Below are 72,089 nucleotides of genomic sequence, written 5' to 3'. Positions count from 1 at the left end.
TCTAGAAGAGGTGATAAACCATTTAAGCCTCATGAACAAGCGCATGGTCTTTTAAAGATTTGTGAAGTACTCGGGGCGGCGGTGTGTGTGTGCCCTCTTTCAGGAGCGGGCGGGGGGGCACTGCCAGCAACTTGCCAGGTCAGGTAGTGTTCAACACGTGCATCACCCTTTCTCTGCCTGCTATTGCGCTCCATGCTTCGGAAAGGTAAGAAAAAGAACGTGCATTTGAGTTTGAAATGTCCGATCCTGCAGCAGCACACTTCCAAAGCCCACACATGGCAATAACCCGATTCAAGGCCCTATTCACCCATTTTTAAAAAAATAGATAACACTCCAACAAAGTAAGATTATAAAACTTTATTAACTTTTAACTATAATGAACGGAACAAAAACTAAAAACATTTAAACATTTTTCAACTCAAAAAGCAACAATGGTTAGAAGCTGTCTTTTGTGCGAATAGTCCCAAGGCAGCACAACGTGCAGAGTTCTGGACGGCACCCAGGTGATGTCGCCTGGGTGCCGCACTGGTTTTGGGATCCTACAATGCAGCACAGAAAAACAGCGTGGGGCGTCCCGGGTGGTGCGGGGGGAGGCCTCGTCAGTAGCGGTCTGTTGTGCGAATAGTCCCAAGGCAGCAGAACGCATTGAGATGTTGATGGGACTGTGTCCAGTGTCCCATGGCTGACACAACATGTACGACAGGCACCCAGGTGATGTCCAGTAAACTGCCGCACTGGTTTTGGTATCCTACAATGCTGCTCCGAAAATTGGCGTGCGGCGGCCCGGGGGGGGGGCGTGGGGGAGGCGGCGTGAACGGGCCTCCCCAGGTGGCGGCCATCTAGCTGAGTTGCGCCCGCTCTTGCGGCTACAGCGTCTCGCTCACCATGTTGTTGAGTTGCTCCCACTCTTGCAGTGCAGCGATAGGCGGCTGCCACATGGCTCTTAAAATGGCGGACGGCTCCTCGGTTTTGGGCCTGGTCCACTGAAATGGCCCTGGGACACCTTGGAACTCGGACGCTTGCCTGTTAGGGCTTGGGCTCCATTCTCGAAAAGCGTCCCCTCAGCCGTGAAGATTCTACAAAAGTCTTGGGGGCCCCCGACTCCCGCAGGCTTCCGGTGGGGAGCGGCTGCCATGATTGCTCGCGGAATGACCACGACGGAGCCACGAGATGGTGGTGCTCTCATGCTGACGCCAGCTTCAGTCTGAATGATCCAGAAACAAGGTGGGGCTTTCATCGTTTGGGAAAAAAAAATGTTCTAAACCAATGAAAAGTGTTATTTTTAGGTCATATGACCAAGACTTCCATCTTTAGGAAACCAAAAGTAAAATGAACCAATGAAAAGTTTTATAAACAAGTCACATGACCTGTTATGCGGCATAGGGCTACAAAAAGCGTAGAAAATCCGTTGGCACGTGAGGCGGCGTCAGTAGCGGACCGATGTGCGAATAGGCCGAAGGCAGCACAACGCGCCGAGATCCGGATGGCACCGAGGTGGTGTCCAGCAAATTGCCGCACTGGTGTGGCCATCCTACAATGCTGCGCCGAAAGACGGCGTGTCCAGCTGAGTTGCGGTCAATGTTGCGGTACAGTGACTCGAACGCGCCGAGATCCGGATGGCACCGAGGTGGTGTCCAGCAAATTGCCGCACTGGTGTGGCCATCCTACAATGCTGCGCTGAAAGACGGCATGTCCAGCTGAGTTGCGGTCACTGTTGCGGTACAGTGACTCGAACGCGCCGAGATCCGGATGGCACCGAGGTGGTGTCCAGCAAATTGCCGCACTGGTGTGGCCATCCTACAATGCTGCGCCGAAAGATGGCGTGTCCAGCTGAGTTGCGGTCACTCTTGCGGTACAGTGAGTCGAACGCGCCGAGATCTGGATGGCCCCGATGTTGTGTCCAGCAAGTTGCCGCACTGGTGTGGCCATCCTACAATGCTGCGCCGAAAGTCGGCGTGGGGTGCCCCGTTGGCTTATGAGGTGATGTCAGTAGTGGACCGATGTGTGAATAGGTCGGAACCAGCACAAGGCGCCAAGATCCGAATGGCAAGTCCTGGATGTTGAGTGCCTCAGTTGAGAGTTCTGAGCAGTGCTTGTAAGACTGTCTGAAGCTTATTTGCACCTGCTGCAGCTTCACTATTGCCCTGGTGTGGCCAAAGGTCGCACATGACATAGGCGGCCGGCTCCCGAGGTCCGGCGGAACTTTTTTCCTTTTCCTTTCTGCTTCTTTTCCTACAATCCGTTTCATCTGAAGACACGACCAGGTCCCTGAATGTGTGCAGGGGGACGCTATTGATTGAATGAAAATGGCGGCTTGACACAAAGCTGACTCAAGCGTTACTGTTGATGCTATACAGATAAAAATTGGTTTTCAGTTTGTACATTCTTCAGGTTTTTTTTTTCCATCCAAGTCTGATTGAGAGTTTGTAGAAAAATGGCTTCAGATTTTCCACATACTACTCTTCAACATTCTTCCTAAATGTAACAATGTGAAACTCACTAGGAGAACGGCTGTTTCTGTTTCCTTTCAAAATGCTGCCAACAATATTTTCTGAATGGAAGACACCATCTTGTAGCATAAAGGGCCGAAAGGGGTTCTGGTCTGGCCGATGGTTGGTGGAGACATTTTGACTATATCTTGGACCTGCCCGGCCTCGCCCAAAATGGCGCCGGTATAAATGGGACTCGTAACTCCTTGCCCGCAAATGTATATCTAGAAAATGTTATTGTAAGTGGCCCTGTCGTATTTTAATTACAAAATGTACGTCCACCGATTCCGCAACTGTTAGACACCTTTGTTCTTGCAAACTAATGGCCCGCTCGTTACGTTCTTCTACAGTGTAAATGTCTCCTCATCATATACGATTTCAGTTTGCTCCGTGGCCGGCCCACGTGGTTATAGGCCCGTATTTGTATACTGACATTTTCACAATAAAGGTTTTTAAAACAAAACACGGTAGTAGTATTTACATTGGTAAAGTTTTTACTTTTAGTCACTGTTTTCGAATCAGTAAAAGGCAAGTGAAATAAAGCAGTCCAATTACATGACGGATAAAAGGTATAATATGTAGGAACGCAGTAAAGATAAATGGTCAAGGGCAGTTGTGTTTTTCATGTCTGCAACATAAAGTGATCGATAAGAATCTGATAATCAGGCGTATCGGCGACTAAGACAGCAGGCCGAATCTCTTTTACTCAACGGCTCCGTCATGGAAGGAAGAAACGCCCTTTTTCTCGAAAAAGAAATATATTTTACTTGCAAGACAGTTGTAAATTTTCCGGGAAAGTACATTAGCCTGGAATATTATAACATATGTTTGAAAAAAAAATATTGTTCGAAAACAATAAAAAGCGTAATTTTTAGGTCATATGATCAAGCTTTTCATCATTAAATTAACAAAAGTAAAATGAACCAATGAAAAGTTTTATTAACAAGTCACATGACCTGTTATGCTTACGTTACGCGCTGCGCGCCGCGCCTCGGATCACTTCCGGGTGCGCTAACGCGGCGTGTCATATAACGCATTACGCGACAACGTAGGTCAAGAATATAGTCAAAATGTCTCCACCAACCAGCGTTCGGAACACAACCCCTTTCAGCAGTCCAAAAAGTTCTGTTAAATGACAACAGAGGGGACAGGCAACAAGAACCATCAGTCAAAGAGGGGAGGGCAAGTTCTTCTCTTCCGGGTCATGTTGGGGCGCTACCGGAACTGATCGAATTGGTAGTCTACAGTGTTTCTGGATGTTTCAGACTAAAGCTGGCGTCAGCATGAGACCACTACCATCTCGTAGCTCCGTCGTGGCCATTCCACGAGCAATCATGGCAGCCGCTCCCCACCAGAAGCCTGCGGGAGTCGGAGGCCCCCAAGACTTTTGTAGAATCTTCACGGCTGAGGGGACGCTTTTCGAGAATGGGACCCAAGCCCTATCAGGGAAGCGTCCGAGTTCAAAGGTGTCCCAGGGCCATTTTAGTGGACCAGGCCCAAAACCGAAGAGCCGGCCGCCATTTTGAGAGTCCTGTGGCAGCCGCCTATCGCTGCACCGCAAGAGCGGGAGCAACTCAACTACATGATGAGCGAGACGCTGTAGTCGCAAGAGCGGGCGGTAAACAGCTGAATGGCGGAAGAGGCACAGTGTAGCAAAAGCGGGTGGAATGGCAACTGAAACGGTAAAGGGGCGCCCCACTACAGCGTGTCTTCAGGTCAAACGGATTGTGGGACAAGGTTCAGAATTGAAGACTCATCAAAAGGCAAAAAGTTCTGCCGGACCCCGGGAGCCGGCCGCCTATGTCGGGGGCGATCTCAGGCTACACCAGTGCTATAAGACTTGGGGAGGGTGTCGGAGCCAAGCGTCTTCTCCGAGTCCATGGCCATCACACCGCCCATCAGGGGCCTCCGTCAAGCTGTTTAGGAAGGTAACATATCACATTGTTTTCTAATGCAGTCAGGTCCACAAACGACACTCACTTACTTTGAGAATAGTGAAGCTGCAGTAGGTGGAAATAAGCTTCAGACAGTGTTACAAGCACTGCTCAGAACTCTTAACTATGGCACCCAACATCCAGAACTTATGCCATTTGAGAATGGCAGTGACATCGAAGCAACTCAGGGACCAAAACCATTAACGTACTTTCACGTATGAAAATCTTACTTGGGGAGGGGGCAGGAGCGAAGCGCCCCCTCCCAGTCAGCGCCACCACACCGTATGTTGAAAATTTGAAGCCATCGTTCTACAAAGTCAACCAAACTTGGATTGAAAAATCTAGAAAAATGTACAAACTGAAAACCAGTTTTGGTCTGCATAGCATCAGTAGCAACGCTTGAGTCAGCTTTGTGTCAAGCCGCCATTTTGATTCAACAAAGCACAGGCATTGAAAAAGGCTCAAACTCAGAACTCTGAACTATGGCACCCAACATCCAGGAGGTTGCCATCCGGATCTTGGAGCCTTGTGCTGCTTTCGACCTATTCACACATCGGTCCACTACTGACATCATCTTATAAACCAACGTTATGTAAATAGTTTTTTAATAAAATGTTTTACCCTGTTTCTTTGCTGGTGTGTTGTCTATATTTTTAATATTTGCATAGGGTTTGTCGTTATTTTGTGCGGGATGGGTGATGGAGCCGAGCTGTCTTGCAGCCCTCATGGTGTGGAGCTCAGTTCATCTCACTATTTTCGTATTTCTCATGAAGGGTTGTTCCTAATATTTCTATTTTAGCGAGGTCAAAAAGAGATCCAATTAGTGGCCTACTGATTTTGCTCGATTACTTTTATTTTTTTACACGATTTTTCACTATCTGCAAAGACTAAACAGAGTATTGCGACTTTGTGCTTGTTTGTAAATAGAGAATGATCCAAAGAGAACCAATTCTAAAACAGTAAATGCTTGGACAACAATCAATCAAATGGAGAGACAAGCAGGCACGACGGATTACAACGGGGGTAAAGGCCTGCGTTAACTACCCTTCAGTATCTGCAAAGAGAGAGTACTACTAAGACAAAAGAGGAGAGGGGGGGGGGTGCAGCGTTCAAAGCACATCAGCGTGCATAAATACGAAAATGTTTTTATCTATCACGTACTTGACATTTTAAAGCTTTTCATATTTGCTATTAAAAAACCAATGAAATTCACAGAAAAAACCATAGGTTATAGTGGATATATAGTTAGGAATTTGCATTTACAAAACCTTGAAAATTCAATGAAAAAACCATTGGTTTTAGGCCATATATAGTTAGGGATTTGCATTTACAAAACCTTATTTTACTCGCATAAAACCATTGAAATTCCATATATAGTTATAAGCGCTAACTATATATCGCGCACCCGCAATCCACTGCTGATGATGTCACATATTACATCATTCATGACATGGTTAGTGACATCACTGATGACATCACTGATGACATCTCAAATGACATCACTGATGACATCACTGAAAACATCTCATTTGACATGACTGATAACATCACTGATGATATCATTCATGTGATAATACGATGAACCTCTTCAGACTCTAATATAACCTTAGATACAATCAGTGTAAACAGACACTCACAGACTGTCACTCATCCATGGAGTTACTCACACACCTAGTCAGTCATGCAAAGAATCAATCACACCTCCATTTCCTCAACTATACAGTTATACAAACTTTACTTATTCAAACATATACTAACACATATTTACTCTATTATACAATCCCTGATACAAGTTCACAATGATCCATACAGCCACTCACACATTCACTGGCTCTTATGCACAGTTATTTATATATGTCAACTCTCACATGTACTGTGTTTTACATATGTACTTACTTTGACATGTAGCACTGAGATATCCATTCACTCACCAATACACTCATGCACACAGTCAACCGCCCATACAGCTGTTTCCACATGCACTTTTGAAACCATACATCTAGTGAATCAACTGCTCACACATCTATGCACAGAGTCACACACCTCCCAGCCACCCACACACACACTCAGTATCCCATACAAATACTTGGGCAACCAATCAATAACCCATATAGTTACTCATATAGCTACTTATCAACACATGCAACAGTTTACAGAACAACAGACATAATGATGCACAAATTAAGACAGTTTAGTCACTAACCCATGCACTCAGTGAGACACATTTAATCACTCACTCATACAGTCAGTCATGCACCTACTAAATCCTTCATCCAGACACTTATATATCCACTCATTCTTCAATATGTAAGAGATATTTTAACTTTACAGAAACATACAGTCACTGGATGTTGTCATCAGTGATGTCATCAGTGATGTCATTTGAGATGTCATCAGTGATGTCATCAGTGATGTCACTAACCATGTCATGAATGATGTAATATGTGACATCATCAGCAGTGGATTGCGGGTGCGCGATATATAGTTAGCGCTTATAACTATATATGGAATTTCAATGGTTTTATGCGAGTAAAATAAGGTTTTGTAAATGCAAATCCCTAACTATATATGGCCTAAAACCAATGGTTTTTTCATTGAATTTTCAAGGTTTTGTAAATGCAAATTCCTAACTATATATCCACTATAACCTATGGTTTTTTCTGTGAATATATATATATATATATGGATCAATTTCTGTTCCCAGTTGAAACCACAGAAGTAACGGACCACCACACGGCTTGCAGAGTGTCACAGCGAACTTTTATTATCCATTTTTTCAGCAGTTCAGGTAGGCATGACGCGTTTCGTATATATATTTTCACCATACCAAACTTGCCATCAAAGAAGGCGATGACTCCGTGTATCTCAATTCAAACGCTTTATTTCTCAATCAGTTTCTGCTCAGACGCGTTTCTGCGGCTTGCTCCCGCCTTGCTCACTAACATCTGTCCATTTTACTGTGCGCTATATATACAGATACATCATGTCATGGGTTTCAATTAACATAACTAATTGGCATTACTTGTTGTCAAGGTAACGCGGTTACACCCTCGTGGTGACGTGAAAAGTTACATGACTCAGCACATTACATTCATGGCAGTCTTTTTTCACTTGTTTTCACGTCATATCCCACATTATTTTAAACATTAACTTCATGTCTGAAATAACATTTAGCAGGGGCGTTAAATTCTTTGTGTCCGCACTGGTGGTCACAAAACATTTCACATCAGTCAATCGTTAATTACGGTGATGTCTGTTTACAATTCCCCATTCTACCTGTGTTACATTCCTCATGTGTGGCCTCCCATTAGACGTGATTCGCTGCGTGACTGAGGGAGAGGAGAAACCACAAATGTGATTGGGCGTTCCCTGAGACAGGATGATAACCATGGGTCCAAACCGCCGGTAATCGGTTTGCCTGCCTGTTAGTAGAGCCAGGACACAACTCGTTACTTGAGTAGTCTACTAATTCATTTTCCCCAGTGGGTTGAAGAGCGCCTTCGAATTTGCATCTGCGCTGCTTTGTAGATGCCAATTACAGCATTGCAGGTAATCCCTGGTGAGCACCAACAATCTCGTTCCCCATGCTGACAACCGCCTGGCGTCAGCGCGGACCCACTTGCAGCGGTGGGTCTCCTTTCCCCGACCGGGATAGCCGTTTCAATATAAATTCAGTCCGCGCTGACGCCAAGCGGTTGTCAGCATGGGGAACGAGATTGTTGGTGCTCACCAGGGAGTACCTAGAATGCTGTAATTGACATCTAAAAGCAGCGCAGATGCAAGTTCGAAGGCGCTCTTCAACCCATTGGGAAAATGAATTATTAGACTTTGGAAAAAGAACGCGCCCACTGAGGTAACAATGACAGCACTACAGATCCCAAGATGCCTTAGAGCCACGCCAAAGAGGGCAGGAACTGATTGAATAAGTTGGTGCTTCACGAACATAGCATACTTGCCATTTGAACGCCGCTGATGAAGGGATAAAGACTGCCCGAAACGCGTCTGGCGTAGAATTTCATGAAGTGTGCCCCAGCTTTGATATCTGCGTGCAAGTTGTTAATATAATAAAAGAAGCTAAGAATACCCTCGTGTGGCCTCCTTCCAAAAGGGTTCCTGAAACGAATTTATATATATGATCTGTATTCAATAAACCATCTTCCCTGCTTATCCACTTGAGGATTTGTTGTTCTTCTGGCTCTATTTTCGCTGCTTTGCGTGTGGCTCTGGAGGTCCAGACCTGCTAGGTTCCGCCATTTATTGTCGGGACAAGGACTGCTTTCGTTATATATATATATATATATATATATATATATATATATATATATATATATATATATATATATATATATATATATATCTCCATATCTCCTACTGGCGGTCGCCAGTAGGTAGTTATAGTTCGGACCTATTATCCATAAGAAAATTGTAACATTCTATTCCCAATAACTTTGACGCCGGTTTACAAATCTTCTCAAAATTTTAAAAACTCGAGGGGCGCTCTTATCTTGAAAGTTTCGGGGTGATTCGGCAAGCGGGGGGCCGAGAAAAAAGGGGGTCCCAAAATGTGTTTTCGCCATGTTAATTCCCATAGGAAACTTTAGACACAACTACGGCCTGAACTTCTAAACGGAATTACACCAAATTTGGCAAAAAGGTAGCCCTTGTTTCAGAATGAACTCTTTTTGTTAAATGATGTAAATCTGTTCAGTAGTTATTGAGAAATTCAAGAAAAAGTGGTGAAAAATGCATTTCCCATAGGAAACTTTAAACACGGCTACAGCTGGAACTGTTGAACGGAATCACACCAAATTTGGCAGAAATATAGTGCTTGGATCAGAAAGCTTAAATGGTGTAAATCCGTTCAGTAGTTGCTGAGAAAATCAAAAAAGAAAGGTTTTGTATTTAGGGGCGCAGTGGATCTGCGCACCCTCCTGATCGCGAGCTGCGTTCTAATTGGCTGTCAACACCTCAAACCAGGAAGCGTTGGAAACCAGAGAAACCAGAGAAACAAACGTGTGAGAAAAGAAAAGGGGGCAGGGGAGAAACACCCTGACCCCCTAGGCCTGCTTAGGGGGTCCCACAAGGACCGCCAGGGCCGTAAAATGCTTCGTTATTAATTAGCCCCCAGGTAGGCCAAGTCCCGGGGGCAACTAAAAAAATGCCCCCCAGACTTGAGACCACCAGCCCCGGGTGTTTTTATAAATATTTGCGGGGGACACAAAAAGCCCTCCCCCGCAGGCCCGGGGACCGCCATCCCAGGACTTCTTTTTAGATGAATGGGGGCTTAAAGGCCCCCCAAGCCCCGGAAACTGCCACCCCGAGGGCTTCTATTTTTTTAAAATAGACACCTGTGTGTAGGGGCCTCGAGCCCCCCACATGCCCCAGGGACCGCCACCTCCCCGGGACACTTATATGTAAATTTGGGGGTCCGTTAAGGGCCCCCGAGGACCACCACCTCCCTTGAGCTCTGCATGTAATGGGAGGGGGGTCATGCGGCCCCCCTCCTGGAGCCTGGGATGGCCTTGGGGACCGCCACCCCCCAGGGAAGGCTCCTGCAGTGTCTGGGGGGACCCACCCCCAGGACACTGCTGTTTGCTATGACAGGGCGGGACTTTTTTTTCTAGAGTAATAGAGTTAAGTATATTCAATGTTTGACATTAAGGAGCATTGGGTGAACCTGTTGCTATAATATGCATCCTTCACCTAAGCACAGGTAAACCTCTATCTTTCATTAGTTGGGTTTCCTCCCATTCACATATAAAAATCTACTACAAAAGTTAAATTAGTGTAATAGGCACACTACTACTGTGTTATACTACTCCTAGCATATATTATGTGAGTGGCTGTGTGACTGTATGTATCCTTGTGTGTATGGTGTGTAAGTGGCTGTATGTGTGCATACGTGGGTGTGTGAGTATCTGTGTGGGTGAGTGAGATGCTGTGTGAGTGCTAGTATTGATGAGTGAGTGGATGTGCCAGTGGCTGTATGGGTGAGTGAGTGGCGGTGTGAGTGGCTCGATCCAGAGCACTTCACAGAGATAGCAGCATATACTTGAGATACATATTGCAGTAAATGCAGATACAGTGACAGAAAGTGACAAAGTATTTGAGGAATTGCATAAGCCAAATTACAGACGATACATTTTGAGTACATATAGATACATGGTGACATTATAAAACAAGGTGTACAAGGACATAGGGGAAGTTGCCGATATAACTTTGAGGTAGTTACGATATATAAAATAGTTCTAACTTTGCAGAGCACAGCGGCAAGTGTACAAAATTACCAGAAGAGTAAAAAAAAAAGAAAAAAACACATATAGCAAAACGTACAGGCGTTGTACTTCTGAGTTAGCTGGGGTAAGGCCTCTTGAGGATCGGGGAATCAAGGCACCGTTTTCTCCACTGTAGTGGTTTAGAGGGTGTAGTGAGGGCATCCGCAGGCTGGTCAGGAGCTTTAGGGAGGTGATTTTAGATATTTGTTGTAGAGGAGAAGCTTCAGTTTATTCTTGAAGTGAGGGAATAATTGATTTTACCACAGGTCACAGGGAAGGGAGTTCTAGACTTTGGAAGCACTTCCAGAGAAGAAGCTGGTGCCCGACTTCTCTCACTTAAATTTTGGGGGAATCAAGAGTAGACTGTTGGAGCTTCATAGAGGTCTCTTTTGACCAGCTTTTGATAGTTTATTTGTGAGGTAGACTGGTGTTTCATTGTAGATCGATTTGTGAGTTAAGCAGGCTGTTTTTAGCATGGCCCTTGCCTCGATTGGCAGCCAGTGGAGTTGTTTGAGGATGGGAGTACTGTGGTTGAAGAACCTTTCCCATGATATAAGTCTAGCCACAGCGTGGCTTTCAATGGGGCTAGATAAGACTTTGGGGCACCCATGACCATTGCGTTGCTGTAGTCCTGCTTGGGTAGGACTAAGGATTGCACCACTGTCTTTAAGTCTTCAATGGGGATGAATAGTTTGACATTTTTTTTAGGTTTTTCAGCGTGTAGAAAGCCTTTTTTGCAGAAGCAATAATATGGTCTTTCATAATATGGTCTTTAATACTTAGGTGAGAGTCAACTGTAATCCCCAGAGATTTAACAGAAGTGGAGATGGACAGTTTACAATTTAAAGCTGTGAGGTTGTCAAGCCAGCAGTCAACGGTAAAGGATTTTTCTTTGGGATGAATGAGGAGGATTTCAGTTTTGGTGGACTTGAGTTTGAGATGATTGCTAGTCAGCCAGACTTTGACTGTGAGGAGAGAGCTATTTATGTGCTAGATGTCTTTAACTGACAAGCTTTTAATGTTTAGTTGGGTGACATCTGCATAGAGAAGAAAGTCTATTTTAGCTTGCCTCAGGATCATTGCAAGGGGTTCCATATAGAGGTTGAAATGTGAGACTGGTGTTGTTTTTGAGGTTGAGTTGTTCAACTTGATTAGCTAGTAGCGTTGGCTTAGAAAGGGGGTTAACCACTGAAGGACAGTCCCGTTGATGCCTGTACATTGTGAGAGAGTGTTTAGGAGGCTGCTGTGGTTGACAGTGTTGAAGGCGGCCAAGAGGTCTGCGAGGGCTAGGAGGCAGGCCTGGCCGACATCCAAATATATATGTAGGTCGTCCATGATGTTTAGCATAGCTGTCTCTATACTTTAGCCTTTCTTGAACCCGGATTGGAAGGTGTCAAGCAGGTTGTATTTTTCAATATGGTTGTTAAGTTGAACAAGCACACATTTTTCAATGCTATTGGCAACGAAAGGGAGTTTGTTTATAGGTCTGTAATTATTACGGTTGTCCTAGTCGGCGTTCAGTTTCTTGAAGAGGGGGATGACTTGGTCAAGTTTGAGGTGAGCCGGCATAGAGCTACTTGACAGAGAGGACTTGATGATTTTGGTTCAAGTCAGTGAGATGATGTGCCTGAGTTTTTTCACTATTTCAGCAGGGAGGGGGTCAGAGATGTGAGATGCCGGCTTCATGCTGGTGAGAAACCTGAGCACTTCTTCTTCAGGAGTATAGTAAGTGGGTGGGTGAGAATCCGTATGGGTGAGTGTGTGGCTATTTGTGTGGCTGTACTGGTGAGTGACTGGTTGTATGAGTGGCTATCTGCGTGAGTGAATGGTTGTTTGAGTGGCTCTTATGAGCGAGTGAGTGGGTGTGTGAGTGCCTCTATGGAGGAGGGAGTGGGTATGTGAGTACTGGTATGGGTATGTGAGTGATTGTGTGAGTGTGTGAGTGGGCATATGAGAGGTTGTATGGGGGTGTGAGGGGTTCTGTGGATGATGTCATCAGGGATGTAATTAGAGATGTCATCAGTGTTGTCACTGACCATGTTGTGAATGACGTAATATGTGAGGTCATAAGCATTGCACTACGGGGCATAAATTATGGTTGGCTCAGGTAACTATAACTGCTGAATTTCACTGTTTTTGTATGAGTGAAATGTATGCCTAACTATAATGTCTCTGTCAACTTTCTTTCCTTCAGTGAATTTCTAAGTTTTTTTAAATTCTATATCCTATATATAACATCCCTGTAACCTTTGATTTTTAAATGAATGTCTAAGAGTTTTTTAAATTCTGTTTCCTAACTATAATGTCCCTGCAGCCTTTGTTTTTTTAAGTGAATGTCTATGGTTTTTTGACTAGTAATTGCATTTGCTGAGTGGAGGAGAAAGGGGTGGGGCCTCTGACCAGCTTCCAGGAATCCCACTGTATGGGACCTACTTGAGGTAAAAGGGGAGCGTCTTTGCCCCCAATATCCCTCAGCATCCAAGAGGACTTCATCCCACAACCATTAGTGCACCAAGAGGCACGTTTGCAGAGCATTGGATAAAGGGTGCGAGGCCTCTGAAGGCCTGTCAGAAATCCCCCTGTGTTGGACCTACTGGAGGTAGCAGGAGGGGTAGTTGGCCCCCAAGGATTCTCAGCATCCAAGGCGAGTTCATCCCCTAATCCATTGTGCACCAGAAGGCATGTTTGTGGAGTGTTGGAGAAAGGGGGCGTGGCCTCTGATAACTTCTCAGCAATCCAGCTGTTTGGGACTTACTGGAGGTAACAGGAGAGGTAGGTGGCCCCAAGGACCCTCAGGAGTAAAGTGGGCTTCATTCCCCAACCAGTAGTGCGCCAGGAGGCATGTTTGCAGAGTTGTGGAGAAAGGGGGTGTGGCCTCAAAAGACTGTTCTGCAATCCCACTGTTTGGGACTTACTGGACGTAACAAAAGGGGTTACTGGCCCCCAAGGACCCTCAGCATCCAAGGGGACTTCATCCCTCAACCAGTAGTGTGGCAGGGGTGCGTTTGCAGAGTGGTGGAGAAAGGGGGTGGGCCACAGATAACCTCTCAGCAATAACCCTTTGTGGGACCTACTGGAGGTAACATGAGGGTTTGTAGGCTCCCAAGGATCCTCTGTAGCCAAGGGGAATTTATCCCCAACCAGTTGTGTGCCAGGAGATGCATTTGAAGAATGGTGGTCATAGGGAGTGAGGCGTCCGGTGACTTGCTGATCTGTTGTTTTAAAAAGCAAAATGTTATTTATTAAATTAGGGGGCCACATGGCCTTTCTTCCCCGGGCAGATTTCAGCCCCGGGGACCCCAACCCCCAGGGCAAGGCCATTTTCAAATGTTGGAGTATGGCCGGGCGGCTCCCCTCCACAGGCAGATTTTGGCCCTGGGGAACCCATCCCTCGGGGCCTGGCCTTTTTTTTTTTAATTAAGGGAGTGGTCCCGAGTGGCCCTCCGCCTAGGTCCATTCTGGCTCCAGGTACCCAATCCCCTGGTGCCTGGCCTCTTTTCTGGGTTCCCTGGTCCCACCTGGGGCACCCACTTACAACATTGGGGGACCACGGGGTGTCTGGAGACAACTGCCGTCCCTGCCGGCTCCCCGCCTCCTGCAGGAGCCAACATTGCTTTCAAAGAGAGGGAGCTGCTTTACATGCAGTTCCATCTCTGTGAAAGCAATTCTGCTCTGCTTCCATCAAGCGCATTTGTAATGCTCTTGCTTGCTAGAAGCTGAGTGTTTGCCATGGCTTGGAGGGAGCGATAAAGCTATGTGGGCAACCCAGGACATAGCTGGAGCTGGGCCTGGGGGGCTGGCAGTCCCCAGGGCCATCTATGGGCTTCCCTGCCTTGTTACAAAAATGCCCCTGGGAACTGGCCCTCCTGGGGTCCCATAACCAAGAAAACATAGGGAGCCTGCACTTCAGTTTTAAAAATACATTGCCAATAGTATTTCTACTATATCCCCTTTTCTCTTTTTGCAATGTTTTTTCTAGCCCTCACCTCAAGCCGAGTCCCATGTTGGCTGCCAACACTTCCTGGTTTGAAGTGTTAGCAGCCAATCAGATCTCAGCACACGATCAGAAGGGGTCACGGAACCTCCGCGTCCATATATATACAATTGGGAATTTCTTTAAATTACTCTGCAACTACTGAACAAATTTACACCAAATCACAAAAAAAGGCACTTTCCTGAATCAACTTCTACCTTTCTGTCAAATGTGGTGTAATTCCACTCAGCAGTTTGGGCTGTAGCCGTGTCTAAAGTTTCCTACGGAAATTACCAAGGGGAAAAAGCATTTTGTAACCCCCCCCATTTTCTCAGTCCCCGCTTGACGGATCACCCCAAAACTTTCAAGACTCTCAAAAACTCTGTGTGAAAAGGCTGACCCTTCATATTCTGTAAATCCTCTCTTCCCTTCTTGACAATGCCATTTTTTCAGCCCTTCATGGCTTTGGACATGGGAGACTTATCAACAATAAGTTACCATGTCATCTCTGACTTTTCTCTCTTCTGTGGGTAAGGAGAAATGCGTGTATCTAACTTCCACATTTCTGCTTCACGGTTTTATCGATTCTAAAATTCCATCTTATGCTGACCAATAGGAAAGTGCGTAAGGCTGTTATGTTATCTTGGTTTCTCTCTCTGCCTTGGCAGCCCTGGGAAAAGAAGGAAAATGCTTCCCCTCCTCACACACCCCAATTTGAGCTTCAGCCCTTCAGACATGTTTTGAAGAAGCAATTGCTTTTTCTTTTGTTCAAATCGTATATAATAAAGATCCACAGGGGATGTGAGTCAGTGACCTTTATCTATTGGTCCAATAATTTGCTTACTCACACATCAACATTCAGTATGGACAATAGGTCAGCCCACATCAGCCATTGGCTTTCCCCACAGTGAGTGACAGCACTTTGCTTTTGCACAATGTGCTCATCCTCCATTAAAGTATCGCCCTTCAGTGGAACGGCTGATAGTTCAAGAATATATTTTTAAACATATTTTACATGTAATATTTTATCACTAATAAAAACTTCGGTTTAACTATTTTCCTTTTGCATAAATCCAGCCGAGCTCCAGACAGTGCTACCAGGCCCTTGACTGCGGCTTGTATTAGGCAGCATCCCGAACAAGCACTGCTTTAGCAACAATTTATTCTCATTCTCAAGTGTTGCTAGATGCCCCAACTATTCCTTTCAACATGTTGGTCATTTTGGAACTGTCAACTAAATTATAAATTAAGAAACAAACATTTGCAAACAGTATGGTTCTGTGAACAGGTTTTAAAAGCCAAATCTCTTGGCTTTATAAATGCTAGCTCTTTTATGAGAGCTCAGCTATCAGGGAAATATTTGCTTCAGGAACTTAATTAAGAAAATAAACAACAGTTGCCCAAGATGTTGCTGATGAGGTGAAGGTTGATGGCTTGGCAGCTGCCTCATGGCTGCGAGACCACAATACCATGAGAACACTGGCTAATTTAAGCCGTCCATTCTGAAAAGGTTACCACCACTTATTCAAAACACGTGCCACTTGAGGCGTCTCTTAACACAGTGTACATGATGTGCAGAACAAATAAAGATTCCTGACCTTCCAACTTTGTACATACTGTACATATTGTAATGTGGGAAGTTCTGCCAAGGAAAGGGCCTAGACTGAGTGCCGTGTTCAGAGACAAAGGTCTTGCACATGAGCTTTAGAAATTCACGTTGATTTTGATATAAGGATTTTGTATTTAACTTTGGCTACATTTATTAACAAAAATACTTTAGTCTGTTATACACAATGAGTAGTTCTGAAAGCAGTGTCCATCTTTCTATGGTCTTAACTTGATAATAATTGGATCAGGTTCTTGGGCTGTGCCTAATATAAAATAGGCTGTGACATGGTTCTTGGGTTGGTCATCCATACTTGCCCATTGATTGGTTTGACTTTTCGAAAGAAATATCACAGGTGAAATAGAATTTCAAAGCTGCCAAGCTTACTGGTGAATGTCTCGAAACTTTGAAAATCCTTGAAAGTGGGGGGCCTGTAGTATTGTGGGATGCAGTCTAGTGGTTGCGGGGTGGAGTCAGAGGGAGGAGCAGGAACAGGAGGAGCCGGGGATAGGGACCAGGGGGACAGTTAGAGTAGGGACAGGGACGAGGATGGATGTGCAGTAATAAAAACTCCAGTGATAGCGATCCATGGTGTCTGTGGTTATTGTAGCAGGATGCTACAACTGGCGACGAGGGTGGGATGGGCCTGAACCCAGCCCACAGAACCCCACAAGAGAGCCCTGTCCCTGGCAGCCTCGAGGAGAAGAAAACGCTGCCCAAGGGAAACGAAGTTGCTGCCCGAGACGAGAAGCCAGCAGCAGGTGACCCTGTTCCCCAGCAGTTGAGAGGGATTCAAGAGGGCGCCTGGGGCATTGTGGAAACCCCGTGAATGTGCCTCAAAGTAAGAGCGCTGTTCGCGCCAAAAGAAATTGCAAGTGCCCGAGTGAGGTGAGGGCTGAAACGGGCCAAGCGAGGGATCGGGAGCCCAACCCCGACCTTGCCGTGCTGCCCGAGTGTGTGGAGCCCTGCTGAGTAAGGCGTGGACATCGCCTGGAAACGAGCGCTGCTGAGCGCTAAACAAATGCACCTGTGAAAAGCGCGGTCGAGCGCTAGCATCGGGAGCCCTGTGTGCAGAGGTGGGAGCGTCCCGCCTAAAGTGCCCAGAAGTGCCCACCGGGAGCCCACCCCGGCGGCAGAAGTCAAGACAAGTGACCCTACCTGAAGCATTGACTCCAGCGGTGGAACCTGGCTGCAACCGGCAAGTGGTGAGTGGAAGCGCTAAGAAAATACTGTGATTCCGGTGAAAAAACGAAGAAAAACGGCCGAAATCCCGTCGAAAACGAGATTCCCGCGCGGCCATTTTGGAGTCAGGCAGCAGTGTCCAATCCCCTGCGAGGGATCATCGGCGGCCATTTTGAGGTCAGGCAGAAGACCTGAAATTGCAAATAAACATTGGCGAGTGCCACAGGGCCCGAAAACAAGCACTGGTAAGTGCAAAACAAACATTGGTAAAGACAAAAGAAAAAACAAACATTGGCAAAGGGAAGTCAACAAGCATTGGTGCATACAAAGACAAATATTGGCTAAGAATAAACAAGCATTGGTAAAGGACAAACAAACAAACATTGGCAAAGACCAAACAATCATTGGCAAGGGCAAGAGATGTACAAAAAAGCATTGGCAATTGCATACAAACAAACATTGGCGGAAGTGAATCAACAAGCATTTGTACATGCAAATAAACAAACATACAAACAAGCATTGGCAATTGCACACAAACAAACATTGGTGGAAGTGACTCAACAAGCATTGGTACATGCAAGGACAAGTATTGGCCAAGAGTAATGCACTGGTACATGCAAATAAACAAGCAGTGACACATGCAACTAGACAAACATCGATACGTGCAAATCAACAAGCACTGGTACGCGCAAAGGAACAAGCACTGATCCATGCAAAGAGACACAAGCATTGATACACGCAGATCAACAAGCATTGGATAAATCGCAGCAAAGAAAGAAAACAAGTATTGCCGAAAACCAAACAAGCACTGGCGAACATAACAGAATCAAGCATCAGCAAAGACCAAGCGAGCACTGGCGAAGGCCAAACAAGCATTGCTAACGTCCCAGCACATGACCAGACCGCAGGTTTCGACTGAATACAGATCAACTACGAAGACGAGAAGACAAAGGAACCGCCCGTGCTCTGCGAACATGATCCATCAAAATCTTCCTCTTATGGCGGGGGAAGAAATCGCACAACAGTTCAATCCCTGGTTTGAAGCACCACCCCCAGGGATGCAGACGGACACCTGGAGTCTGTGTCTCAAACGGAACCAATGGCTGGCCACATTGAGTGATTTCCTGGATGCCAATGGAGAACAAAGAGAGAGAAAATGCCTAATGCTGCTACTCCATTTGGTGGGTCCAGAGGGCCGATGCCCAATCAAAACATTTTCCGACGAAGACACAGACATCTATAAAAGACTCCAAGAGAAGCTATGTGCCCGTCTCTCCGCACAAACGGAAGTGGATCGAGAGCGCATCGCTTTCAACACAGCTCGGCAGGAACCCGGTGAACCACTGCCAACCTTCATCACACGGTTAAAAAACCTGGTACAAGGCTGCCACTTCAACACCTTTACGAATGAGGACGCAGTCCGACTCCGGATAATTGAAGGCTGCGCAAACCCCGACACGAAACTCAAGATCTTGCGAGGAAAGTGGTCACTGGAAGAAATCATCAGGAAAGCTGAAGTTGGACTGCACGTCAAGGTAAGAGACAAATCAAAGGCCCCGAATCTGAAAGCAAATTATCAAGACGCCCGGACAGATAACCCTCAGAACACAAACAGAACTGAAAGGAGAGAGAGGGAAGACAGACCAGCAAAAAGACAACGGGAAAGACACAGTGACAAAGAAAATAACACGGATTACTCAGAGTCAGATTTCTCAGCATCCGACTACTCAAGGTCAACCAAGGACTGCTCGGAGTCAGATGACCCAGAGTCAACCATCCAAAAGACAATTCCAAAAAGTTATTCACCCCCCAGGAGTTCCTCAAAGAGTCATTCAAAGGAGGAAGAAAGAGCATCAAGTGGGACAGATCGCACTCCTGGTCAAGAAGGCATCCCACACAGCAAGTGGGAGAGAAAGACTAACCAGAGAAGAAGGGGTCGCACTGGTCAACACCGAAAGTCGGCGCAGGGACATCAGTCGACAAGCAGTGAAGACGAGTCCAAGGAAACATCTGGCCGGAGAACACACAAACCCCAAGTCAGAGGTGTTGGAACATCAAGCAATTGGGAAGGAGAACCAGATCACACAAGACGGACTGGTCCATGCCATGATTCATGCCTTCATGGGCCCCAAAGCATCCATTGGCCCCGCGACAACGAAGAAACAGAGCGTAGATGGGTAACATCAGACGAGAAGGACGAAGAGGCAAAAGCTTGGGATCAAGCACAAGGAACAAGCACGGAATCTTCAAACAATCTCCCAAATGAGACAGCGTTGAAGATATTCCAACAAAGACACATGGAGAAGCTTTTCGAAAACAATTCCGAAGGGGAAAGCAACTCGTCACGGACTACCCGGCTCCGAAGACCACCTAGTAGGACATTCCCAAATGAACACTCACAGAGGGAACTGACGGAGCACCCCTCTGATTCAGAAAGCACGTCAATCCGGTCTTTTGATTCGGCAGAGTCATGGTCCCGACAACGACCACGTGCAACATTTTTAAAGAAACATTCTCAGAGGGAAGTGAGGGAGAACTCCTCTGATTCAGACAACACGTCGGTCCGATCTTTTGAGTCGGCAGAGTCATGGTCCCGACAACGACCACGTGCAACATTCTTAAAGAAACATTCTCAGAGGGAAGTGAGGGAGAACTCCTCTGATTCAGACAGCATGTCGGTCCGATCCTTTGAGTCGACAGAGTCGTGGTCCCGACACCGGCCATGGCGCCAAGCACCTGAACACATCAGCGAACCAAGGGACACTCTTCACGTCGAGAGCGACATGTCCCACACCAATGTCAATGCACACTCGATCACTCCACCAGACAACCCGTCGCATCGAGCACATGTGCATCGTGACACTAATACCACACCGTCACCCCGGGTAGGGGCAGCAAGGTTGACTCGAAGGCCCTGGTCCTGGTCCTATAAAACGGAATCCGGCATCGTGGCCAAAAGCACCCAAATAAAAACGGACCAACCAGTCAATCCGCAAAGGAAGCCAGACGTGTCAGGAGAACTAAGTCATCATCGGAGGAGAACAAGACACACTAACATTCAGCCGACCCCAGAGTCTGCCTGTTCCAGGCGTGAGCAGGTGTGGGAGACACAACCCGAGACAGCAAATCAATCTCCAAGTCATACCAAGCTGACCTCCACCGTTCATACCTCACCGGCCGGCACCCCAGACTCGAAACAGGAAGACAGTGTTGTTCTTGACCTGACGAAGCAAAAGGCAGTAAAGATAAAGGCGGTGAATGAATTACTGAACCAAGCCAAGACAGTCTCATCAGACAGCACCATACCGTCTGGCATACATGACCCTGAACTGGAGGACAGTGTTGCCTTCAACCGGACAAGACAAACGGAAGCAAAAGCGGATGAGGGTGCTCGGAAGAGGACCAGAACACTATCCACCCATGAAAGAGATCGAGCACCTAAACCAACAGTAGTTACACCACGGGAAAGAGACATGCTGACTGCGGAATGTGAGAGCAGACAGTTCACACGCAACGTGATCAAGAATGCCCTGATCAAGACAACAGAAAGATCGACCAAAGTCAAGCCCACCGCGGATTCGACACTACTGAGGCTCGAAGAGCAGGCTGTCCGCCAACCTGTGTGGCGGATTGAAGAACTGCGAACACTAAGGACATTAAGTTCATTTTGTTAAGAAAGGGGGAGATGTAGTATTGTGGGATGCAGTCTAGTGGTTGCGGGGTGGAGTCAGAGGGAGGAGCAGGAACAGGAGGAGCCGGGGATAGGGACCAGGGGGACAGTTAGAGTAGGGACAGGGACGAGGATGGATGTGCAGTAATAAAAACTCCAGTGATAGCGATCCATGGTGTCTGTGGTTATTGTAGTAGGATGCTACAGGGCCTCCCAGGCAGACTACGTGGCTCTGCCCAGTGGCTGGAGCTCCGGTCTGGGGGGCTAGCCTGACCTGGCTGGCAAAAGCCTCTCACTGGTGGAATGCTGAAACTGTACATCCCAGAGAAGTCCCAGGCCCTTTCCCGTCTGAATCCCACCTGCCCCAGGCAGGTTAGTTGTGTCTACTCATTGGTCGAAGCCTCAGCCTGGGGGGTCAGGGCTCACAGGCGAAAGGCATGGCTTCTTCTACCTCTTACTGGGGATTACTGTGACTGTTTTGTCTGGAGGAGACCCAGACTCCTCCCCTGTCGGACTCCACTGTACCCCAGGTAGGGATGGGCACCATGCCCAGTGTCTGCGGTCCCGGCTGGAGGAAGAGACCCACTACACAACGAGAAAGCCATGGCTTCACCCATATCTCAATGGGGATTTCTAGAACTGTTCTACCCAGAGCAGCCCCAGACTCTTCCCATGTCTGACACCACTCTGTCTTATGCAAGCTAAGTGGCTTTCTATGGCGGCTTGGACCCCAGGCTGTAGGCACTGGTCTTCCTAGGTGAAAGCAAAGGCGTTTTCTGCATCTCACTGTTCTATTTTTGGAGCTGGTCAGCTCAGAGAAGCCACACACTCCTCCCTGGTCTGATACCATCCTGTCCTAGGAAGGAACGGGAAGGCTACTCTGGCTTGTGCCTGGTGAACCGGTTCCCTTCAGGCATGAGGGCTTCACTCTGCCTCTCACTGGTGATTCTTGGAGCTGGTTGACTCAGAGCTGCCCCCAACACAGCAGAGGTGCACCAGCATGTGGGTACCCACAGGCACGTACAAAAGCTTGGCTGGGTGGGATAACCCCTGGGCCCAGTTTGATAGGATAGACATTTGAATGTATCATCACCATCACTACATGCCTGGGGTTATCTAGAGTCACCAACGTGGCTGGGTGAGCCTAGACTGGTTTTGGTCTGATAAATACATGTATCCCTGGAGGTCAGTGCTTGTTGGGTTGAATTAGCCTCAGAATTACTACAGTTATCCAAGTAAAAGATGGAACGAGTCATGGAACCATAAATGATTTACAATTGCATTGCTTAATCTTTGAACATATGCTGCTGTAACGATAAATCAGGTAGCCACACCTGCTGGAGGAGGAACCGTGCGCCCATTATCTACCAGAAAGGAGAGTCAAGGCCAAGAGGCAGCCTGAGTGAGACACAATGGTACTGGCCTCACTACCAGCATGAGCCAGCAGGGACACATCATGAAACAATCATTTTGAGCTGCTTCAGAAATGCATTAGGTAGTGCATTGGCAATAGTGTGGCACACTGAGCGAGAGCCACCAGGTTGCATCCAGGTCTAACCACCAACCCTTCCGTTCACTCTTGTCAGACCAACAGATTCCAAGATTCCAGGCAGTTTAGTCATCGCTCTTCTGGGTGAGGAGGACTGCTTCAGTGGTGGGCTTCTATAAAAGGCACATTCGCGAGTCAGATAGTCACAGATGGGGTGTAAGCTCTTTGCTCGAAATAACAGCTGAGGTTGGTCAAGCAGTCCATTCCTAAGAGGGCAAAGTATGCCCAATCAATCATAGTATAGTGCTGACTAGATCATCCCTAAACAAGTCTGGGATGTTTACTTCATGTCCCTGTCTGCTCTCTAAGAAGGCTGGCTCCTAGACAGGGGGGGAGATAGACATGGATCTAGGCTAGGCTGGCCATGGCATTTACCAATATGTCCTGATTACTTTGTCCCTACTAGTCCAGAAAAAGCCCACTGCCCTTTCGTGTAACACCTGAACACAGGGTGATGGGGATTCTAGCAAATGCATCTGACCTCCTGGATCCCTGTCTGGGCCTCAAACATCAAATGAGTCCTCATTGGGACTATCAAGGCAGAGCAGCCATCTGGTCACACCACTCACTTTATTGGTGGTGCCACCAGATGGATGGGTCCAAAGAACAGGCATCTGGCCACACCTTGCCTTCTGGAAAACGTTTCTGCTTAAATTGGAGGGATGCAGAGGGACTACACAGGGTAGGGCTGAGATCCCAGGCCCTGCCTGAGGTTCATTCATGTATGGAGCCCCCACAGAACCTCCTCCTGGACCTTACAATGAGCATTTCACCCCAGCAAAGCAGGGGAACTCTCAGGCATGTGAAAGCCCATCATGGGCACTCTGGGACAAAGTGGGCCGACACGGGATCCAGTTCTAGTGGACCCACCTGAGGTCTGCCTGAAGACATCACACAACATTCCACTGTCTGGGAAGAGCATCTAGATGGACAAAAGGCCAGCTACACTGTTGCCCAACTAATACAGAGGAAGTTCACTAACCATTATTGTAATCTGTGAACACTGAATGACACAGGGGAACATTAGAGCACACATGTATGAGTTTCGAGACCCCTAACTGGGTTTGAATCATCAAATGAACACTCATTGGGAATATCAAGGATGCCTTGCCAATTGGTCAGGCATGCTTATTGGGTGCAGCACTAGTTATTCAGGTTTAGACCAGAATGACTAGCTGGCCACACCATGAAATATGTAAAGCATTTCTGCTAAAATTGGAAGGGTGCAAAAGGACTTCACAGTCTGGGCTCAGACCATGGGTCAGACCTAAGACCCACCCAGGAACAGAGGGCCCTACGGACCCCCTCCAAGGACCCTCTCATAGATTTTCACTTCTGTAAAGTGGTGGAGCCCCACTGGGACCTAGTGAATCCTGTCCTGAATTCTCTGAGGCATGGTGGCTGGACACATCAACCCCAGATCCTAAGAGCCATCTTCCTGGTATGCCAGAACTCTAATACAGTGCCTTCTCATCGGTTTCACACCTGCAAAGCAGGGCAGGTTTCCAGGGCTTTCAGAATCTTGTCTTAGACACTCTGAGACATGGCATAGGAAAAATGGACTCCCCGTCACAGGGACCCCAACACAGGGTATGTTTGAGCTCTGATCCCAGGCCTGATTAGAGCTTAATTACCCTGTGATGCTGGGGACCTCTCCCCTGCCTATGTAAACCTGTCCTGGTCACTCTGAGACATGGCAGCAGGGATAATGGTCACTGTGCTGAGGGCCCTAATCTGGGAACCGCTTGGTCAAAGCTTCTTAAGTTGGCAAGGTCGAGGACCTTTCACGAGGCCTGTAGAAGCTCGTCCTGGGCACTGTGAGGCACTGCGAAGGGGTGTATGTATCCCCGGGGCCTGCTGTAGCTCTAACCTGGGGACTTGTTATAGCTTTCTATCTTGATGAAGCAGAGGGGCACTGCCTTGGCCTGTAAAAAGATGTTCTGGCACCCTGAGACATGGCATCAGGGAGCATGAAACGTGCCACAGGGGTTCTCCCTAGGGCCCTGCCTGAGCTCAAACCAAGGTTTGGTAAGCACATCCTAAAGCAGGGGAGACCTCCACAAGTCTGAAGGACCTTGTCCTGAAAGTTTTGCAATATGGAAGGCCAAAGAATTGAACCCAAAGCCAGGGACTTGTACCTCAAGGTCAGCCAAATCTCTGACAATAGGCTTGGACAGTTCTTATTATCTCTGCGAAGCAGAGGAGACCTCCCCGGGCCTGCAATACCATGTCATGGGTACTCTGAGACACATCAGCAGGATGCATGAAACCCTGAGTCACAGGGCCCCTCACAAAGGGCCTGCTTAACTCTGACATGGTGGCCTGTCAGAGCTTCTTTACCCAGTTAAGCAGGGGAGCCCTACCTGGTACTGCAGAAGCCCATCCTGGTCACTCTAATAAATGGGGCGGGCGCATGGACCCCAGGTCCCAGGGCCCTATCCCGAGGCCTATCAGAACTAATCTGGGGATGGTCAGTGCTACTTTTGATGAAGCAGGGGATCCCGGCCCTGCAGAAACCATTCTTGGCAATCTGAGACACTGCAGGCAGCTACACAGGCCCCAGATTCTGAGGGCCTACGTCAATCAATCCTGGGTAACTTCTGCCATGGCATACCAGGAAGTTGCTGAGGATGTCTCTTGAACTCCCTGGTCAGCTGAGGCTCTGAGCCGAGCGCCGGCCAGACTTCTTAAGGTGGCGAAGAAGGAGAGCCCTCTCCAAGCCTGCCGATCCTGTTCCCAGGAACTTTGTGACATGGCAGGCTAGAGTATGGAGCCCAGGCCTGGGCGCCAAAACTCTGACATTAGGCCCAGCCAGCACTTCTTATCCAGGCAAAGCAGGGGAACCTTTCTTGGCACAAGAGACCCCACCCTGGAAACCTTCAAGTACAGCAAGCCGGAGAAGGGAACTAGGGCCAAATTCTTGCACCCCCATGGCAGCCAGAGTTCTGACACTAGGCCTGGTCAGAGCTTCCTACCACAGTGATGCAAGGAAGGCCTCCAAAGGTCTATGTTCTGGGCAGTTTGCAATACAGGGAATAAAGAAGTCCAGGGCCAGGGGCTTCCATCACCATGCCAGTCACACTCTGACCAGGGACCTCTGTGGGACTCCATCCTGGGCACTTTGCAACTTGGCCAGCTGGGGAATGGAGGCCAGTATCTAACAAACCCAGGGGGCAGATGGAACTCTGAACTGGGATTCCATCAGAGCTTCTCAAGATGCTGAAGCATGCTGAGAATGATGGGCCAGGGCATGGTCCACAGGTGCCAAGGGCACTCACGCTGAGCCAGCCAGAGCTCTGACCTGGAGTCCGGTCACCGCTTCTTAAAATAGACAAGCAGGAGAGCCCTCCCCAGGCCTGCAGGACCCTGTCCTGAGCACTTTCTCAGTGGACCATGGAATAGAGCCGGGGGCATACACCACTGTACTAGCAGAGCTCCGACCCAGCCAGATCTTCTTAAGCCAGTAAAGCAGAAAAGCCCTCTGCTGGCCTGCAGGACCATGTCCTGGGTACTTTGCGACAGGTGGGCTGGAGAATGGAGCCCAGTGCCACCCTCAGGCAGAGCACTAGCCAAGGACCCAGTCAGAGCTTCTTATCCCTGCAAAACAAGAGAGCCCTCCCCAAACCTGAGGCATAGGGTCATCGGCACCTTGAGATTCAGTGGGCCAGAGAATGGATCCCAGGGATGGGGGTTTGGTCCTAGGGACAGGCTGGAGCTTATAATCCAGGTGAAGCAGAAGAGATCTGCCCAGTCAGAGCTTCTTATCCTGGCCAAGCAGGGGCGTCCTTCTTGGTCCTGCAAAAGGCCTTTCCGTGCACTCAGAGACAATGGGGGCCAGTGCATGGACCACAATTCCTAAGGAACCCACTTGAGCTTGCTGGTGTGCACTCCTTTGGCTAGTCAAAGCTTCTTAAACCGTCAAAGCAGAAGAGCTCTTCTTGGCCTGTTGATCCTCATCCCAAGCACTTTATAATTCAGTGGGCTGGAGAAAGGAGCCAGGGCTGAGGACTTGCACTCCAAGCCAGTTGAGCTCTGATATGAGATCTAGTCAGCTTTTGAAGCTGATAAAGCTGATGAAGCAAATTAACCCTCCCTGGGCCTTTTAGACCCCATTTCAGGTACTTTGTGACTCAGCCAACCGGAGAATGGAGCCCAGGGTTACCCCAAGGCAGCCTGAGCACTGACCCTGGGCCCAGTCAGAGATTCTTATCTGTGAATCAGGTGAGCGCTACCTGAGCATGCCCGATGGGTTCCTTTACACTTTGTGACTCTGCAGGCCAGATAATGGCGGCCAAAGCTGAGGGCTTGCCACATGTAATGGGAGGCCCCATTACAGCTTCTTAAACAAGCAATGTAAGGTAGGTCTCCTTGGGCTTGCAGGACTTGATCCTGGAAATTTTGCAACATACTAGGCCGGAGGATGGAACCTAGGGTTGCCCAGGCTTTGCCTGTGCACTGACCTTGGCCAAGTCAGAGATTCTTATCCTGGAGAAGCAGGGGAGCCCAGTGCAGGGGGCTGCCATCCATGGCCAGAATGAGCTCAGACCTGGGGCCTCTTCAGAGCTTCTTATCCTGCAAAGCCTGTGTAAGCCCATCCTGGGCACTCTGAGGCACGGTGGGCCAGTGCATGGACAGCACATCTGGCAGGGCTCTCTCCTGGGTCCAGTTAGAGTTCTGACCCTGGGCCTGGTCAGTTTCTTTCCGCCGAGTGAATGTTGGCCTGTAGAACTGCATCATGGGCTCTTTGTGACTCAGCTGGCAGAAGAATGGGGCACATTGCTGAGGGATAGCCCCCGACCAGTTAGAGCTCCAACCGGAGGTCCAGTCAAATCTCCTTAAGCTGGCAATGCAGGAGATCCCTCCATGGGCCTGTGGGATCCTGTCCTGGGCACTTTGTGACACAGCAGGCCAGATAATGAAGCCCAGTACTAAGGTCTTGGATCCCCAGGCCACCAGAGCTCAAACCTGGGGCTGAGTAATAGCTTCTTGAGCTAGCAAAGCAGGAGAGCTATCCCAGGGGACTGCAAGACCCTACCCTGGGCACCTTTTTGACACAGTGGGAGCCCATAGCCAGGGCCTTGAACCCCAGGAAAGGTGGAGCTCTGACCAGCTCAAGATCAGAGCTTCTTATTCTGGGTAAACAGGGGAGCACAGCTTAGGTTTGCGGTGCCCTCTTACACCACTTTGTGACTCTGCAGGCTGGAGAATGGAGCTATGGGCCAGGAGCTTCCATCCCAAGGCCAGCTGGATCACTGGTCAGAGTACCTTAAACCAGCAAAACAGGGGTGCCCTCACAGTGTCTACAGAAGTCTATCCTGGGCACTCTTCATGCCTGGCATATGTTGCCCTTACTGTGGGTTAGATGGGGCTCTAACACGGGGCCCAGTCAGAGCTTCTTATCCTAGGAAGCAATGGCATCTTCCCTGGGCCTTTGCGAGCACCACCCAGTGACATTCTGACATGGCGAGCCAGAGAATGTAGCCCAGGGCCAGGCACTTGCACCCCCAGGCCAACAGGAGCACTGACTTGGAGTCCAGTCAGAGCTTCCTATCTAGCAAAGCAAAGGAGACCACTCCACGCCTGCAGGCACGCGTTCCAGGACTTTGTAATGCAGCATGCTGGAGAATAGAGCTTAGGCTTTCATCAGCCTGAGCTCTGACCCAAGGCATGGTCAAAGCTTCTTGAACCATCCGCTAATCTGCAGCACCCATCTTTGGCACTTTGTGACATGATAAGCTGGAGAATGGAGTCCAGGGCCGGGTGGCTTGCATCCCAGGGACATCTGGCGCTCTGGCTCGGGACCCTGTCTGAGCTTCTTAGCCTGGTGAAGCAGGGGAGTCCTACCAATGCCTGGGGGTCATGTAAGGGTGAAGAATGGAGCACAGGACAGAGACTTGGACCTCAGGAACAGCCTAAGCTCTGACCAGGGCCCTCTTCAGAGCTTCTGATCCCGCAAAGCTGAGGAAGCTTCCCTTATCCTGTGGAACCCCATCCTAGGAACTCTGAGACATGGACGGTCAGTGTATGGGTCCTACATCCTGGAGGCCCTCCCTCAGTTCCCATTACGGCTCTGAACCACAACCTGGTCACATAATTCAACTTAGTGAATTAAAGGAGCCCTCCACAGGCATTCTGTAGCACTGCTAAACAGCACATGGAGCCCAGGTGGGTTCCGATGAGCTCTGGCCTGAGACTCTGACAGAGCTTTCCACCCCACCGAGCACCAAGACTAGCATCTTGCCTCTCGTACGGGATTTCTAGGACTTTTGACGCATCCAGGGAGTTCACCCAGATTGACAGCAAGTCACCCACACCATTGCCTAATAATATGGGGGAAGTTCACTAGCCAACACCTAGCGACAGAGGAGGAGATTGGAGCTAATGTATCAAATTCTCTTGAGCCCTGAGTGGGCTTGAAACTTCATTTGAGCCTTCACTGGGCCTTTAAGGGCAGCTCGGAGATCTGAAGACATACTTGGAAGTGACAAGTTTTTATTTTTTATTTTAAGTATAAAACATCACAAGTGATATTGCCATGATGTATTTTACACCACCCAAGTGGGCTTTGTAAATTTCACACAGGCATGATTTGGCACACTACTAAGTAATTATAATTTTCTACACCCTTAGTAGATACCTGGTTCATCAGCATACCACAGGTCTCTTAGTCTGTGGGACTTGAAGACGTCTTTCTCCTGCAATTGGTTATTGAAAGTGAAAATTGGATTTAAAAAAAGGTGGTTTTTAGGTATGGGGTTAGCAAAAACATTCAGATTTGACTAAACTGATATGGGCTTTCAGTCATTTCTCTCTTTCCCTTGGCTTGTTTTTTGTGTCATTCATATTTTGCTGAAGCCCACTACAAAATGCAGCATGGGGCAAAGGACCAGCCTACATAAGCCGCTCATTAACTTCACTTTGAATGACTGCATTTTGTTCTTTCAGAAAGAGCACATCAGCACATAAGATAATTACCTTCAGTGGCAGTATTTTCGTTTTTACTTTAGAATTACTTTAGTGTTGCCTTTGTCTTTAGAGCCTGATGTGATAGCAGGAAGCATTTGATGTAAGCAAAAGGCACATTCTGGCCTGAACACTTCCTGTCTCCTGCCAATCATATTGTACATTGCTTTTGGAGTATTGTATGTTTATTTGACTGCTGCTATTTCGTGACATAACAGATTATGTCCATTGGCAATTGTTCTGTATTCTTTCTTTCTTTCTTTCTTTCTTTCTTTCTTTCTTTCTTTCTTTCTTCCTTTCTTTCTTTTTTCTTTCTTTGTTCTTCTGTATTTCCTTCTTTTTTCTTTCTTGACTTCTTGACTTCTTTTTTTGCTTTCTTTCTTTTCCTGTTTGTTCTTTTGTTCTTTTTCTCTTTTATTCTTTCTTGCTTCTGTCTTCCTTTCTTTCTGTTTCCCTTTCTTTCTTGTCTTTGCTCTTGCCTTCTTTCTTTCATTATTTCCTTCTTTCTTTCATTCAATCTATTTTGCTTCTTCCTTAGATCTATTTTGCTTCTTTCTTTCTTTCTTTCTCTCTTTCTTCTTTCATGCTTACTTGCTTGAAGGCTAGAGGCAAGAAGCCAATGCCAGACCGATTGTATTTTTTAGGTCTGTGTTAGCCATGACCTTTTGCTTCTACTAAAATTATGCTTATTACATAGTTATTTATGGAGATTTTTAGCCAGATTTCATCCATTGGTCTATGGTTGTCTCATTCACATTTTTTCTTCCACACACTCCACCATGAGTCAAGGGGCATTACGTCAGCCCACTATATTCATTGGTTGACTTTACTCCGAGCTTCGGCATGCGACCGCTTCATAAGGAGCACATCCACACAAGAAGTAGGCAGTGACTGGGAGTACCATGGTAATGTGTGCTTTTTTCAGATCCAGAACATTTTTCCCTTCAGTCAGTGTTTTTTTTTAATTGATGAGGGCCCAGCAACTTCCTGAACAATAACATTTTGCAACAACAAAAATTGCCAAAAGGCCTATTGGATTTGGTAATGCTTGTTTAATTGTGTGCTCCAAATAATAGAAGGGAGTAGGTGGCACATAGCAATAGACTGTGCCACAGAGAAGGGGAATTTCTGAGGGGCCATTAGATCACTGTGATAATGTAAGGAAAATAATGTTTGTACTTTGAGCTATGATTATGAATGATGTGCCACTTGTACAAGTATTAGTCACAAACCCTATTATTTTACCCACAATATATTTTTTTAAGAGCAGGTTTGTATTTAAAGTAATTGACCCTGCTGTGCTGATATTACGTCTGTATTGTTGTGCATTTAATTTACAAGATTACTCCCACTACGTCTCCCCCATCTGCTGCAGTTCCGCATCAAAATTTAAGTTTTAGAACTTTGTTGTCAATCTCCAGATATTATTTTGGGAACAAAAGTGGATGTGTTAACGTTTGTTGTTGCCACATTTTACCTTTGGTAAGGTGGTACACAAACACACACTCTTTCTCTCAGAACCCCCACTCCTAGCTACTTCATGTCCCCTGTGGTAAGTTAAGACTGTGCTTGGTACAAACATCTTTTACCACTGTATTTCAAAAGCAGATTTCTGTAAGTACTAATGTGTGACAAGTATATTTGTGCATATTTGTTGAAAGGCATTCCATTGTGGAATGAGACGTGTTCTACTATTTTTGTGCTATTGCATTTTTTGTGCTGTGTTACTGTAATGTAATGTTGCTGTGTTGCACAGTGACGTTGTGCTGTGTTCTCTTTTGATTGTGTTGCTGTGTTTTGCCCTAATATGTTTTAACTGTGTAGTTATTTTTGTGTATGCTGTTCAGCATTGTTTACTTTAGTTATGTAATGCTGCTACATTGCCATAAAAAAAGAGGCAAATGTTTTAAAGTTCTCGTGACAAGCAAATATTTGCCACTGTCCAAAGTTGTAAAATGGCGCTATCTCACAGATCTGCTACTTAAGGCACCAGTCATCTAAAGGCTGTGGGAGAGACCAGTGTTAAATTAGCACTTCCAGTGGCCAGCTTTATGGGATAGGGCTTACAATACTTGAATCAAGTGCGTCTGTCGCGTATAAAACTATACTGAACGTCATCTTCTGGTTCAATGCAAATCCCATCCGAAATCTAACCTAAAGAGAAAAAAAACCTTCTCTCGCATTAAGCACAGCACAAATAAGTGTTTACTGAACATGCAAACACCTAATGGAGTGGAAATAATTACTATTATGTAACTGCTGATGGCATATATATTTCACTGGGAGTATCACTGCGGAGTACCTTGTAACATTTTTATACAACTCATTCATATCTCTCCGCTGCTGTTTCTAAACGATGTAAAATAAACGCTGTTACTATTACCCAATTTAATGGAACTCACTGTAGAGATATCCGAAGTGTGGAACGCTGGGTTGCTCCTGGCATGTAGTCTAGCGCTTACTGCAGGTCAGTGGAAAGGGTGTAACGCACAGATACTGCTTAGCAGCAAGACAGTGGGGCATATGTACAAGGAGTTAACGGCACATTAGCAGCACTTTTTGGACGGTTTTGCTGGGATCATTTTATCACCATATGTACAAGCTGTCGCTATCCTCTGTTAGCATCAGTTTTCCGGTGAAAACGCCCATAGAAAAGATCAGCATTTCTGTTAGCGATAATGACATGGGGGGGTTGTTCCCATGCAAAAACGGCCATTAACCCCACTTTGCGATATTTACAAGGGAATTCTTGAAGGTAGGAGGACCCAAAAAACTGCCTCTAACTGCAGTTAGAGGCAGCTTTATAAGACCAGAAAATAGCTGGTCCTAAAAATCGAGATAACATGTGTGGCCTCATTCCAGCAGATTTGGGTGCTGGACAGCATAACAAGCAATGTTGCTGCGCTGGCCTGCGGCAAAACTACAGGGCAGGAAGGCGCACCATCAATAAGATAGTGCGCATTCCTGGGCCTCAGTCATGAAAAGTGTTGCAGCGCTGCGACAAGACAGTCCTGCAACACTTTTCACTACGCCCTTCTTGCGACACCATGGATGCGCTGTATTCACTGGACAGCGCTCCATGACGCAAGTAATGACAGATACGCCTAGAATCCTGACGTATTAGTCTGAGCTAAAGTCACACATTGCTGCAGTTGTGTCACAAGGATGATACAACTCCAGCAAAGCATGGGGACAGCCTATCCCTATCCCTGTGGCACTGCATCACCCTTACGCCTTCCATCAGGCAGGTATAAGGTACAGACGCAGTGCCGTTCTTGAGGGGTGTCAGCGCAGTTGGAGATCCATCAGTGGCGGTTGCGCGCTGTGGTGTCATCGTCTGTAAGTGTTGGCGGAGTGGTGGTGCTGAGGGAGTTGATGAGACGTTCATCGGTTGCCTTGATCCAGCTGCAGGGGGGGTGGGGGGGATGATGGTGGTACTGTACGGTGAGTTTGGTGAAGATGTGATGTAGACACTGATGGCCGGTCCAGGAGAGTAAGGTGGTGTGGCTGTAGTTGAAGTTCCCACTGGCGGAGGAGTCATGGTGGACCCTGTGCCCTTCTATGTGGCTTGCTTCAGTGACTAGCTGTTTGAGTCTGATGATGGGGAGCTTCCTCAGGATGGAGTGGTGTTCTGGTCACTGTGGTTGTCCAGGTGGATTTTGAGTTCACAGAGTAGGATGTCATTGGTGGATGGGAGAGCCTGGGGTACAATGAGGTCTACAATTGTATCGGAGAATAGGGTCCATGGTGATGATAGTGCCGCAGAGGATGGGCTTGGGGTTAGTCCAGATCTGGAAGTTGAGGTGTTCCATGGTCACCGACTGATCATTAGAGCGCATGGTCAGTCGTAGTGTGCTTCTGTAGATGATGGCAATGCCTCCTGGATGGTCGGGGTGGTCCTTGCGGGTGATTTAGTAGCAGTCAGTGATGGCGATGGAGATGTCCGGTCCGGAACAGAGGTTGCTTCTGGCAGGCGATGTGGCGTCCAGGGTTGATGGCGAGGAGGGTGCTGGCGTTGTAGCGGTCGAGTGTCTGAGAGAAAGTGTGTTTGTTTCTGACGGATGCAGACGGGCTTGACTACGGCTTGCCTTTGGCACGAGAGATGTCCATTACAACGCAGGCATTACGTTGCAATGCATTTACAATGCAACCCCAACAGCACAGGTGCCTTGACATCACATTCCATTACAACGCATATTGGGGTCAGTAATGAGAAATTTTTAATTTTTAGTGTGGGTTTTTGGGTGTATGATGGGGTAAAATATAACATTTGGAGGGTGTTTTGGGGTCAATTATGAAATTGGGGTGTGCATTTGGGTCAAATATGATTTTTTAGGGTGTGTTTTGGGGGCTCAAAGATGAAATTTAGGGTTCAGGGTTTGCTTTGGGGTGCAAGGGTTAGTTTTAGGGTTGCACTCACTGAAGTGGGAATAGTAATATTTACATCTCCGCTATCCATCACCTTCCCTACTGATGTAATATGCCTAGTGTTAGTATGCATTGTAATGGAATGTGATGTAATAGTGTGTGTCATAACTTCATATATACCTTTGGTCCACCAGTGGAATGCCCGCTGTGCATGGCTGCACAGCGGCCGCCAATGAGAAGTGCTGGGGGGGGGACTGGACAGCTTGGAGGTGGAAACACCGGAAAGGACACTGGATTGGGCATGGACACGGGGGGTGTGAGCAGGTGTTGTAAATATTTAAATGAGAGACATCTTACCTCAAGGCCGGGTCCCGTGTCTTCGTGGCTCCTGCTCTCCAGAGTCTGCTTTCAGGAACAGGAAGTAGGTAGCCAGGCTCCCTCCCGTAAGCCAATCACAACGCTGCAATGCGGCATTAGGATTGGTCATTGGCGCCGGGACAAGGCATTCACCCAGGGGCTAGAGGGGTGGGCATGTTCTCCATGCAGGCTGTAATGAAGCCTGCATTGCTAACAGGACAGTGAGCATGACTGCTTTGGGAGGCCTGAGTGGGCCGGTCAAACAGTCATTGCACACTTGAGTGGGCATGCCACTCTGACCCTGCCCTGCTCCGTGAGGGGAGCAGTCCTACCCATGATCCTGCCCGCAAAGGAAACATAGCATAATTACATCAGGAAGTTATCATCATGTGTTGATTTTTTCTCTTCTTGCACTGCTTGAAAGCAGTGGGGTGACACTCTTTCGCAATAGCGAATGAGCCTCCACTGGGGGTGCATCATATACAGGTGCTATGCTTTGGCGACTCGACCCCTGGGCCTCCTCCACTATGCATCCCACTTTCTCCTTACCTGGACATTGACACTGTGGTACAATCCGCAGCACTCTCTCCAAATCTGTGACTCAGCCAGCAGGAGCCTCAGCCAGGTGGGATTTCACAAGTCTGGGTACAGCAGTTGCCGACAAGTCCGCTGGTGAACCTCCCAATGCAGGTGGTGCAGCAGGGTCCTCTTAGGCGTGAAGTTGCAGCGCTCCCGCCACACAAGTTCGGCACAGCTCAGGGGCCTCACCCTCCACAGCGTCCGGCCAGTGCAACATCATCTGGCCTGTGATGCAGAGAGGCACCGCTTGTCATTGGCAATCTCCTCCATGCACCTCACTGTAGTGATGGATGGCTGTATGCGATGTAGACCTCCATACGTTGGTGCACAGGAGAACCTCTACCAATCACAGCTCCAAGGGGCACAAGGTTGTCTTCTTACACAGGTCAGCAATGTGTCTCCATGTGACCTGACAGACTTCACCACCAGGTACTGACGATCGCCGCACCTAAATGTCTACCGCCACGGCTCATCGACTCCACAGCTCCTCCGCATCCCACTCCAGGCTCCAGATGCAGGTCCAGTGAGGCATCTAGGCTCTCATCCTGGTCATCTTTGATGTTGGGTGGCTTGAGGGGGTTGTTGATGTGTGCTGCTCTTGGCCCTGGCTGCTCCATTCTGCATTTCATTGTTTTTTTGCCTATTTTCTAATGGAGGTCGACTAATAGGCAATTTTTTCCCATAGAGGCAAAAAATCTCACGTTTGGTTGACTAACGTGCGTCTTTTGCCGCTAATGGACCTTTCATTAGTTTTCGCCCGCTGACGCCAGAATTCCTATCGTCATTATGCTAATGTTAGTGGCAGTTTTCGCTGCTGATCCCTGAAGGTATCGCCATAACAGGGCGATAGTTTTCAGCGGTGCATGGAGGTGAGAAAACTGCAGCTAACTAGCGATAGCTGTAGTTTTCACCAGTCCTTGTACATATGGCTCTAAATGTGTAGATCAGCTCAGGATCCTCCAAAACCGCTTATTCTGTTTATGCTCTCGTCTCTCTTGGGCCCAGCCATATGTCCTGAATATATTTTGATTATTTCAGGTGGTCCTTGTCGTCTGCAGTACAACACTACTGTGGTGTATAATTGAGTCCACGCTTGCAAGTGGGCGCACTGCAATGATTTTTTCGCAGTTATACCTCATGAATACTAGCACCCTCTTCCAATATGGTTGTTCCACTATATGACTAGGGTGCGTTTTCGTTGGTGTGCTCCTTGAGTATGAAATGCATGAACGAGGAAGGTGCTGTGTACCACTTGGATTGGCATCACGGCTAATTATGTGCTGGCCGAATATCATGCACACACATATCTCTCCACCAAAGGCTCATGAAGGTTAGTTCACATAGATAAGTGTAGATGAACTATTTTTCGCACCACCTCTCGGTACCTTGAAATTGCTTGATGTTGTCAAGGTACATATATATGTAGTTAAGTACAGGACCTTTACATTTATATTACATATTATGTTTGTTGATATTATATCTAGGATCTTTTTGTACACCAATACGTAAAATGCGATATTCTGGTACTATACCACAGGGGGATCTTTTACAATGGAAATCGGTGCCATCATTTATTTTGGGTTCTGCTGGAAATGTGAAGCACATGTCATTTTTTCGGCACCTGTCTTAGACGCCAATTCAATTGTATCTTTGATCTAGTCCTTGCCATGTAACTTCTGTGTCTTTTTTTCATGGTGTGTGTCTATTACGTTATAATGTTTTTGTTATCACACATGCCCATTAAACCTTCAGTTTCTTGTGTCTATTCTCTCACAGTATTCAATTTTTGTCTGATCCTTTTATGGCTTTTTAGACTCTGTGTAACATCATTTACACAAGTACTCCAAGCAACATAGTGTGTGTGTGTGTGTCCAGAGCAGTGCAATCCCAGCATTGTTTTTTATGAAATATATATGTAAGTCGCATTAATTGATTATTGTTGGATAAGTCCCTAACTTTCGTGTCCTTTCTACAAACTTGAGCTGTGCCGATGCTCCTTCTTCAGCTATTCAGATGTTTCCTTGGCGTGTTTAGCCCGTTTCAGAATGTGAGATTTGAATTTGCTGTTGTGGCCTCAGGGGCAGTGTTTTTTGTTAAGTGTATTTGGAGCATGGTATGGTCCTGTACAAGACATGCTTTTTCACAGTTGTGAGCTGATGTACACATGCTGACCTCGTGCTCTGTTAGTGTTTCTCTTACTGTTTCTTATAGTTGTGTTGTCTGATTCCTCAGTCACTGTAAGCTCCATTTCTTGTTTTTCACATGTTTTGCATTGGCATGTTTAAATTTTGGCATTGTGACGCTTTAACACTGTTAGTGGGAAGAGCACCATAAGGCAGACATTAAGAGGAAGCTTCACAGGGCCTTACTACTATAAAGAGTATTTCATCTTCAATGCATGCATGGGACAATGTACACTGGCGCTACCTGGCAACCCATTGCTTTCTTAATTCTGGAGCCCTGTTCTTTGCAAAGGGATCTGAGCCCCTTCTCCACAAACAGTTTAAGTGTTGCTTTCACCACCCGCCCACCTCTACTCATATCCACCTTATTCTTCCTCTCCTGAAATCTGGGGTTTCTACTTGCAATACACAATGACCCTGTTAGCAGACATCCTGAAAGAGGACCATTGCTTTCCGGACACTCCTATACTGCACAGGAACACCTTTGTACAGGTACATTGAATGCTGGTTAGTAAGGGAATGCTTCTATTTAGTTTACACAAGTGGTATGCCTTCCATGGACCACATCTGGGAGATGGGAAAGAGGGAGGGTGAATAAAGGAGTCACATAGCTGTGTGCAATAAGTTAAGTCGCTGTCATTGCCAAGCAGCTTAGAGCGAATGTCTCCTATGTACCAATAGCTCCCTCAAGCCGAACCATACAGACCCTATTAAAAAGGTAAGCGGTTCATCTCACTCGTGGTACATGCCAGCTGAGCAGCAGCTCTCCTCTGTAATAGGATGTTCCTGTGCGAGGATTTATACTGCTCAGCACAACAGCTTTAGAATCCCTCATTGTATTCTGTAAAAGGCTTAATTTGCAGATTAATATTATGTATTGATTCTGACTGAGGTTGCAGGGTGAGGCTCCTCAAACAATGTTTATGCTTCCATAGGTTGTTTCTAAAGGTTTCTGAACGCGGAGTTACGGTTGTTAATGCATCCGTGGACGCAGTAAATAATTTTGCGCCTTTATTATTCAAAAAGAAACTCAAATGTAATGTGTAAAAAATGGGGAGTTAAATATGTTGACATTAAAAAGGCCTAGTCGTATTCTCAATTTACTCATTTCAATGCTTCTAAAGCGTCAGCCACTAACTCGTCTCCCCCCTTCCTGCCTATGCACCCCAGAGCTTGGGATGTGTCCTTAGTTAAATGTAGGAAATTCAGCTGATCAATGGTCTTGCTTGCATTGTCACATTTAAAAAAAGTATTATTTTCTGTTCATGCTGTTCCTGGAGTTTACGTTTTGAATGTGCCTTCTGCAATGATTCTTAAAAATTAAACACATTTTCATTGCTTGCAATGTGAGCCTTTTTTACGTGGGTTATCCACTGTGGATTTTCTTGTGTGGATTATTCAATATGGGTTTTCTGAGCTTTATTGTAAGTTGTGTTTAAGGCTCTTGTCTTCAAAGAATCACTCACAATGTTTATTCCTCACTTGACCATTTTAATGCTGAAAAGATCTGACTTATCTTAATAGAATTGCCTCTTAGTTCTCAGCATTAAGGTGGAAATATTGTATGACAGTGAACTCCTATATGAAAAAGTCACAGCAAAAAGAAAGTGATTATGCATTGTCTGGTTTATAAGAACTATTTTCACTGTGCTCATCTGAAAGTTTTTCCATTTTAGACAGTGTAGTGAGTTGTCCTCTACAACTGCACAGTTTACTTTAGGCGTGGCCTCCAAAATTAAACACAACATGCTGACTTTGGCTTACAGAACTGGACATAACATGCAAAATTGAAAGTATAATATCATTTGCACCCGTATATCACTTAATAACCCCACCAAGGTGGTGAAGTGCATTATCACTACACTAAACTATGGGAGTCTATGGGAATCTCATAGGTGCAGATGATACTTTCAAGCAGGATCTTGTAAGTGCTGAAGAGGGTCGGGCTGTAAGAATTATCTGCACAGAGATATTGAGTTTCCCTATCAATGTAGTTAGTTCTAAATCCTGCTTGTGTACAACCATGGTGGTAGCCCGGTGTGTTTTTCTGATGTGTTCATTTCCCTGTTTTTACACATTAGAGTTGCAAATATTGCATTTCCTCAGCCTCATCACAAGTGGATCGGGAAAGAAGGTGCTATTTATCACATCTCATAAATAACGATACCCCATCATATGTTATGTACCAGGTGCGATAAATGGATCACTGAAATATCATTGAGTGACAAAATATCGTGTTCCAAAATATTGGGACATAAATATCGATGTAAAAAATATCGACATCCTATCATCATAACGGTAAGTACTAAAATATCGGAAAAAAAGTATTGTTGTTAATGTAATGTAGAAATAAATTAAGCATACATATATAACATGTAATATATATTTACTTAATAATAATTAATAAATAATTATGTTAATAAACTATACAATTTTAGAAATATATTAAATATTATAAATACATATATATATACATACACCTGTAACATAAAAATAAATACAAAAAAAAAATATATATATATATATATATATATATATATATATATATATATACATATATATATATATATATATATATATATATATATATATTGCCACAGCTTCTTCTTCCTACGGTTAGTAGACCAAAGACACGGCACAGCAACAGGTAAGTTTCTTCGCGTTTTTTATTTACACACCAGTGCAAAAAAGAAAGTGCATCAAATGGGCGGTCTACGCGTTTCGGCTCCTGCCTTCCACTGGACCATAGAGTCCACAAGTCTAGACCTTACTTATATACAGTGCTCAGTGTGAGTACCCTCTACTATTTCCATGGTCATCTAGACCACCACCCCAGCATAGTTAGCACATGGCCAGTACATGTTTGTGATTATATACATAAAAAGTGTGTAATTTACGTGAAGTACACAAAGTAATCATGAACCCTTAAGTTTAAAAATAAAGTATTTGACATAAATTTCGGTTCCGTCATACACATAAGTATATACAATTTACGTGAAGTACAAAAAGTAACCCTGAACCAATGATTTAAATAAGGTATTTACATTCAGATCAAACCATCTATATACAATAATTCAATGTTGAATAAACGTATTCATGTGAAGTACTCTCACTCATTTATATAAGGAAGACAGATTTAAGGATAGTGACGGGGAGGAGTAAACCCCTCAGATATTGATCGGTGTTTCACTATATACAACCTGTGACTTAGTAACGATCAAGAAATTAAGAGCTAAGGGAAACTAAAAGCCGCTGCAATTTATAATTAATAAAGTATAGAGTATTCTAGGTCTGTTCTAAATAATGCATAGTATGTCAATTAAGGTCTATATACAACCTACTATTTACAATTATATACATTACTTCAGCACGTATCCCCCTTTGCAGCAAAGCATATATATATATATATATATATATATATATACACCAGTCTCTCTCCCAATCCATGGAAAAAAGGGTGACCATGCTCCGGGGGACTGGAAAAGCCGCTTTATTTAAGTGAAGTTGCACAAGCATCAAAAGGAAGCTGCTGAAACGCTTGGCAGACGCGTTTCGTCCCTAAAATGGACTCTTCAGTGCCTGTTTCAGTTTGTTCTCCTTGAGGGGGCTCTTTTGCTGTTAGTTTTTATCTTGCTGTGACCACTCCCAGTCACGTGGTTACACCCCTCCTATGCCTCACAGGTGTGTGATTCTCCTTGCGCTGTGCCTGCACCTCCGATGCATGCTGGATACTGAAGTTCGCCGCAGGGACCCATATAGAGAATGGACCCACTAGACACCTGGTGATGCCTCCAACATGCCGTCAGTCAGCGCTCTACAGCCTGCAGCAGTCAAAGAGCAGGTAACAAAGGACTTCTCTGTCCCCCTTCTCTGGCAGATAGTTCTGCCTCCTCTCTCCCCATGCACTGTACCCAGCACCTGGGGGGGGGGGGGGCAATGCGATTTGCTGTTTTGCAACAAAAATACCAAAGTTTTCACAGGAAGGTTGCGTAGCACCAGAACGAGAGGGCGGTCACAAAAGCCAGCTCCTGCTAGCCAGCCTACACATACACACCAGTCTCTCTCCCAATCCTTGGAAAAAAGTGTGACCATGCTCCGGGGGACTGGAAATATATATATTATGAATTACAATATTAAACAATATTAAAATATTTATTATTTTTTAAAACTACATTTTACACTACATTTTGGGGCTGATTCTGATGCAGTTTGGAAATCTTCCTGACCGAATCGGGTTGGAAATGGTTTCCAGCCCACTCGGAACAGAAGAGTCCGAATGACCGAGTACGATGCATCAGGATGCTTCCAGATACGATTTGGTTGTACTCCCATTGACTTCAATAGGAGCCTATGTTCCTATCCGCATCAGAATCAGGCCCTAAGTGTAACAGTAGAGAAAGTGTTGGATAGCGAAGGATAATAATTTACTATTCCCACTCCAGCGAGTGCAACATTACGGAAAGTGTTGGATAACGGAGGGGTAAAAATGACTATTACCACTCCAGCGAGTGCATCAGTAGGGAAAGTGTTGGATAGCAGAGGGGAATAATTTACTCTTCCCACTCCAATGAGTGCAACAATAACGAAAGGATTAGGATAGAGAAGGGGAAATATTACTATTCCCACTCCAGCAAGTGCGACAGTAGGGAAAGTGTTGGACAGCAGAGGGGAATACATTACTATTCCCACTCCAGCGAGTGCAACAGTAGAGAAAGTGTTGAATAGCGGAGGGTAATAATTTACTATTCCCACTCCAGCGAGTGCAACATTAGGGAAAGTGTTTGATAACGGAGGGGTAAAAATGACTATTCCCACTCCAGCGAGTGCATCAGTAGGGAAAGTGTTGGATAGCGGAGGGGAATAATTTACTATTCCCACTCCAATGAGTGCAACAATAACGAAAGGATTAGGATAGAGAAGGGGAAAAAATACTATTCCCACTCCAGCAAGTGCAACAGTAGGGAAAGTGTTGGATAGCGGAAGGATAAAAATTACTATTCCCACTCCAATGAGTGCATCAGTAGGGAAACTGTTCGGTAGCGGAGGGAATAAAATTACTATTCCTACTCCAGGGAGGGCAACTGTAGAGAAAGTGTTGGATAACGTAGTGGAAAAAATTACTATTCCCACTCCAGTGAGTGCAACAGTAGGGAAAGTGTTGGATAGTGAAGGGGATAACATTACTATTCCCACTCCAGTGAATGCAGCAGTAGGGAAAGTGTTGCATAACAGAGGGGAATAATTTACTATTTCCACTCCAAAGAATGCAATAATAGGGAAAGTGTTGGATAGCGGCGGGGAATAATTTACTATTCCCTCTGCAATTAATGCAACAGTAGGGAAAGTGTTGGCTAGCGGAGGGGAATAATTTACTATTCCCACTCCAATGTATGCAACAGTAGGGAAAGTGCTGGATAGCGGAGGGGAATAATTTAATATTACCACTTCAGCAAGTGCAAAAATAGGGAAAGTGTTGGATAGCAGAGGGTAATAATTTACTATTCCTATTACAGCGAGTGCAACAATAGGGAAAGTGTTGGATAGCGGAGGGTAATACATTACTATTCGAACTGCGGCGAGTGCAACTGTAGGGAACGTGTTGGATAGCAGAGGGTAATAATTTACTATTCCCACCCCAGCACGTGTAATATTAAGGAAACCTTTGGATAACGGAGGGGTAAAAATTACTATTCCCACTCCAACGAGTGCGACAGTAGGGAAAACGTTGCAGAGCAGAGGGGAATAATTTACTATTCCCAATCCAATGAATGCAACAGCAGGGAAAGTGTTGGATAGCGGAGGGTAATAATTTACTATTCCCACTCCAATGAGTGCAACAGGAGAGGAAGTGTTGGATAGAGAAGGTGAACAAATTACTAATCCCACTCCAGCAAGAGCAACAGTAGGAAAAGTGTTGGATAACAGAGGGATAAAAATTACTATTCCCACTCCAATGAGTGCAACAGTAGGGAAACTGTTGGATAGCGGAGGGGATAACATTACTATTCCCACTCCTGCGAGTGCAACTGTAGAGAAAGTGTTGATTAGTGTAGTGGTAAAAATTACTATTCCCACTCTAGTGATTGCAACAGTAGGGAAAGTGTTGGATTGCGGATGGAAATAATTTACTATTCCAACTCCAGCAAATGCAACAGTAGGTAAAGTAATGGATAGTGGAGGGGAATAATTTACTATTCCCACTCCATTGAATGCAACAGTAGGGAAAATGTTGGATAGCGGAAGGAAATCATTTACTATTCCCAATGCAGATAATGCAACAGTAGGGAAAGTGTTGGATAGGGGAGGGGATAAAACCAAACATTACAGCTATTGAACATGAAGCCCAAAACTAAATAAAACCAAAACAATTACGAAAAATATTTATCAATAAATAAATAAATATTAATGATCAACTAATGATTAATTTACTTTAAATAAATTATGTTCCACCCTCCACCCCAATAGACACCAAAACACACACACAAAAATATTTACACAATTTCCGAAACTCATTTTGCATTAATAAATTAATAACAATTGCCAACGAATCAATAATTAGTTAAGAGAAAAATACTTCCCACCATTTACCACTATAAACCCCACAACTCACACATCAAAATATTACACAATTAGCATATGTAATAATTAATTAATTTCAATTCATTAACAAATAATTAATTAATTATAAATAATTTACCTCCCACCATATTTCCCAATAAATGCTACCACCAATTTTTTAAAATATAACACAATTAACATAATTAATTATCAATTATTTATCTAACTGATAACAATTAACAAGCAAAATATAAATTAATATTAATAAATTAATTCACACAATTAACACTATAAAATGAAATAAATTAAATATTATATTGAACAAATTAATAAATGTATTACAATTAAATTACCTCCCACCCTACTCCCCTATTAACCCCCAACCTGCTCCTAAAACAATGGCACAATTCACATATTTACCAAATAATTAATACTAATTGAGAGCTAATTAATACATAATTAATAATACATTAATTACCACAATTAACAACATAAAATAAATTAATTAATATTAATAAAATAATGAATTAATTAAGGATAGATAAATTAATTCCCACCCCACTCCCCTATCAATGCACAACACGCTCATAAATAATTTACACGATTAAAAAATTTACCAATTAAATAATAATAATTAACAACACATTAATAAACAATTACTAATAAATTAATTACCACAATTAACAATATAAAATATTAAATACAGAAATAATAATAATGAAAAATATGAATGAATTAATTATAATTAAATTACTTCCCACCCTACTCCCCTATAAACCCACAGCCCGCTCCTAAAAACATGACACATTTAACATACTTGCCAATTAGGTAATAATAATTAACAATCAATTCATAAATAATTCATAAATGTCCATAATTAACAATATAAAACATGACATATGTAAATATTAATTTTAAATATATATTAAAACATGTACTATCATTAATTTACTTCCCACCCTATTCCCCTATAAACACACAACCCGCTACGGAACTAAAATGCAAAATGTAATTAAAATAAAATGAATAACTTCTAAAAATTATGAATTCATTTATTATAATCAAATTACTTACCACCCTGTTCCCCCCATAAACCCACACCTGCTATGGAACTCAAACGCAAAATGTACCTAAAATAAAATTAATAACTTCTAAAAATGTAACACATATTAAAAAACAAATGTAATACTTAGACAAAAAATAGAACGCATACATTTAAAATACATACTAAAATAGATAACACTAGATAAAAAAAAGATCTTTTTAACAAGTTTTTTTTGCAAACGATATTAATGACTTTGATAATTTTTTTTAATGATATTAATGACTTCGATATTGTTAAAAACGATATTACTTACCTTAGACGCAATATTCTTGACCACGATATTCTGACAGTCGATATTTTGGTATCACAATATTTTGCTCTCGCTATTAATGCAAGTGGACAATTAAAACTCAATATTCTGACTGTTTACCTGATAAATAATGCATTTTTTAATTTTGTAGGGAATAAAATGTGGATTTTAATACACCAAAATCCGCATGGTAGGGTTATTACTGTACACATTTCTCATGTTAATTTTCTGCAGTTTTGACCTCCTGAAGTTTAACAAGGGTTTAGGTATTTAACAAATCTGATAATTCCCAACTCGTAATTCTGACCCATTCTGAAAATGGGTTTACATATAGGTCGGAATACATCCCCCTACTTGAAATCATGCACTTTAATTTGTTCCTGTCCCCTCCCCAAAGCCTTCTCTTTTCTGGACCGCGTTCATTGCCTACTCCTTAGTATCACTACAACAATTTACTGTTCCATAATCTGATTCTTCTTAACCCGTCCCTAAGTGACTCACTCCTTAAAGCCCCATTACGCCGCCTAATTCATTTTATTAGACCAGATATTTTGCAATCCTCTATGACTGCAAAATTCATGATGCCAACTATTATTACATAGGGTTCATCACAAGTTTCATATACATTCGCAAACCAGTCAGTGTGCATATTGCACATCCGTAGTTTACGAATAAGAATAGTACATCTGGCCGTTTATCTGTTAAAAAAATAGAAAATTAATAATTCATGTCAACAAACATGTTTCTGAGTAAATTAAAACTAAATGTATTTCAATTTAAAATGTCAAACTATTCAGCTGGATTACATGAATGTCTCCTTTCAAATGATGCTTTTCGTCAGCTGCGTTAATCCCTTTTTTAATGGAGATGCAAACCTGCAAAGCCATGTGCCACATGCAAGGAAGCCTTTGTTTGATCAAAGTAAAAGAACAGTTTCAAGGACTATCATGAAATTCATTGTTTCATTATTTTGATATAGTATCTACTGGAAGTCTTTACAAATAAATTGTGAAAAGTCACATGCTCCACTACAACAATGCTCCAAGAATGGTGTCATGTGCTGGCACTTCTGTTTCCATAGCTGAAGTCGTGGCTGTCACCGTTTTGTTCCAGGCGATGAGTGTTTAAATAGAATTAAACGTCGTGCGTCTGGTGGTACTAGAGTAAAAAATAGAGGAAGTAAAAAAAGTCAAACTAGCTGGATTGAATCAGACTTATGGTAGGAGAAAACGCGATGTTCATTGATAAACCGGCCAGGGGATTATTAGCTTGATACTCGCCGGTATTTCAGGTTCAAGATTTGGGGCATGGTTCAGTGTGAAAAATAAAGAGAGGTTCACGTTTTAACGTGATACAGATTGGTAAAGGTAGAAGCACATAGCAGGCATACTGTGTGTTAGCTGTAGAATTAGGCACATCTAAAAACGTCGCTTTCTCAGGTCTAATAGTACTGTACAGGGCCGGACGGGGAACAAAACCGGCACATGGAAAACAACTCGGCTAGCCCCGGGGGAAGAGGGGGAGTGGGAGGTTGATGGGGGTGCTAGTGTGAAGCACCACTCCCATCTCACTGCTGCCTCTTTTGTTACAAGGGGGTGAGATTGCAGAAAACCTGCCACTGTAACAAAATTTCTTCCCGGGATTCAAATCCGGCTTTCCACCAGGGAAACACCAGGTGCCCGCCAAGGACAGTCCGGCCCTGATACGATTTAAAAAAGAATAAATTCCATGAAATATGTAGATTTTACATGAGAAAAGAATTTCAGAATTACTATTTGCAGATTATGATTTGGAAAATAGGTGGAACATCCTAAGATATTTGTGGGAAAGGTAACTATTGGTAGGGATGGATGATAGTTTACCACAAGTAATAACGTCACTCTTCTTGTTAAGTTCAGTAAAAGATTCAGTTATATAAACCTGATCTCAACCCCTGGTAGCTATGGCACTAAGTAGAACGGCTTAAATTAAGAAAATATGTAAAGCATTTAGAAGTACCAAAGCAGTTAATAAGTCACAACCACATCACAATAAAAACGCCACTCCAATTTATTAAAATAAAGAGAATGTTTTAATAGACACAATGACACTAAACTGACAAACATCCACTAAGGGGAACAGGTGATATCAAGTTTTAAAGTTTTAGATAAACATAGTACCAACAATTGCACAGCATCAACTGTGGGCAAGTAGTTGACTTACACAGGACATGGGTGAGGTTTAGGGCCGACTGCGATGGAATGCGGGTTGGATACAGAGACCAGATTTGTCACGGTCAGACATTTTACCTTTGGACTGAGTCTCTGAAGTGGAAGTCAAACATCCTCAGCAGGGAAAGACAGTAGGGCATGGCAGAGAAGGATCCAAGTGGCCAGATGACCATGAACAATGTCCCGCTAAAGCTGTTGATATTTGACAGGAAGACTGTGAGTGGGAGAAATTCTAAATTTGCGCTCAAGGAAGGTTCTTCGCTAGTGGAATACTTTTGGCACCTTTACCTGGTGAAAGTTTCTACTTTCAGATTTAGCACTAGATGTACAAACATTAGCAATGCCTATTGTGATTCTATTCAAATCGCATTTAGGAAATCGGTATTCTTAATGTATGAAACTCCTTTGAGTTTCTTTAGCAATTCCTAGTGTGTTGCAAATATACTTACCTCAATCATATTAATGAGGCAGCTCACAATTTGTGACCCATTTGTAATCGCAGCCATTACATTGAGGGGTAGATTTACAAGAACTGCCGCTAACTAGCATTAGCATTAGTTAGTGGCAGTTTTCTTAATGCGACCTATCAGTGAAAACAATCGCCCTGTTAGCGATGTATTTACAATACGTCACTACATGGCGATAGTATCAGCTAGCCGTAGTGAAGACTGCTGCTAACTCTAGCGTCAAGGCGATAACATTTTGAAGTTAGAGAGAGAAAAGTGACGAAAGGACAATTAGCTTAAAAAAACTCACGTTAGTCAGCCCATCGTCTCTTTTTTGCCTCTAGAGGCAAAAATAGCATATAAATCCACCTCCAATGAAAAAAAGAAAATAAAAACAGTGGAATGTGAAATGGAGCAGCCAGGTCCAAGTGCAGCACAGATCAACACCCTTGTGTCCCCGACCCCTCCAGTATCCTTTCCCATGTTTCCCGACTACCAGCTGTCCAGCCCCCTGCAGCACTACTTAATGGTGGATGCTGTGTGGCCGTGATCAGCGGGCGTGGCCATGGTGCGTCGAAGGCAAGCCAACGGCAAGCTCATCTGTGTCTGTCCGCCCCTGTACCACGTCCAGCACCAGGGAACCTGCCTCTCAGACACTCCACCGGTACGACACCAGCACCCTCCTCGCCCTCAACCCTGGATGCCATGCTGCTTGCCGTCTAGCATCACCGAAGAATACCCTTATACCTGCAGAAACTGCAAAGACACCTTCTGCCACATCAGCACATCAGTGGCTATTGCCGCCCAGCCAATCAACAGTGCACCCAACCGGCTCAATTGCATCCTCCTCAATGTGCTGCCCCTCCCCAAATACGCCACAGAAATCTGAGACCTCCTTGACACCACCTCTTCAGACGTCCCCATTTTTATGGAAACCTTGACCAACGTCTGCTCCGGACCGGAAACCGCCATCATCATCGCCATCGCCATCTCTAACAGCTACAAAATCACCCGCAAGGACCGCCCAGACCATCCAGAATGAGGCATTGCCATTGTCTACAAATGCACACTCCAACTGACCACACACTCTAATGACACAACGGCAACCATGAAACACTTCCACTTCCAAATCCGGACCAACCCCAACATCACCCTGCATGGCACCCTCGTCTACAGGCCCCCTGGCTTGAACCCCCAATTCGCAAAAGCCATTGTAGCCCTCATCGCACCCCAGGCTCTCCAAATCACTGATTACATCCTACTCAGAGACCTCAAGTTCCACCTGGACAACCACAGTGTCCAGAAAACCACGCCCTCCTGGGGAATCTCACCAACATCGGACTGAAGCAGCTAGTCACCACACAAACCCACATAGCCGGACACATGCTCGAGCCTGTCTTCTCTGCCAGTGGGAGCTTCAAATACAGCCACACCACTGAACTCTCTTGGACCAGCCATCATTGAATACATCACACCTTCATCATGCCCAACGTACATCACTGTCATCACTGCCCCTGATCGCAGCTGGATCAAGGTCACTGAAGAACTTCTCGTCAACTCCCTCAGCATCACCACTCCGCCAACGCTTACAGACCGTAACACCGCAGTGCGCAACCTCCACCGATGGATCTCCAACTGAGCCGACACACTGGCACCCCTCAAGAAAAGAACAGGCAAACAACACTCCAAGAAGGCCAACTGGTTCACTCCCACCTTCCACTAGTCCAGACACACCTGCAGATGTTTTGAGAAGAGATGGAGGCACAACGATTGAAGCAGGCGTAAGGAGTGAGGCATCATGTTGAGTATGGGTGGCCCCTGTGCATTGCAGGAGTTGCGTCACGCTTGCGACACGACTCCAGCAATGCGCCACCCATGCGCCTCAAGATGCGTGACGCATCTGCCCCTCCTTGCACCATGGTGCGTCGCATTGTAAATGCGACACATCTCTGGTGGCCAAGGGGGGGGGGATTACGTGACGCATCTGTTCTGGTGCATCCCTGCTGATTTGCAGGGATGCACCAGAAGACGTAAATATGCCCCTTAATTTCTACCTGGACATGCTGCCAACTTTAATGCTTGATCGGAGGGAAATAACAGAGGACATGAGGCAACGTGATAAAAGACACTCACATGAGAGACCACGGGCAGGCACGAAAGATATCATATAGGTGAGATAGCAGAATGGGAATACAGTGTTTGAAAGAGTTGCTTACATACTGTCTATCAGGATCCATATCTTGATGGATTTTTCAGGTGCAGCACAGAGCCAAGTGCCTGTTTTATGCACCCGCAGGGAGCAAAGTAAATTAATTTCACTCAATATGTCTTTGAGTTAGTGCATTATTTTCAGACACTTCAGCTCAGAAACAGTGGCCAGGGTTTGTGTCTGTCTTTTTCTCAGCTGTGCTGTTTGAAAATGAAGCATCAACTAAGAAAAATAGCAGCTGAAATGAACTCCTTTTACACCTGGCAGGTGCATAAAACAGGTGCTGATCTCTGTGCTGCGCCAGAAAAGCACATCATGAGATGGCCCCTGGACTTGCTACTAATTCAAATGCTGGATCACATGGTAAAATTAGAAGATATGAAACAAAAGGCAGTGTGCAGCTGGTACAGGAATCGTGTGCAAATGAGTAGTGCAAAGATGACACGGGAAACAGGCAAAAAATGCAATTCTCATGTGGTACACAACAAAGAAAAACAGACACAGGTTATGCCAGATTTTTGCAGGCACACAAGACTTCTAGCCACAATAGAGTAAACAAACAAGGATGCAGATCTAAAGTAGCATTACTGTGATTCAATTTTAACCTGGCCTCCTTCTATATAGTCTATGAGGACATTCCTATGATCAATACAAAGTTTAATCAATGGATAAAGAAGTCCCCCACAGGGGAGGGTGCATGGGAAGTAAAAGATCTACTTTAAACTAGTATGTCTTTCCCCGAATTTCCTGCAACAAATGTTTCTTGCAGCTCTATATAGAATGGTCAGTTCAGAGTATCAGTGAGGAATTGAAGAGCTATGAGAGGCAGACCTTAACTAGTACTCCCCTTTTGTACTTCCCCGGTCCATGTCATCATGTGATGAAAGAACCCTATAAAGCAGAAGCAGACACTGGGAAATCCATGTGGAATGGGGAGGTTAGGAAACCTGAGAAAGTCAGCATCCATTGCTTAACCGCATCGCCGCTGCGGTGATTTTCGCGCTGTGCTGCATTTTTAAAATTACTGCGATACATGACGAGCTCAGCTCGTCATCCGCACACGTCACCCGTGGCTGATGACGAGCTGAGCTCGTCATCAGCATCGAAGGGGTTAATGTGTGCTGGTGGTTGAAGGTGGCACCCATCTGCACTCTTTTTCAAGAACAGTGCTTATTTTTCATCATCAGGCTTTGACCCAGAACAAAATAGGGAAAGCAGGAAAGATGGAAAGAAGGAGGATGAAAACAGTGATAAAGGGAGAAAGTAGAAATGAAAAACAACCTGCACGAGTGAGCTAGAGTCAGGAGGCGTAGGGTTGGTTCAGAAAGAGGCATGAAATAGAATCAACACTAGGCAGCCATGTCGTTCAGAAACAAAAACATTCGGCAGTGGAGGCTATGGAATTCTAAAAGCAGCTTAGCGCACCAGCATATACTGCTTTCAAAAAATGCCTTTAATTTGGGAACGCATTGAGGGGAACAGGTAGTGGCGACTTGGACTACTATCTGCCACTTATGAGGCTGCACAACACAGCCCTCATAAGGGACGCTGTCCAACTGGCATAGCTTCCCCTTTTCAAATAAGTTAGCCTTGAGATGTCAGTAACTTTTCAATGGTTTGCAACCACAATTACAGTCACAAACTATTGATACACTTCATTGGGAATCACAAATGTGAGGGTATACCCTTTTATTGCCCCCTCCTCATGGCAATTCCATATTAGTAGTATAACATCTTTTGAAATTTGAAATGACTTTTCCAAGCCAAAAAGGGGTTTAATGCAGGGTAAAAACGTTTTGCCTTGCAAACCCTGGAGCGTATTTACAAGCCCCTTGCTGCACATTGTTCCACCGGACCATCACTTTTGTGATGCTCTGGAGGTGCAGTGTGAAGACCCATATCTACGAGGTCACGCAAAGCCACTTTGCATTGCTTTTCATGGCCCGTAGATATGGAGTATGGCATAGCAGTGCAAGTCGCTGCCTTGCCTTACTCTGAGCCAAAGGGACGTTCCATGGCCATTGCTTTGGGTGCTCCCACCAAACACCCATGGATTTTCACACATTCCCAGATTTACAACATCTGGGGATGCAGCAGAACCATGCACCTCCCTAGAGCAGACGTATCAAGGACAACTTTGTTCATTTCTCCTTTTTTTGTTCTCTTTCTATGTGTACTGCATAGTGCAGCACACATAGAAAGAGGAAAACGTCTTTTAGGATTGTTTTTGTGCAGGAAGGCGCCCCTTCCTGCATAAAAACAGTTCTGCCAACAACGCAGACACCCTTGCACCATGTGCATTGGTGCATGCATTGCAGAATGGCTGCAAAATGAGCGCCGGCTTAGTGTATGCCTTCCCTTTGGAATTGGCATAGGGCAGCGCAGGAAGAAGCCTTGCAGAGCTGCCCTATGCCAATTTCTTGTAAATAAGCCACCCTGTGTTTTTATGAATAACGAAGTGTGCATGTGGAGAATGGTTTCCTACATTCGCTCAAGGAGCTACTTCCTATTAACTGTCAAACGGGAATGAGTTTGACCAATAAACGGTGGCCTTTACAGAACTTCGACTAACATTTTTAGGATGAAGGAATAACAAAGAAATATCCCACAATTCTAGATTGTGGGTACGAGTGATCATAGACGATAACTTAATACTTGTGAAGGTTAAGATAGATTAGACTTCTTCAAAATAGTTTAGTGATTTTGGTATAAGTAATGTCATTTGAGGCATTGTGTGATTACCAGAAATAAAGCATGTTTTGAGTCAGGGGCTGTATGATGAAAGGTCACTACATCATAGTGCACGCCCTGACATTGAGTCATGCTCCCACAGACTACATGGTGACGCAAACTCTGTCTAGGCCAAGCTCCAAGACGTGGATACACTCTCAGGCCTTTCTATAAAAAGTAGTTCGCTGTCAAGTAGACATATTCTTGACATGATTCCTCAGCAACAGTTCAGAAATAAGTCATTCGTTCAGCACAACACGCATCCACAGAAAGATTTTAAAACAAATACATCTACAATTGCCTGCGATTTCCTTAAAATACTGCCTTGAGAATAGACGTTCTTCCCATAGTCAACAACATCACAGCTAATTACGGTTATTATGATTAATCAACGTACTGAAGTGTCATTTATTATCTGATCGCTGCTGACATTTGTCTGCCACATTTACTCTAAATTATGTGATAAAGATCACAATGAACGCTTGTACAGCGCTTTATCACCTATGTCTCGAGGCGCTTGATAGCAGGTGTTCCTACCACCCACCTGAGTAACAGCACGCGACATCACAGGTGCAGCTTCGGGCTTTCAAAGGCACCTGTTCTGGGCTTCTCTGGTGGTGTTTCTACTGCCACACTTCCTGTTCACCTTTTCATGTTCATCGTGATTTTTTTTTCCCTAGTATACACTAATTAACGGTGTCATTAATCCTGTATAGGGGACTTAGCGGCGCACATGAACTGAGTGAGATATCTCCTCACATTCCTGAGTTTATCTTTCAATATGGTTGTAAAACAAGAGAAAAGACTTGACTGATATGCAAATGAACGGTGCCCATAAAACAGCCTCCCTCTAAGGAGCTGAAAGGCACGCAGAAAGAAGTATTAGCTGTCTTGGCTGGCAGCCTAGCCTGCAGTGGGTGAAATGTACTGTGGGAAGGCTTACTGCAATGTCACAGCCCTGCTACTATCAATTAGTGTCAGCATAAGCCCACAAAGAGGGAAGGCTCACAGGAAAAGAGAGAGCTCTGTCTTCAACAAAGAACATCATGTGCCCAATACATAAAGCATGCAGATGTGACTTGAAGGTAATCCACCCCTCCCTCCTTTCCCTTCCCTTCCCTTCCCTTCCCTTCCCTTCTGTTCCCTCCCTCCACTCCCTCCCCTCCCGTCCTTTCCTTTCCTTCCTTCCTTCCCTTCCTCCCTCCCTTTTCTTCCTTTTTCATGTGCAGGAAGGCGTGCTCTTTCTTAACACTTTGTGCCAGGTCTATCTATCAAGGCTTTGTGCTGGTGCAGTGTCAAAAAAGAGACACAAACCAGCAAAGTGCAGATATTGATGTTCACTAAAAATTAGCCTTAAAGTAATGCAGCCTAGTGCTTTGAGTTACTTTGCACTACTTTGTATCAAGGCAGTATCTCATGGGTGGTAAATGGATGTTTCAAAAGAACCACCTATTGTTAGAAATTGGGTTGTAGCTTGAGTGGAGTATGAAACCTAGTCTAGTAGCTGCCACAATCCTAGTAATGGTAAGAAGCAGGCAAATCCAGCCGCGGCCGCTGGTGGGAGTACCTACGGGCGGTGATGTGGGGAGGGGCAGGGTGGGGGTAGTAATGTATGGATTACGGAGTTTAACAGGTAAATTAACATATATATGAATAAAACAAATGTCGTTGCGTGCACTGCATCACCAAATGCGGTGCAGTGCACGCAACTAATTTTGTTTTATTTATTTATATGTTTACTTACCGGTTAAACTCCGTAATCCATACATTACTACCCTGGACCCTGCCCCTCCCCCTCCCCATGTCACCACCTGCAGTTACTCCCACCTCCTGCCACGGCTGGGCAAATCCCACACTAACCTGTGCTTACCCTCTGGTAGCTTGACACAGAGCAATCAGGTTTAACGCAAAGGCAAAGGGCCTCATTTATGAGGCCCCTTGCACCATCAAAACGTCACTTTGTGTGACATTCTGTGGTGCAGGAGCCTGCTCCATATTTATGAGGCAGCAGTAAGCCACTTTTTTGGGCTTAATGCTGCCTTGTAAATATTGTCCCCTTTAAAGCAGTTTTCAGCACTAAAGGGATGTGCAATGGGTGTTGCTGGGGGCGTTCCCAGCAACATCCATGGCATTTTGTCACTGCCACAGATTTACGAGAAATCGTAAATCTGAGGCAGCGCCAAAAACCTAAGCCTCCTCAGGGGAGGGGTTAGGGAGGCACAACAAGGAGAAATATATTTATTTCTCCTTGTTTTTCCTTTTTCTATGTGTGCTGCAATCTGCAGAACCCATAGAAAAAGGAAAAAAGCTTCTTATGATTAGTTTTGTGCAGGCAAATTTCCCTTCCTGCACAAAAACAAGCATCCCCTCAACGCAGGCATCCTTGCATCATGGTGCAAAGGTTCCTCGTTGGTGCACAGCAGCCTATTGTGCGCCAGCGAAGGGGAAAAGGACAGGAATGCGCTGTATGTCGTAGATATTGTGCATTCCTGCCCTTTTCTTTTGCCGTAGGGCAGTGCAGCAGGAAGGCCTGCTGCACTGCCCTACGGCAAAAACACATAAATGAGGGCCTATGTGTAGTATGTGTGCAACACTTCAAACAGTAAAAGAGTGAAAACACTATACTAAAAGATTCCACACCAGATTAGAAAAAATAGAACTTATTTTAATAAAAAAAGACCAAGTTGACAAAAATCCAATAAGTAGAACTTTTTTATTGTTTAAAGAAAAATATTAAAATAGCGCTTAGAAGATATAAGCGCTTACTTAGGATACCTGGTTGTGGAGGACTGGGACAAAGTCAAAAGTTCAGGCAGACTGCTATAGATCACGGGCCGGTTACAGGGACGCGGCAAGGCCCACTGAACACAAGTGCTTTAATCCTGGCTGCGCCATTGTTGAAGATGTAGGGTGTAGCGATGCATGAGTCCTGATCCGTGCAGCAGCACTAATGCATCACCTCCAGTGAGCTAGAACCTGTGATGCATGATTTCGGAGTCTTTGTCGATGGTGAAGTCGATTGGGATGTGAAGTCCCTGCACCAGGAAGAGCATCACACAGTGGTAGTTCCGAAGGCAATGCGCCGGGGCTGATCCACACATCAGAGGTGATGCGCTGGTTCTGGTCCACACAACAGGAGCGATGCACTGGGTCTGATCCATGCACCAGGAGCAGTGCGCCGGCTCTGATCTACGCAAAAGGGGCGATGCACCGGTTCTTATCCATGCAATGGCAGCAATGTGCCTGTTCGACAGAGGATGCGTGGGGTTAGCTGGAGGCAGTACTTTAGTTCCACTTCCTAGGTTCCCAGACTGTGGTGGCACCACTTGTCAGGGCAGACACACATATGGCAGAAATCAAGTACAGAAGCAGGTTGGTTGCAAGTCTTTTATGTCCATGAGACTTCGATCAAGAGCCCAGCCAGCTAGCTCTTGGAGTCACACTGAGTTCAAGTGATGCAGGTCGAGTCCTTCTCACCCAGGCAGGAGAACAGCAGGCAGCAGGGCATCACATCCAAGATGGTAGTTCTTCAGCAGCACGCACTTCTTCCTGGCAGAGTATTCACAGGTCTAGAAGTGTATTGAAGTGATGATGTCAGAGGTCTGGTACTTATACCCAGTTGTACCTTTGAAGTAGGGGAGACTTCAAAGACAGTTCTTTGAAATGCACAGCAGTTTTCACTTTCTGTCCTGGATCCAGACTCACTACAGGGGTATGCAGCTTTTCTTGGTGACTGGACACAGCCTATTCAGGTGTAGGTGAGGCTGGGTCAAGCTCTTCCCTCCCATCCTGCCAGGATGGCCCATAAAGTCACACCCACACTCCCATTGTGTGTGGCTGTCTAGGGAGGAATTCACAAAGCCCAACTGCCACTCTCCCCAGACATGTATCAGAAACAGGCACCAGGCACCAAATGGCTAAAGTAAGAAAATGCAACCTTTCCAAAAGTAGCATTCTCAGAACAGTAATTTAAAAATCCAACTTCATCCTAAGTTTGGATTTTAAATTGTGATTCCAGAGACACCAAACTTGAAAAGTCCGTCTTTCCATAATTGGGAAACTTAAAAGTACATGTACTGCCTTTTAAATACATTGACCCTGCCCTCTGTGTTGTCCAGGGCCTATTTTATAAACAGGGAAGGTTTGGGCCTGGCAAGAGGTTTATTTTTCCAGGGTGATATGCCAATTCTAACTGCACACAGACGCTCTGCAATGACAGTGCTGAGACATGGTTAGATGGCTACTTAAGTGGGTAGCACAATCAGTGCTGCAGGTCCATTACTATAATTTGGTGGGGGGGTTAAATAGCGCAAACTCGTCCCAAACCTATTAGAGCACTTTAAATGAACATCAGTTGCATTACAGACTGACACGCTCATTTTGCTAGGGACGGAGAGATTAAGTTATTTGCCCAGTATCACAAGATGTTGAGCATCCATGCTGAGACTCGAACCTGGTTCTTCTGCTTCGAGGTCGACTACTCTAGCCGTTAGACCACATCTTCACCCCAATGAGACCATTTAATTTACAGACCCCGGGAACAATGTATTGCACTTTACTATGGACTCTTACGTGAATAAATTATGCCTATTGGGGATGAGCCAATATTGCCATATTTCTGAGAGAGGGCAAAATCACTTTAGCACTGAATAGCAGTGTTAAAGTGGACAGAGTTCTAAATCCTGCAAAAACCAAGTAAAAGAAGTGGGGAGGTAGGCAAAATGTTGGTGGGGGAAGACCACCTTAAGGCTGTCAGTTTCTAACACCTATGTTTTTGTTGCCCTGCAATATCTACTAAAATGGTAGACAAGATTTGTGCCAAAAAAGTAGGGATCCTGAAGTAGGTGTAACATTTGAGAACAGTGTTCTTTCCTCAAAAGATTTCAATGTTTGCATGTATACTATGATGTACACACACAAAGTGGGAAACATTCCTAGCTATGCCTAAACATAGTATTTAGTACTGGAGGAGTACCCTGCCAGAATAATACCTATACTAAACATCATGCACATATCCTTCATTCAAGGGTGAGTATGGGACATGAGTCCACCTAAAGGGCATCGTCTTAGCCAATATGGTGCTGTCCTTCTCTCTCCCTTTCATGCAATACAGCACAGTACAGCCACTTTGATTGGTGCACTACATTGCATGAAATCTAATTAAATCTGGCCCTATATGCATGCAGGTGGAGCATTGCACATGTCCTGGTCCTTTTGTATCAGGCAGTCAGGCTGTGACACCCCCACCCAATCACCACAGCACCTCTGCATTACTCCAATATCTTGACTTAAGATTCCTTGTGAGCGCCAGGGATAATGTTAAATCGAAGCAGATGTCAGTTGATAGGTTTGAGTTGGTATAAATTATTTGTAAGCTTAGTGTACACTGGATGGTTTTTGGGCTAACTAACAGCACATACCGTAATGCGCGCATTGTCTGCAGTTAGGAAAAGGTGGCTACTGGGGGACTGTACCACACTACCTCCTTAGTGAACCCTTAATTTGTTATTTGTATTCTAATACTCATAGTTTTGCTTTGCCTGTTAAGATTTGACAGCTACAAGCCACAGCATGCATGGGGTGCTCAAGCCTGACCTGAGAAGACCTGAGATCTGTGAAAGCGATGTTATTTGCATTTTCGTACTTAAAGGCATTTTTGGATAAGATACAGAAGTTAATGAGCTTGTCAACAAAGCGTCTCCCAGCCATATTTTGTTTTGTTAGTTTCTTTGTGTTTACCGATAAACATGAGCGTTTGGTTGATCAAAGATTGTGTGGCTTAGACGGTAGATGGGTTGAAGATGTGTTGTTAAACAGCCTTTCACCTGACACCAAATTCGTACAAGCCATTCTTTGAGTGGGCTTCTGAGATGGGCGTGAGGCCACTGAAACCCCCAGGGAGACAGGTGTGAACCACAGTAGTCAGTTAGAACAACTAGATTAGCCCTTTGAATACACCAGTGCTGTGCTTCAGTTTGGAAAGCTCTAAAGTGTCCATGCGTATAACTGTGCGTGTGTATCTCCACAATGCAAATTTGTGATAATTTTATGAAAAGTTAGGGAAGTATGGCTTTTTATTTTTAAGAGATTTTCTTTTTGTTTTTCCTCATATACCATTATTGGAAGTCTTGATGGGAAACTGGCTGCCTCTCAGTGATTGGTCATCCTGATCCAGCCCTGATATCGTAGACCAATAACAGAGTAATAAGCCTGATACCTCAAGTGGCCACTGCTTTCCCAATCCACTCCATTTCACACCGTAGTTGGGCCCCGTATTACTTTGAAGGCAATGGAACCGACAGGGCTCCAGATAAATCATAGGAATACCATTCACCTGTCTTGCCAGGCCAAAAGGGCCGCCCAGATTCTTACATAGCTTGTGGGATCACTTGTCATGTCAGATTTACTTGTAATGATAATATGCTTTAGACAGTAGGAAAAAGTAGGGGGAATTGGATCCTTCCAGGCTCTACATATTTGCAAGAAGCATAACATAAAAAATAAATCTCGTGGAGGGTTCATTTACATTATAATCAGAACCCAACCCAGAAAAGATAGTTTTTGTGGTGATTTCCAGGGGTACTTGAAGGACATCTTCCAAAAAGTCCTGGGTCTTGACCCAATAATCTTTTATCCCTGGGCAGTCGGCGAACATATGTGTATCATCAGCAGCTGGGTGCCTACATCTCGGGCAATGGTAGTCTAAGTTAGAAAATTTAGCAAGTTTTTTGGGGGTTATATAGGCCTTGTACATGGTATAAAGATGATTCCTTTTTAAGGTGGCAGGCTTAACCACCGCCTGCAAGATGGTAAAAGAGTCAATCCACAGATCTTTAACATTTCCACTGTTCAGGTTTAAGACATTGACCCAGAGTTTTGGAGCTCAGGTTCCGTAACGCTCTCAGTGTCTAATAAAGCTGAATACCAGTGTGAAATTTGGTTTTTCCACCTGCCACTCCTAGTTACTAGATCAAACTTCGGGTTGGGATCGTTGGAGTTCCAAGATCTGGTCGACCACCATCCGGACAGCTGGTAATATTTGAATCTGGTAAGTGTTCCCCCAGTCAAAATGGAGAGAGCCTCCCAACTTAAAAGCTGAACGCCTTCCTGAAGATCTCCCCAATGTTCTAACCCTGCCAACCTCAGGGGCCGAGACAGTTGATCATCCAGACAGGCCGGTGTCCCAGGTGAATCCCAGATCGAGGCCTGTGCTGCATAGTATGGGATATCTAGCCTTTTCCTGATGTATACCCAGTTTCTTAGGGCTGCCCCCAGGATCTTGAGTCTCACTTTTTAAAAAAAATGTTGGGTCCCCGAATTTAAAGAGGAGGAAGTCTTGTCCCTGTGAAACGTCGTGCAATAATGCTTTAAAGAGTATGCCTAGGGAGGATAGATCTATTTTATTGGCCAATAGTCTGAAGTTTTTGAAATGAAATGCGTGGCAAAATACAAATAAATCTGGAAAAGCAAGGCCTCCTGTTTTTAAACTTCTCCTAAGCTTTTTCCAGGAGATTCTTGGAGATTTTGAATTCCAGATGAAAGATCCTAATTTTCCTTGTTGTTTATTAATTGCTGGTGTGTTAAAAGATAGAGGGATAGAGTTAAATAAAAACGTTATTTTAGGGAGGATGATCATCTTGATTAGGTTCATTCTCCCAAAGATGTTTAAAGGGAGGGATGACCATCTCTGCAGAAGGGCGCAGACGTCCTTTGAAACTCTGTCTATATTGATTTTCGTTATTTCCTCAATCTTTTTGGCCAAGTGCACCCCCAGATATCTCATTCTAGACTTTGCTCCTAATGTCCCTACTTCTTGGTTCCACTCCATGATCTCTTTATTGATAATGTATCCTGAGATCTCTCCAAAGGCTTCAGCTGTTTCTATTAATCTTGGCAGTGCTTCAGCTGGATTGGAGGTAAACATGAGCAAGTCATCCGCGTATAACGCAAATTTTAATTCCAAGTTGAAGATTTTAAAGGGCTTGATTAATGGGTCAGACCTAAGCAAACAAACAAAAGGCTCTATGTATAAATTAAACAAAAGAGGCGACAAAGGACAGCCCTGTCTGGTTCTGCGAGCAATGGGTATCCAATCTGTAAGAGACCCATTGATTAGGCCACTGATGTTCTCATCATATCTGTCCTTTCTTCTTGTCATCACCAAAGCCATGAACAGCACACCAGCCAGGGCGTGGAAGGCATCAGGTGGAAGCAAACAGCATTTGTTGGGAAAAAACACCTTCCATGAACTAGCAGTCACTGCTGGAAGGGAGTCTTGCCGGTGGCAGTGGCAGGCTCTTTCCGCTCGCGCTGGCAACTTTTACAGCTCTCCCTGTTTAGCGCTGATTACAGCGTCTTTTAATGTTTAGGCACTAGCCTCTTTTTAAAAACGTTTAAAACTGTTCTGTTGGACTGTAATTGCACTCACCTATCTGCCGACTCCCGCCCCGGTCCGCCGCGTCCATTTCTGGGCGTTTGTTTGCGGAGGGTGAGGAGGAGCCTAGCACTTCCGGGCTCGGGCGGATGGTCAGCGCTCTAGTTGCCCCTACAGCCTATAAATGTGTATTGGTCAGCGACCGCGCAGCGGACGCGTGCAGCGGGCGCGCCGGAAGCGCGCCGAAGTCGAGCCAAAGTCAAGCCCGTCTGCGCCCGTCCGCGGCCGGACGGGGCGCGGGGCCACAAACCCTGGTCAATCACAGCCCCCGCCATTACGGTATGACAAACATACTCTGCTCAGTCTACGCCCTGCCCTTATGTCATCTTGTTCACACTCTATGGAGGCGCTATCAGTACACGATTGTTCAGTGTGCCATTTTACACCTAGCACCGGCTCTTCTGACACCCCCCATAAAAGTGTTTTAAAAGCTGCACTACTTAATTGTCGATCTCTAAGCAAACATAACATCCAAATTTATCACCTCCTTGAGGATGAAGCTCTTGAGATCCTATTTCTGACCGAAACCTGGCTTGGTGAGCACTCTGATCCCGATATCATCGAGGCGATGCCTCCAGGATACTCCCTCGCCAGGCTCGATAGGCAGGATGGTAGGGGAGGCGGAATAGCCATTGCCGTCAGAGCCCCCTTGGAATGCTCTTTATCGCCGGTGAATATTGATCACTGCGAAGCTGGATCTTTCACTATTATAGTGAGTCCTAAATATTCCCTATCTGGCATTCTTCTATACAGACCCCCGGGAAGACTGTTTGATTTTACGTGCAGCCTTATAGAGGCCACAGCCCATCTTGCTTTAAGGAAATCTAGACTTTTGGTGTTAGGTGATATGAATATACACTTTGATGATGCTGGGGACAAAGACGCCATCAGCATACAAGCAGAATTACTGTCTCTGCAGCTAGATCTTAAACATCAAAGCCCCACTCATAGACAGGGTCACCTGCTTGATCCAGTATTTAGCAACTGGAACGGAGTAAAAGTGCTTCCTCCTGTTCCCGTGCCTTGGTCTGACCATTTTGTGATTCCCTTACACATATTAGCAACTGAAACTGTAGTCAAGAATGAAAATCTGCAGACCTATCGCTGTCGCAAATGGAAAATTTTGAATCCTAATACGTTTGCTGACAAGCTTGAACTGGCTGGACCCCCCAAAGGCTCCGACTGTGAGACCGCCTATACTTGTCTAAAAAATACTATCCTCACTGCCCTTGATGAAACTGCTCCCATCCGAAGATCAGTGACCAACAAGAAATTGAGGAAACCTTCCCCATGGTTTACATCTGAACTCCAAGATGCCAAAACCGCCTGTAAAAAACTGGAACGAGATTGGCGTGTCAATTTCTGTCCCACTGCTAAAGACCACTATAAAAAAGAGCAAGCAAGATATTATAAATTGATCCGTTCCGCTAAAGCTCTACACTATAAGACCCGTATAGGTGAAGCAGAAAACTCCTCTAAGGAGCTTTTTAAAATTTTTAAGGAAATCTCGGTAGTCACCAACGAGAGCAATGCCCTTAATGATTCGGTGGCGAAATGCAATGATATTGCCAAATACTTTGCTAATAAAATCACTACCATCTATTCTAATTTCTCCACCGACATGCCATCAGGATCTGACTTTACCGAAAATCTGGAGCTCATCCATACTAAAAAATGCCTGACCAGTTTCTCTGTTCCTCACACTACTGCTCTTACAAGCATCTGTAGGAGCATAAAGTCTGGCTCTCCTCGGGACCCTGCCCCCCCCAGGATACTTACAGCCAGTCTAGAGGTCCTTGAGTATCATTTCAGGCACATCCTCCAACTTTCTTTCTCTACGGCCACCCTCCCTATGGAATGGAAACAAGCTATTGTGCTGCCGATAAAGAAAAAACCCAACATCAGTCAGGACACTCTGGAAAACCTTCGGCCCATCTCGCTGCTACCTTACTTAGCGAAGGTGGCTGAGAAAATAGCTAATAGCCAACTTATGGCCCACCTAGAATCAAATGGTGCTTTTCACAGCTCCCAATCAGGATTCAGGGCAGGTTATTCTACCGAAACCGCCCTACTGAGAGCGACAGAAACCCTACGGGCAGGTGTAGATGCAGGCCAGACCATGGCACTTATAATGCTGGACCTGAGTGCGGCGTTCGACACTGTAGCACACTCCATCTTGCTACAGTGTCTGAACAAAGCCGGGGTCACCCAGGAAGCATTGGGCTGGCTAAAGGCTTTTCTCACCAGCCGCTGCTTTCAGGTTCAGAGAGGTGCTTTTCTCTCTGACAGCATTGCCTTGGAACAGGGGGTGCCTCAGGGCTCTGCTCTGAGCCCCACCCTGTTCAACCTGTATATGGCCCCTCTGGCTGAAGTGGTTCAATCGTTCGGCATTGAATTAGTCTCATATGCCGACGATACCCAACTTCTCATCTCCCTATCCCAAGCCCCCTCTGTCTCTCCAGACAACTTTAAATCCTGCATGCAAGCTCTGGCAGGTTGGATGACCCAACACTGCCTGAAGCTTAATGGCTCGAAAACAGAGGTTCTTGTTATGGGAGGTAGGGATTCGAGCTGGACCAAGGAGTGGTGGCCTTCATGTCTGGGGCCGCTACCCACCCCCTGTGAAGCAGCCAAAAATCTGGGGATTTGGGTTGACCCTAAACTCTCCTACGACTGCCACGTGAACAGAGTGGTCGGTAAATGCTATGGGGTCTTGAAGACCCTTAACCGTACCCTGGATCTCCTCCCTCTTGAAGCAAGGCGCACTATGACACAGGCGCTCGTGACTTCTAGAATAGACTATGGGAATGTGCTTCTGCTCGGAACATCGCAAAATAACATCAGGAGACTTCAAGTCCTGCAGAACACAGCAGCACGTCTAGTCCTTAGACTTCCCAAGAGAGCTCCATCCAAACCTGCTCTAGATACCCTCCACTGGCTACCCATAAAAAAGAGAATTCTCTTCAAAGCATTACTAATGTGCCATAGGATCATCTCCCAAAAAGCTCCTTCCTATATGAATGACTTAGCCATTCCCTATGAGCCCAATAGAACTCTTCGCTCCAGGGGAACTGGCTCGCTCACAGTACCTCGTATTAGGAAGGCCAGAATGGGTGGCCGCTCTTTTCGGGTTATGGCCGCCAGGGAATGGAATGCTCTCCCTATGGAGATCAGACTAGCGGACTCAGAGACTGCCTTCAGGAAAAGCTTAAAAACTCACCTGTTTTCCCTGTAACTCCCTACTATGCACCTGACTTCTTTCCACAGCGCGGGGACACGCCGTGATGGCGTCACCAGGCGCTCTATAAACTCCTTTGTTGTTGTTGTTGTAAGTCACCTTGGGGTGTGTATCGAGGGAAATGTGTCTTCATATTCTTACATGTTGGACTGGTGGTCTGCCTTATGTTGCAAGTATTAGAATGACCGTCACTGTAACTCTTTAGTCAAGAAACCGATAGACCAGAGGCCAGAACAGCTTGATAGGAAGGCAGTGATCTTTTAAAAAGTTGCTTCCTTGTTATTCCAGATCAGTAGCGGTCGGCAGTAGGTGTTTCTATAGGGCGGTGACGTGGGCAGGAGGAGGGGCAGGGTGGGGGGAAATAATGTATGGATTACGGAGTTTTAAAGGTAAGTAAACATTTAAATACATAAAACGAATTTCGTTGCGCGCACTGCATCACATTTGGTGATGCAGTGTGCGCAACGAAATTCGTTTTATGTATTTAAATGTTTACTTACCTGTAAAACCCCGTAATCCATACATTATTTCCCCCCACCCTGCCCCTCCTCCTGCCCACGTCACCGCCCTATAGAAACACCTACTGCCGACCGCTACTGTTCCAGATAGCATTCACTTTCACAAGTATTTCATTTTTACCAGCTGCATTTCCAAATACAAGGTCAGTAGGCCTCTCCCTCACAGGAATCTGGTTATCACCACTATTTGTTTTTAACAAGTGGGACCCCCCACTTTGTCTTGTCCAGGCAAACTGAGGTCAGCATTGTTAGCAACATGAGGTGGCTCCTCAATGCCGGGAAGCAACAGTTACAACGCATGCATTACAACGCATGCTTGTACCCGCGTGCCATTACGACGAAAATGGCTTGCTGTAGGAGGTATAAGGTGTTGGATTTAACTCCAACACCTTCCCTACTGTTGCACAGACTGTTGCACAGACTGGAGTTGAATTAGTAAATGATACTATTCCAAACTCCAGCGCACCCCGACAGCAAGTAGGGGTATAAAATTGCATTGCAATGGCATACAGGGTAAAAGCATGCGTTGTAAAGTCATACAACCCTCAATGCCTTGTGTGAAGCAAGCTGATGACTAAAGTTCCTCTTTCAGAGCGGAAATGCTCAGACCACTAAAGGTACTGTTGTGACTAGTCACACTGGATGTAGTATAGATAAACTATGGATCGATTAGGCTTAACATCTAGGACCCTTTTGAATGTATTGCAGGAGGTCATCCAGAGAAAAAAAAAGAAGTTTCAAGAGTTGCATAGAAAAGCATAAGTAGGCACATCAATTTAGGATTGCAGAGCACACACTTGCAGTCACAAACCTTTGATACATGATATTGTGGTTTGGAAGAAGAAGGTCATCACTCCTTTACTCCTCTCTACCTTCAGATTCACAATAACTGTCTTGTAAGTCAGAAATGCATTGTTGTTAGACTTGACATCTTTTGGCGTGTTTCCCCTGTCTTTTTGCTTTCTGACCTCCTGGTTTTCACTCTTTTTTTTGCAAGTTTAGTTTCTCTGTGCATTTTCTCACTGCTGTTCAATGTTAAAGTACAAGTGTTCCTGTTGTAAATTGTGTTATGGATTGGTGTTTCCATGATTGGCACATTGTATTTACTGGTAAGTCCCTAGTAAAGTGCACTGAGTGTGCAAGGGCCTCTAAATCCAATGCAACTGGTGGGCTCGCAGCACGAGTTGTGCCACCCACGGAAGTAGCGGGTAAAAAGGTAACTCAGACCTGCCACCACAGAGTCTGTGCGCAGTTTGTAAATGCCATGTCGACCTAGCAAGTGCACTCACTTGCCAGGCCGTAAACCTTCCCTTTTCTGCATGTTAGTCACCCCTAAGTTAGGCCCCAGGCCCCCCTGTGGGCAGGGTGCAGTGTATGTGAAAGGTAGGACATACCCAGGTATGTGTTGCATGTCCTGATAGTGAATTACTGTAGGCATGGGCGGATTTTGCGGATTCGCAATCCGCGAATTTGCGGATTTGCGAATTTGCAAATTGCGAAAATCCGCAAAATCCGCGAATTCTCGCGGATTTTGCGGATTTTTTTTTGTGTGTTCGCACAGGTTTCTACAAGTTCGCGAGGGTTTTGTACAATTTCGCAAATTGCGAACTTACTTGTCAGGTCGCCAGTTTTGCGAACTTGTTGTTTCTACGTGCCCAGCCTGTTTGCAAGCCTTTCTTCATCACTGCCACCCTCTGTCACCACTGGCACTCTCTTTGTTCACCCATGCCACCCTCTGGCTCACCCATGTCACCCTCTGTGTCATCACAGCACCCTCTGGTTTACCAGTGTACATTATTGGGGCAAAGCAAAGCACTGCCATCCTCTGTCAACACTGGCACTCTGGTTCACCCATGCCACCCTCTGGCTGGCACACCCATGCCACCCTCGGTGTCATCACAGCACCCTCTGGTTGACCAGTGAGTGTACATTATTGTGGCAAAGCAAAGCACACCTGCTAAGTGCTTTAAGTTTTGCAAAATTAAATTACAACAACACCTGCCCTGCCCCAACTGACATTAATGAAGGCTGGCACCTGCTTGTCTGCTCCCTTTCCTTTCCTTTTCCTTTTTGTTGCAATGTAAAAAAATTTTAACAGGAACCTAACCGAATTCTGGAGGGCCCCTTCAGGAAGCACTACAGGGAATGGTTACAAATGATGAGGTTGAACTTTTGCACCTGCTCATTGCTTTTGCTTTTGCAAAAATCGTTTTTCTGTAATTTCGCGCTATTCGCGAGGCGCGGCGTCATGCGAAATCGACCGTGGAAGCCGCGAACTCTTGCGAATTTCCCCAAGGTCGAGTATGGGCGCCGCCATTTTGTTTGGGTGACGTATTTACGTTTCCGCCCGCTATGTGTAATCTCGCAGAATGAGCGCCTTGCGAATACAAGTTCGCACGAGTTCGCGAGAGAAATCGCGTGCGAACTTACTTACGCGCACGTGATCGGGCCGCCATCTTGTTTTTCATTCATTCCTATGTGTCTGGGCATGGTGTTTCTAATCCTCTCTATATCTCTGCCATCCTTTGCTTGTTTTAATATTTTTTGAATCTATTTAAATTATTATCTATCCCTCTAGTTTTCTAGCTTTATATTTTTGTGTTTTAGGCTACTTTTGTTTACTTTTCAACTACTTTTTTAAACTTTTATTTTCTTCTTCCCTAGTCTTATTCTTTTTCATTTTTTCTCCTTGTTGCTTCCACCTGCCCAGACCATGGTGAAGCCAGCAGTGAAGCTGCCCAAGACGGGCCCCGCAGCCCGTGCCCGGCTCCCGTGTGGCCGTTTAAGGGCAGAAATGGTGGTGCCCAGGGACATCTTCAGCCCTGAGGAGGTGGGCGCACTGGTTTTCTATGTACAGCGCCGCCTTCCCAGGACCATCGCGGCAGGCAGCAGGATCGCTGGTGGCTACACCAACCGCCAGGAGCGACGGAAGCGGTGGGAGCAGGTGTGCCGGGCCCTGTTTGACATCTCGGGGGTACAGCGCACCTACAACCAGGTGACCCACCGCTGGACGGATATCCTGGACAGGGAGAGCGACCTGCTCGACCTGCTGGGAGTGGAGGTCCCCGGGCTTGGTGAGTAGTAGTAGCAATTTTTTCATCACTCACTACTCTGTTTTTTCCCCTGCTCTGTGTGTTATATTGCAAATGTTTGTTTTAACTTTTTCACAAAGAGCAATAATGCTGCCGATTACATTGATAGTAGAGGTAAATTAATATTTCAAAATCTTCTGTGCATTTCAGGTGCACTGCTCTCCTTCTCTGTGGCGGTGCCACTGCTTATTTGTTTTCTATTTTGTATTCATTTAATTGGGCTGAGTAATGTATGAGTGTACTTTACAGAACTGCGTAATGCTATACACAAAGGGGCAGATTTACAAGCCCCTTGCGCCACGTTTACGCTGCCTTACCTGACGCAACAGTGACATAAACGTGGCGCATCCCTGCGAGTCATGTACAACGTGATGCATCTAGGGAGATGCGCCACTTTAAGGCCTGGGCCTGCGCCACAATGAGTGCGTTCCCACGCAGGGGGGGGGGGGGTCAGGCAGCTTTGCGCCTCGCAAAAGTGCCTGCGTGAAATCTACAAGATTTAACGCAGGCACTTCCGCGACGCTGCTACGTCAATTCTTTATGCCTGCTTGCTTGAAGCAGGCGTAAGGACTGATGCGGTATGTTGAGTATTGGGCAGCCCTGAGCATTGCTAGAGTTGCATCGCGCCTGCGACGCGACTCTAGAGATGCGCCCCTCTTTCGTCACGAGATGCGTCACGCATCTGCCTACCCTTGCGCCAGGGTGTGCCGCATTGTAATTGCGGCGCATCTGCCGTGACGCAAGGTTAGTTTTGCGTTACGCATTTGTTCTGGTGCACCTCTGGAGGTGTGCAGCCCAGAACTCGTAAGTATGCCCCTAAGTGTCAGATTTGCAATTACCTGCGCATCCCTGCAAAGTGTGCGGCACGCCAGCACCACCCATGGTGCGCCGTATTTACAATGCGGCACACCATGGTCCCAAAACGTCACCGAAGCGTTACGCATCGGTGCCGTAAAGGCGGCTCATTGATGGAGTTGCGTCGCAACGATGGCGCAGCTCCAGCAATGCTGCGTCAAGCCGTACGTCTGCTTCATGCAGGCGCAGGGTTTGAGTGACGCATCATTGTCCTAAATGACTGATTGAAATTTTATATATTCCCCATAGCCACTTTTAGCATGCGTTTCTTTGTAGGAACGCCCTCCCTTGCGCTGGAACGCTCCCTTATGGCGCAGGGCTTTGAAATGGGATGCATCTCCCATATGCGTCACGTTGTTAATATACGCCACACCATGGCGCCTCTCTTGTTGTGGCGCTGCGTCACAAAAGTGACGCAAGAACGGAGCAAAAGAGCTGCAAGGGGCTTGTAAATCTGCCCCTAGAGTAGAGGCTCAGGTGCAGTCCTTCCTTTGTAGCCCTCTTTTTGGCTGAAATAGTTGGTTCTTGTTCTTTCTAAATGTTTGATTTGGTTGACAAGTACATCGACAAGCAGCAATCATCAATGTTTTCTGTTCTTTCTTTCATGTTGTACGTCAGGCCCCCCCAGGGGCAAGCGGATAGAACAGGAGGATGCTGTGGCTCCAGAGGAGGAAGATGCAGGCCAGGGCGGCGAGTGCTCCTTTGCTGGCCCCAGTAAGTTTTCATTTAAATATAGAGGACCTATTGTTGTCCAAGCGTTCCTAATTTAATTTTTTCGAAATAGTGTTTAGATAGGAGCACAATCCATAATACTACTGTTGCAGGGACAATTCTCCACAAACCGAACTATGGACACTAAACACCAGAGTAATAATATTTCAGAGTGGCGTGTTTGGCACACTGTATAAACCTGGTAGTGTCAGCGGCACAGACTCCTCCTAGCAAAAATTGCAAAACCTTTCACTCAGTCACTCTTGTCTGGAGGACCAAAAACCACAGAGTCTATTCAAGTTTAAAAGCTTTATTAAAAGTAAAAGTAAACACATATATTAAAATTAAGTTAGCTGGAAATGGAAAAGTGCTTGGTGCTGAGTTGATGAGTAATGGAACACATTTCTTGTGGTCGAGCCGAGCTTTCACCTGGTTTGAAGTTGATGTTGCTCTTGTCCTTAGAAGTCCAGCTTCTGTCTGTTCAGAGAAAAATGGTGTGTGTTAAAATTAAGCAAGCATTCATCAATTGTGACAAAAAAGTGCAGCAAGACAACAGCCTTCCCTGGAAGGAGGGACATTTTTACTTTAGACTAGAGTAGACAGTCAATTACTTTTTCTGTTGTTTTCACATTTCTTCATTCCTAGACCAAATACTAGTGAGTGGTGTAATCTAACATTCTTAAATCTACTTTGTAGGTGGAACATCTGGTGGCGGGGCCAGCTCGGATGTGGTGGTGGTGGTCGACTCCGAGGACAACTCTGGGGAGGAGGCGGCGCAAGTGGCCAGAGGGTAGAGGTAAGCTGGATCATGGTACTATCCGACTCTTAGATAGCATATGATGTGTATCTACAGAGAGTAGACGGTCACTGGATGAACTACGAAAATACTATGAAATGTTTCCGGGGGGGGGGGGGCAACATCATCACCATCTCCTGAGTCCTGACATGATTGAGCACAAGTATTAAATACATTTTTTTTAAATCTAACACGACATAGAGCTTAAATAAACAAAGAACCCCATAGGGGGAAGAGAAAAATCTTGTGCGGCACCACAGCAGACGACCTGGCAACTACATTAAAACAGATGGAAAAACAAAAAATGCCAGAAAAAAACAATTCAATCTAAATCAGGAGGATGTGGTTATAGAGCATGGGTCCTCACAAACTTTCTCTCGGGGCCAAATTGACAGTGTGGTTTGTGGCCAAGGGCCGCACCGAAGGGGGCAGGGTCAGTGGGGGAGGGGGGTGGATCTAGAGCAACAAAATAAACTATGACCATGAGGTTGAACTCATGCCCCTGCAGCGGATGCCTTCGTCCACTGAGCCACCAGACCTGGCATACACATTGAACACATCTTTCTTTCTCTCTCTCTCTGTCTCTCTCTCTGTCTCTATCCCTCCCTCTCTCTCTGTCTCTCTCTGTCTCCCTCCCTCTCTCTCTGTCTCCCTCCCTCCCTCTGTTTCCCTCTCTCTCTCTCTCTCTCTGTCTCCCTCTTTCTGTCTCCCTGTGTCTCCCTCTACCTCGCTGTCTCTCTCTCTCTCTGTCTCCCTCCCTCACCCTCCCTCTGTCACCCTCTGGCTCCCTCCCTCTCCCTCTCTCCTTCTGTCTTCCTCTCTGTCTGTCCCTGTCTCTGCCCCTATCTGTCAGTCTGTCCCTGTCGCTATCTGTCCCTGTTTCCCTCCCTCTGTCTCCCTCTCTGTCTCTCTGCCTGTCTCTGCCTGTCTGCCCCTTTCCCTGTCTCTGCCTCCATCTGTCTCTGTCTGTGTCTCTCTGTCTGTCTCTGTCTCCCTCCCTCCCTCTCTCTCTCTGTCTCCCTCCCTCTCTGCCTGTCTCCCTCTCTTGCTCTCTCTCCCCCTCTCTCTCTCTCCCTCTGTCTCACTCACTCTGTCCGTCTCCTTCTCTCTCTGTCTCCCTCCGTCTCCGTCTCTCTGTCTCCCTCTGTCTCCGTCTCTCTGTCTCCCTCTCTGTCTCCCTCCCTCCGTCACCCTCAGTCTCAATCCCTCTCTCTTCCTCGCCATCTCCCTCTATATCTCTCTGTCCCTGTCTCTGCCTCTGTCTGTCGGTCCCAGCCTGCTGTAATTACCATACCCCTGGCAGGAGTGTTGCGTAGATACGGCTTTGTCCCCGTATCCTACACAGATGATACACAACTCCTGTTCCCTTCAAATCTCTTTCCGCCGAGGTTAGGAACTCTTTCTCGTCTGGCATGAAAGAAGTGGCACGTTGGATGTCCTCCAACTATCTCCAATGTAATGTCAGCAAAACGGAGATCATGCTATTTGGGGAAGCTAAGATACTCTGGACTCCGGATTGGTGGCCTTTAGAGCTGGGGGTTGTCCCTGAACCTAAGCAGATTGTGAAGAACTTGGGTATCCGGCATGACCACGACCTATCACTAAAACAGCATACCAGCTATATATCAGGGATATGCTTCCATACTATCGGCCTGCTTCGCAAAGTCTTCCCTCTTCTACCTAACTCAGTGAGGAAAACCCTCGTTCAAGCACTTATCCTGAGTCTGATAGATTATTGCAACGGTCTGTTACTATCCACCAACGAAGGAGTGCTAGATAAACTGCAGGTCATTCTGAACACGGCAGCCC

This window comes from Lissotriton vulgaris, chromosome 1_1 (assembly GCF_964263255.1).
Source record: "Lissotriton vulgaris chromosome 1_1, aLisVul1.2, whole genome shotgun sequence".
Taxonomy (NCBI): Eukaryota; Metazoa; Chordata; class Amphibia; order Caudata; family Salamandridae; genus Lissotriton; species Lissotriton vulgaris.
Note: the sequence above shows the minus strand (reverse complement) of the source record.